Source organism: Ictalurus furcatus, chromosome 7 (genome assembly GCF_023375685.1).
Source record: "Ictalurus furcatus strain D&B chromosome 7, Billie_1.0, whole genome shotgun sequence".
NCBI classification, from domain to species: Eukaryota; Metazoa; Chordata; class Actinopteri; order Siluriformes; family Ictaluridae; genus Ictalurus; species Ictalurus furcatus.
In genome coordinates this window covers 3,466,563-3,527,510 of record NC_071261.1, presented here as the reverse complement: position 1 = coordinate 3,527,510, position 60,948 = coordinate 3,466,563, and the positions used below count along the sequence as shown (strand labels likewise).

Here is a 60,948-nt window from a genome sequence, read left to right as displayed (position 1 = left end):
CATCAGATCAGAGCAGATGCTGCTTTGACTAAATCTATTTGAGATTAATATAGCATATAGAGTGTGATACCAGCTAACAGTTCATATTATACCACCATGCTGTTGAGTGCTGGTTGCAAGACAAAGCACATGTTTATATTAATGTTGTCACACTTTATCATGTCTTTATGAAGTGACTTAATAACCATGTCATTTAACAGACAATTTCATAATGGTTGATATGGTGATGTTTTCTGTAAGGAGACGATTATTTAACATTGATGGAGTATTTATTTATCGTTTATGGAACATTTATGGAGTCTTGAGTGTCAGTGCTTTGTAATATTCAGTACGTTTTCCATCATGGGAAAGCCTTTATTCCACTAGAAAGAAATGTAGCGTAATATAGATTGTCCTTTGAAGTTTCAATGTAACATGACAACAGTGATTGCCTGTATATTTTTGTAACCACAATTGTGAAAAAACAGATGCTGCTGAAGGGGAACAACTGCTATTAGTTGCCATAATGTTAGTGACAACAAGAAATAACTTGTGGTTTGTCCCTTGTGGCCGTCACACAATACTAAACATGACTATAAATGGTAAAAAAGCATGGCATGTTCATTACTAAGATAAACATTGTAACTGTTGCCATGTTGCTGTGGTATAAGAGGAATAAAACACACTGTTATTGGAAAATAATCAACTTTGGAATGGTAAAAGTAAATCCACTTCACATTGAGCCACATCACACCACCCTGTTGTTGGCTTATTTTCTTACAACAGCAAGCCACGCAAGCGTTATTGTATACTTCATCTGTCATTTCTTCTGTTTCTCTCCCTACTTTTAGTGCTGATGGGACTCATCCACTGCACAACAGCAGGTGATTCTTATAATTTATTTATTTATTTTCCCCTTCAATATACAGTGGCTATAAAAAGTCTACACACCCCTGTTAAAATGGCAGGTTTATGTGATGTAAAAACATGAAACCATGATAAATCATAATGTCAGAACCTTTTTCCTCCTTCACTGTGAAATTACAACGTTTCAGAATTAAGTAAAAACCAATCAGAAACATATTATGGGGAAAAAGTAACCATAAAAAACTTACAATAAGATAGTTGCATAAGTGTGCACACCCCTAAACTAAAACATTGTTGAAGCACCTTTTGATTTTATTACACCACTCAGTCTTTTTGGCTAAGAGTCTATCAGCGTGACACGTCTCCACTTACTTGACGTATATTTCCTCACTCTTTCTTGCAAAAACATTCTATATCCATCAAATTGTAAAGGCATCTCTGGTGCACAGCCTGCTTCAGGTCACCCCACAGATTTTTAGTTGGATTCAGGTCTGGGTTCTGACTACATCATTCAAAAACTTTGATCTTCTCATTAAGTCATTACTTTGTTGATCTGGATGTATGCTTTGGGTCATTGTCCTGCTGAAAGAGGAAATTTCATTTAATCTTCAGTTTATTACCAGATACCTGAAAGTTTTGCACTTAAATCGACTGGTATTTGCAGCTATTCATTATTTCCTCTGCCTTGATAAAAGCCCCAGTTCTGACTGAAGAAAAGCAGTCCTAAAGCATGATGCTGCCATCATCACGCTTCACTCTGTGTATGGTGATCTTTTGGTGATGTGCTTTGTTTTTTGCACCAGACATACCTTTTGGAATTGTCAGGTCTGGTCTGAATGTTCTCATCAGACACACATTTTGCCACATAGTTGGACGTGATCTAGTCCAGCTTTGATGATTTTTTTTTGTGTGTGTGAAAAAGGGCATCCGTCTAGCCTCCCTACCCCATAGCTCAGACATGTGAAGAATATGAGAGATTGTTGTCACATGCAGAGAGTAATCAGAACTGTTAAGAGGGATCTCCTGTTCATGGTAATGACAGCTGTATGATAATTACATTTGAACATGAGATTGAATGTGATTGGTTCATTCTGAACATAGCCACATCCCCAATTATAAAAGGGTGTGTACGCTTATGCCAGGCTATTGTAACTTTTTTATTTTTCATCGTTTTCCCTTAAATGTTTCTGATTGCTTTTTATTTATTTATTTTTTATATGTTGCAATTTCACATTGAGGATGGAAAAAGTACTGACTTGATTTAATTTTTATTTACATCACAAAAACCTATTTTAACAGGGGTGTGTAGACTTTTTATATCCACTGTATATGTAAATCTTGGTCTGTTCCATTAACGGATGATGAAGACAAGTGGCTCAAATTAGTAAAATCATATGAATAAATACATGTATTGTAAATTAGATAACTTTATTAATCTCTCTGCCTTAAGAACATTAAACTTTACTCAGTGTTTAGATCATCTTTACACATATAGCTTCAGTGAGAACTTAGACTATAAGAGCTTTTAATATAAATGCATACACACACAGGCAGGATCTGTAACACATGGATTGTCTCTTGTGCTTCTTCGTCTCTAGCATTTTTACACATGTACATGGTTTCTTTGAAGAGATGTTGTAATAGGACTGGGTCTTCTTTACACTTTATGGCAGTGAACAAAGATTTCTGGTTCATGTCATGCATACAGTGATGTGCGCGTGTGTGTGTGCGCGCGTGCGTACGTGTGCGCGTGCGAGTGCATGTGCATGCATGTAACTGAGGTTTGTTTGGAAGTGCGCCCCCTGTGGTCAAAAGTGGAAAAGATGTGTGTAGTTTTTATTGGAGCGGGGATTATTTGCGTATTTGCATATTCATATTCATATGCCATATGTTTTACAGATTTTATTGTTTATGTTACGGTCTTGTTATAAATATTCATATTTGCAATGTTAATCATTTGGAAAGGCACAAAACACATATGAGCATAAAATATTTTATTATTATTATTTTAAATATTTTCAATATTTTAAAGTAATAAATACATGACTAAATAGGAATAGGGGATTAAAGTACACATTATTGTTGCTCCTTATTTATTTATTATTAATCTGATTTTGGCTACTAGTTTGTAATTTGTATGATTTACAAAGTTTGATATAATGCTGATGCATCATGATAGAAAGACCTCTTCCTTATTAGAAAGGACCATCCATCCATCCATCCATCCATCCATCCATCCATCTTCAACCGCTTACTCCTTTCAGGGTCACGGGGAACCTGGAGCCTATCCCAGGGAGCATGGGGCACAAGGCGGGGTACACCCTGGACAGGGTGCCAGTCCATCGCAGGGCACACAATCACACACACATTCACACACCCATTCATACACTACGGACACTTTAGACACACCAATCAGCCTACCATGCATGTCTTTGGACTGGGGGAGGAAACCGGAGTACCCGGAGGAAACACCCTCAGCACAGGGAGAACAAGCAAACTCCGCACACACAGAGCTGTGGGCCCCGCGAACCCCGACCCTGGAGGTGTGAGGCGAACGTGCTAACCACGAAGCCACCGTGCACCCCATTAGAAAGGACCATGTGGCTTAAAGAAAAAAAACAAAAAACAAAAAAAAAACATAGGAATTAAGACATATAGCATATTTTAGCTATAAATCTATGTATATACTTGTTAAAAAGTCATGAATATGAAAATCACAAACACACCAAGAAACTTGACTGTATTATTTTTAAAGACTAATTAGACTTTGCCTATTTAGAAGACGTTATGTTGGTTAAATCCATTCCATTCTTGCTACCCACCAATTTATAGCAATACGCCTCTAGAGTTATAGATTTTCTCAGCTTAACATAAGAATATACATGCTCTGTATGTCTACGTAATTAAGAAGGAAGAAGTACGGAATAAAACATGCCCAAGCAAAAAAAGTCACAACCAGAATAGCTATAAGAACAGAGATACAGGCAATGCATACACTGAACGTTACATCACAGTGAGTGAGTATTAAAAGTCCTGTGACCATGTGACCACACAAACATACACACACACACACACACACACACACACACACACACTCACACTAAAGCTCTCACTGCTTGGCTTATGTGCAACTCAGCACACTGGTGGTCTTTCTCTGATATGCTGTGAATAAAGCTACTAGCATGTGCTATTAGCATGTATAAGCCTGGGAAACCCAGTCCCCACTCTGACCACTCCTCCACCAACACCATTTTGTCGAACTGCGTGGGCTGTCTGTATCTGGGTAAAAGGTCATTAGCCACACTGTACAGCTATCTTCATGCTTAAAAGCAAAAAAGTGCACATGCATAACCAGAGATTCTATGAGTAGAGACAAGCCACTGCTTGAAATATGAATGGAACAGCACATAACATTAAACATGGTGGCTGTATTATGCAAGCACCACCGGCAATTGCTTTAAGACTACACAGAAAGCCCAGCTTCCCCTAAAATTTCATTAAAATTCAGCACAGAAATGTTTACCAAAATGTTTACATTATTCAATAATCTTCTTGGAATTCAATATTTTAGTGAATCAAATGATCAAACATCTCACTGCAATATTGGGTTGTTTGTTCATTTAACTGTTTGTTTTTTCTGGTGGACAGTGCAGCATGTGTAAAAATCTCCTTTGAAGCCTGTGACACAGAGATAACAGACACTCAGTGAAACTTGTGCGTCTCTTGATGTTTATTACAGATTTGTATACGAAAAATTTACATTTAACATATTTCTCTTCACTGTATATTAACAAGAAATAGAGATCTTTAGTAAAATGAATGGTTATAGAATGGGCTACACCTGGCTTTGACAGATCTGTAATTTAAATATAATGTGTATTGCTGATCAGGGTTATCACATCGTCACAATCTATGAACTCCATTTCCCAGAACTCAGCACAGCCTACAAACATGACCGCTGTGAACTACAACATCCAGAACTTCTCACACTCTCCTGATTACTGATTACACACCTGGACTCAATCACCTGCACCACCACACTTACATTATATAAGGACTATCAGCACTCACATTCATTGTGAAGTATATAAACAGTTGTGTCCTAATACACCTGATGGGCCCAAGTGGTTTTCTAGTGTTTGCTAGTTTGGTTTTTGACCCAGTTTGTGTGGTATTGTTTTCTTGTCTCTGCCTTGCCTCTTACAGTCTGTTTGCACAATGCATGATCTTTGATTCTGCTACTGCCTATCGATTTGGATTTGTTTGCCTGTGTGATAAACTGCTTTATCTGCATTCGTGCTCGCCTCCATTACATGACAAGGGTAATTTAGGCTATACAGTGGCAAGAAAAAGTATGTGAATCCTTTGGAATTTCATGGTTTTCTGCATAAATTTGTCATATTGGAATGTTGAATGAGTTAGATAGTCGATTACTTTAGAGTCCTTACGATAGAGAACCACAGTCACAGTCCATAGTTTCATGTTTCGTTTCATAGTCTTAGTCTTAGTCTTAGTTCATAGTTCATAGTTCATGTCATGTTCAGTTTCGTTTGTTAAGTTCACGCTGGTTTCTCCGCTACCAGTCCCTCGCTGTTGTTTATGTTCCATGTTTGGTATATCAATCCTGTATCCCGAGACCACAACTTCGATTCCTGCCTTGCCTCGTTTATGCCTGTTTGCCGATCGCCTGAACTTTGCATGTTACTGGATTTCGTTTTTGGATCACGTTTTGGATTTGTCTGCCTGTCCCTCTTTAAAAAAAAACTGTTGTTCAACCTGTGCTTGCATCCTACCTTATCTCCGTTGCGTCACGAAACGTGACAGAACATTCCGCCGATCATGGATGCAGCACGAGAACGCAGAACCCGGAGGTCCACGCCAATCATCCCCGTCTTGGATTCTATGCAGTTCTCGCAATGGACTTTCATGGACCTTCCCGATCGGTATGATGGCTTCTTTGGTTATCCGGACTATTTTTTGACAGACTGCCAGAGTTACTTCTCAAGCCTGTTTGACCCGAAGCCAAGGGAGAGACAATGGATTAAGTTCATGATGTCCCGATTTTTTGGCCCAGCTTGCAAGTGGGCACAGCGAGTAGCAGCCATGAGACCCCGGGTACAGGAGGACAGTAGGCAGTTTTCGGACTTGTTTCTGAGGGAGTTTGGAGAACCAGGGCAGAGCTACAACTTGGATGAGCTGTTGAAGGGAGTTAATGTGGCGAATAGTGCTGATCTTCCATTCCACATGCATTATGAGCGGATGAGCCAACAAGTTGATGTTAACACGGACAACCAAGTCCCTGAGGTCCAAGTCCAAGTCAAGTCTCAAGCTTCTGAAGTCCAAGTCGAGTCTCAAGCTTCTGAAGTCCAAGTCAAGTCTCAAGCTTCTGAAGTCCAAGTCAAGTCTCAAGCTTCTGAAATCCAACTCCAATCTCAAGTCCCTGAGGTCCAAGTCAAGTCTCCAGTCTCGGAAGTCCAAGTCAAGTCTCAAGTTCCTGATGTCACGCCCAAGTCTACCGACCCGGTCGCCCAAGTTCAGCCCATGCCCGAGTCTGCCGGCCCGGTCGCCCCAGTTCAGCCCACGCCTGAGTCTGCCGACCCGGTCGCCCCAGTTCAGCCCACGCCCGAGTCTGCCGACCTGGTCGCCCCAGTTCAGCCCACGCCCGAGTCTGCCGACCCGGTTGCCCCAGTTCTGCCAAAGCACGAGTCTGCCGACCTGCACAGCCAAGTTCTGCTCACGCCCGAGTCCACTGACACGCACAGCCAATTTCTGCTCACACCCGAGTCCGCCGACACGCACAGCCAAGTTCTGCTCACGCACGAGTCTGCCGACACGGCCACCCAAGCTCTGCCCATGCCCAAGGTTCACCTGGTGACCTCAGAGCCTCAGCCTCCCTGGTCAGCTGTGGATGTCGCTCAGCCTCCCTGGTCAACTGTGGATGTCGCTCAGCCTCCCTGGTCAACTGTGGATGTCGCTCAGCCTCCCTGTTCAGCTGAGGTCGTCGCTCAACCTCCCTGTTCAGCTGAGGTCGTCGCTCAGCCTCCCTGTTCAGCTGTGGACGTCGCTCAGTCCTCCTGTTCAGCTGAGGTCGTCGCTCAGTCTTCCTGTTCAGCTGTGGACGTCGCTCAGTCCTCCTGTTCAGCTGAGGTCGTCGCTCACTCTTCCTGTTCAGCTGTGGACGTCGCTCAGCCTTCCTGCTCCATGGCGAACCTTGTTCCCCCCTCCTGCTTCGAGGAGACCCACACTCCTCTCCCGGGCCGCACGGAGACCCACGCTCCTCTCCCGGGCCGCACGGAGACCCACGCTCCTCTCCCGGGCCTCACGGAGACCCACGCTCCTCTCCCGGGCCTCACGGAGACCCACGCTCCTCTCCCGGGCCTCACGGAGACCCACGCTCTGCCTTCATGCTCCGCCGAGGACTTCGCTCAGCCTGTCTGCCCGGCGGTGGTTGTTGCTCTGCCTACCTGTTCAGCCGGGGACGTCGCTCCGCCTTCATGCTCCGACGAGAACGTCACCTTGTTTCCCTGCCCAGCTGTGGTCATCGCTCTGCCTTCATGCTCCGCCGAGGACATCGCTCAGCCTGCCTGCCCCGCCGAGGACGTCGCTCTGCCTTCATGCTCCACCGAGGACTTTGCTCAGCCTGCCTGCCCGGCTGTGGTCATTGCTCTGCTTCCCTGCTCTGCCATGTACGTCGCTCTGCCTTGTTGTTTCGCCAAGAACGCCGTGCGGTCTCCAGGCTCTGCTTGGGACATTCTGCCAAGGGGGCCAGGGCCGCCAATGGAGATGGATGTTTCATGGCACTCCGGGAGAAGTCCCCTGGGGGGGGGAGGGGGGGGTTATGCGACGAGTTCCCCTTTAAGCAGCGCGCTGTGGAGCATGTAAGCGTGCGTGCACAGGCAGGTGCGGGAGCACCTGCTTTTCCCTTGTGGACAATCGTGACATTCCGACACGTGCATTTGTTTATGTTTCTGTCATGTCTCCTCCCCATTCTGTCATTGGTTGTAGTCTCATGTGTGTCTGAATCATCCTCAGCCGTCAGCCATTACGAGGCTGATTATCTCCGCATATATACCGCGCGCCTCCCAGCACACAACGCGGAATGTTGAATGAGTTAGATAGTCGATTAGTTTAGAGTCCTTACGATAGATAACCACAGTCACAGTCCATAGTTTCATGTTTCGTTTCATAGTCTTAGTCTTAGTCTTAGTTCATAGTTCATGTCATGTGTAGTTTCGTTTGTTAAGTTCACGCTGGTTTCTCCGCTACCAGTCCCTCGCTGTTGTTTATGTTCCATGTTTGGTATATCGACCCTGAATCCCGAGACCACGACTCCGATTCCTGCCTTGCCTCGTTTATGCCTGTTTGCCGATCGCCTGAACCTTACATGTTACTAGATTACGTTTTTGGATCATGTTTTGGATTTGTCTGCCTGTCTCTCTTTAAATAAAACTGTTGTTCAACCTGCGCTTGCATCCTACTTTATCTCCGTTGCGTCACGAAACGTGACAAGGAGGAATTTTAGCCCATTCTTCCTGGCAGAACTGCTTTAGCTCGGTCATATTCTTTGGACGTCTCATGTGTATGGCTTTCTTCAAGTCATTCCATAGCATCTCTATTGGGTTGAGGTCTGGGCACTGACTTGGCCACTCCAAAAGGCGGATTTTGTTTTTCTGAAGCCATTCTGTTGTGGACTTGCTCCGGTGTTTTTGGTCGTTGTCAAGTTGCATCACCCAACTTCTACACAGTTTCAGCTGACGTACAGACATTCTCACATTATCCTGAAGAATTGTCTTATATACTTGGGAATTCATCTTCCCCTCAATGATTGCAAGCTGGCCAGGCCCTGATGCAGCAAAGCAGGCCCAAATCATGTTTCCTCCAATATACTGTACGGTTGGCATGATGTATTCATGATGATATGCCGGGCCCTTTCTACGCCAGATGTAGTGCTGTGTGGTTTTTCCAAATAGTTCAATCTTAGTTTCATCAGTCCACAAAACATTTTGCCAATACCGCTGTGGAGTGTCAATGTGCTCTTGTGCAAACTTCAGGCGTGCAGCAATGTTCTTTTTAGTAAGCAGTGGCTTCCTTCGTGGTGTCCTGCCGTAGATACCCTGCTTGTTCAATGTTTTGCGTGTTGTAGACTCATGAACAGAGATGTTAGCCAGTTCCAATGATGCCTTCAAATCTTTGGCTGTCAGTCGGGGTTGTTTCTTTACCTCATTGAGGAGTCTTCGTTGTGCTCTTGGTGTCATTTTGACTAGGCGCCCACTTCTTGGTAGAGTAACAACAGTCCCAAAGTGTCTCCATTCGTAGAATGTTTGCCTAACTGTAGACTGGTGAATTTCTAAAGTCTTTGAAATCACTTTGTGACCCTTACCAGCTTTATGTAAATTAACAATTCTTGATCGTAGATCCTCTGAAAGCTCTTTTTGGTGAGGCATGGCTCACATAAGCGTATGCTTCTTGTGCAGAGCAAACTCCAAAAGTTTGAGGGGTTTTTATCAGTCAAAGTAGCTGTAGTCCACACCTAAAAACTCATTTTCTTAACGAGACTCCAGGTGTGCAAAACAAAAGCTTTTTTGAGGTCATTAACTCAAGGGTCCATCCATCCATCCATCCATCTTCAACCGCTTACTCCCTTTCAGCCTATCCCAGGGAGCATCGGGCACAAGGCGGGTACACCCTGGACAGGGTGCCAGTACTAACTCAAGGGTTCACATACTTTTTCCACAAGCACTATGAGGTTTTTTTGGTTGTTCTCAATAAAGACATGAGGAATCAGATTTTTTTGTGTGTTATTATTTTAGACACATTATATTTGTCAATACCCTTGACGTAGATGAAGATCAGATCACATTTTATGACAAATTTATTCAGAAAACTATGAAATTCCAAAAGGTTCACATACTTTTTCTTGCCACTGTATAAGATCATTATATTTAATTCATTTGCAAGAAATATCAAAGTGACATTTTAACACCTTAAATTAGATTCTTGTACAGCTAGTAAAAAAAATAAAATAATATATATATATATAATTTGTTTATTTATTTATTTATTTATTTATTTATTATAACTGTGGTTGAACCTGGTGTGTGTCTGGGTGTGAAAGAGGACTCAGGAAGGAGACAAGTGAAGCTTCCAGCTCCCTTTATTCTCTCGGCCACACTTTGAGCACAATTCACAAAACCAGAACGACCAAAAATCCATTTTTATATTTCACGGCTTCTCCACTTCATTCAAGTTCAACTTAAACCAAATAATGTGCAGATGGGTGGTTGGGAACAAACTCTGCTAGCTATAATGTTCCTCTATTACTGATGTTATTTTAACAGTGGAACTATCATAAAGGTAATTTATGGCAACATTATTAACATGGCAAGGTCATTTGAAGGTAGATTGTGCCTTAAAAGGATAAGACGATCATGATTTTATTTTGTATACATCCTCATCACACGGAAAGCAATTACTGTGTATGCCTCTGCTCACATCCGACATGTTTCTAAATTGTTTTATATGCGTGTATGACTTGAATCAAACGCAGCAGCCAGTCATTGATTTTAAGCAGTGTTATAGCACAGAGATGATCATGTGCTGTACAGTGATATTTGCAAACTATGGTGAGAATTCTAGATGATATACTGCGGGCCTCTTCAACATAATTTATTTTTAAGTTCATGTGGGCCAAAGAAATCGAGGCAGCAGGCTTTATCTAGCTTGCAGACCTTGATACACCCTTAATTTCAAGATGTGGGGATCTATAAACTATTAACAGAAATGTATTTGTTCCAGTTTCGGCCTGACACTAAATATTTAAAGGAGACAATCGACACACCAAGAGCACAATGTAGATTATCTGGGATGCATAATATTTCACAGTACATAACACTTTAAAAGGCAGCACTCTCAGCACCTCTAATGGCTCACACTACCCCGTAAAAATCAACTCTATGGTCAAGTGACAATGCAGTTGTACACTGGTCTGGAGGTCCATGCTATTTGAGTTATTGCAGGGTTTCTCAACCAGGGATCTGCTGACCCCTTGTGGTCCTTGGCATACATAACAGGGGTCTGTTTGGTTGGTATGTTTGTTAAATATTTCAGAGTACATGCAGATTCAATACATATTTAGGCCCATTACATTTAAGAAAAGCCGCGGACTTACTGTTTTTTTAATTGAACCTTTGCTTGCTCATTCTTTAGTACCCTCGATCAATTTTCAGCATGTCATTATTAGTGCAAGGTTTATAATGAAAATCAAATGAAGCATAATGTTAGCAATTAAATGTGTGAATGTTTTACGATTCACCCCAAGCTGCAAAAACTTTTTGTTTTGAGTTAAGGGGTCCTAGACAAATCAGGGTGTGAAAAGTTTTGCAGGTTCTTGCAAGTTTGGAAGTGGTGTCCTTGTGTATTTCTGTCTGAGCACCTCTGAGAGGCCCCTTAGAGGTTATAATGGAACTGTTGTATGTACTTTCTTTTTGGATTTCTCCATATTAATGCTCATGGTTTTGGAATGGGGTGTCCTAAAGGCTCCTATAGATGTGATGGTCAATGCTGGTAAATGGGCATGTTCTATGAGCATACAATCATAAACACTTTTGTCACTAGAGAAAGTGTACTGCATAGTTGCTGGCACACACCATCATAGTGTTTTGGATAATTGGTAGGACTATAGAACTGCGTCACATTCATATCGGCATATAATGTTTATTGCTTTTATTCCTTTTATTCAAGGAATAAAGCTTTTTATGTATTACACTCTTTGTTTACCACAAATAACCTTTTTTGTAATCTTTGGAGGTGACAAGAATCATGGGGTAGTAATGTGCAATGCAGTATTCCCATGGTTCCACAGACCCTCTCCAAAACCTTGGGCATCTCTGTGCTTTCCGGTTTTCAAATATGCTTCCGAATATACTCAAATTTCTGATTGGCTAGGAGAAGATAAGGATTCTAGGTATTGTAATATTCATAATTGCAGCATAGGAGATTATTATCTTAATCCACCAAACTTTACTTTTGGACTATACATTCTGGTAGGTAGCATTTTCCTGGCAGCCACCAAACCCAAATTCATCCATCAGACTTGAATATAATGAAGCATGATTCATCACTCGAGAGAATATGTCCAGTGGCAGTGCTTTACACCACTCCAGCTGACACCTGGCACTGAGCACAGTGACTTTAAGCTTGTGTGCCACTGCTCAGCCATGAAAGCCCATTTTATGAAGCTCCTGCTGCACAGTTCTTGTGCTGATGCTGCTTCCAGAGTCAACATGGAACTCTGTAGTGAGGGATGAAACAGAAGATAGGCAATTTTTACACTCTACACACTTCTGTGAATTTGTGTGGTCTACCGCTTCATAGCTGAAATGTTGTTGCTCCTATATGCTACTATTTTACAACAATACCACTTTCAGTTGACATTTCCACTGAGAAATTTCAGCTGACTTGTGGAAAAGGTGGCATCCTACGACAGTGCCATGTTTAAAGTCACTGAACTCTTCAGTATGAACGACTACTCCCATTGTTTGTCTATGGAGTTTGCATGTCTGTTAGCATCTGTGTGCATCTGTTAGCAATGTGTGTGGCTAGAATTCCGAAACGCATTAATTAGTAGGGATATCCAAATACTTTTGGCCATGTAGTGTACATGCAGTTAATCGTGCAGGATTAATATTTATAAAACATTATGTGGAAAAACATGAATTTCATCATGAAGACACATGTTGCAAACAAACTGTGTAGGAAAAGGCATATAACTGTAGCTTATGCAATATATGTTGAATGTAAATGCTTACTTAAACCCAAAGTTCACAGAAATTCTGTGTGATAGTTTCTAATAAAGGAGAGACAGAGTACTTTTGTATAGCACACACAGGAAACCATGACTCAGAGTTCAGTGATCCAGACACAGTTACAGCAGGAGGTGTGTTATGCTTTCTACTTTTGAACTACGTCTTTAAAGTTGAAGAAATTTTGATGTTTAGACATACTACATATATGTTGAGATAATCTGCATAAGCATTTTTGTTATCTTTATTAGTGAGACAAACATCTGCAGTGAATGGCGCACAGTCATCAAAATACTCACAGAATAATGATGCTGTTACACCGACTATAGCAGGTTAGTGTATTTTAATCACATGGTGTCTATTCCATTAACAGTTAAAAGTGTAGACATGTATGTTGTCTTTGTGACAGTGGACTCATCAATGGTGAAACACAGGGATGTCACTAGAGATTTATGAATGTGGGGTTAAGCGTCTTTTAGTGGGGTCTGGGTATCCACCCCCAAATCTTTTTAAGCCACCAAACATCTTTCTAGTGATGTATATTATAGAGTAACAATGGGTTTAAAATCTATAGAAATAAGGTTATCTTTGGTCAATGGTGTACCTGTCTCATAATTTGTGTTAGAGACTGATCTAATATGACTTACTTAAATTATATCAAAATAAAGAAATTAAAATCCACTTTGTCACCATCTATCCAACACCAACAAAATGCAAGAATGGCTGTACTATGTAGCCAAAATACTTTTTGGATTTTATTTATTTATTTATTTATTTAGAGAGTGAGTGAGACGGAAATCAACACTACACTACTGCACAATGAAATTTCATATCAGTTTGTGTAGGGTTGAAATGCGTGTTAAATTGATGAGGTACCAACATATATTTTTATTTTCATTGCAAGATTATCCTAGCAAAGGCTGGTAAAATTTGCAAATAAATATCAATTTACCCTGTGTTTACTTTCTTTACTGACACAGACAAAAATGAAAAGACTGTGAGAGAAAAAGAAAAAGAAGATGATGAAGATGAGAGGGGAAGAGCAGTTACTACCCACTGTGCACAGAATATGATTAGCATTATTATTTACTGTGCTGTTTAACAAAAAATCTGACCTGAACTCATTCAAACAATGTAGGCCTAATAACCACAGAGATATATGTTCTTTGGAAATTACAGTGAAGCCTACAGGTTCAATTTACTTTCATAAGTATAGTGTCATAATACAGTATAGCACTATAGATATCACTTTGTATAAAACACATTTTCCTACGTTAATGTACTGCTTGAGACACATTTTTATAATTCAGATCTAAAATGATACAAACTCAAACAGAAAGATTAAATACAGTGTTTTAATTTTACTAAATTATTTTTATTACACTCCGACAGGAGACACAAATGAGGAGTCATAAAGAATGGGACAGGCAGTGAATTCAGAGGGAGAGAGAGAAGAAAGAGTAGCAGAGGATGGTGAGAGAAATGAACAGAAAGTTTGTAATGTTGAAGGCAGAGAGACAAGAAGAGATGAGAAACAGGGAGCAGGTTATGAGGAGCAGAGAGATACAGAAAAAGAGGCTGAGAGAAAGAGCACAGGAGACACAAAAGGAAGCGACTCAGACAGACCACACATGCAGAGCAATCTTGGAGTAGACCAGGCTGAGATGAGAGGTGATAGAGCTGATGTCAGTCAAAGAGACACATTTCTACACTGACATGCCCACTGACATGTTTTTAAAACTATTATTATCCAATGTCTGAAAATGCACATCTGTCGATCAGGGAATTCAGTATTTTTCACCCCCAACCCTTCTAGCAAACTTAGTTTTTGGACCTCTGTATTTTTTAAACCCTGTATACGGCCATGCTAACGACGTCCCTGGTGAAACATTTCATTACCCCACATACACAAAACCATACACAATTTGGGAGTCTATGAGCTGACTTTTAACCCTGAGAGATGCTGGAATGTACCAAATTATAATGTGTGAATTTTGTGTGAATATACTTTTAGAAAGAAGTAATTCAATATTGTGTTTTAATAAACAATAATGTTATTACATTGTCATACTATTAATGTTAATTAATGTGGCATTGCTGAGGAAAAAACCTGATCAGGAAGTGTTGTTAAAACAATGTATTTGCACTTTTATTGACAAACCGTCACTTACAACACAAAAACACACTGTGTGGGTAGAACTGCTAGAGCAGTGAACAATATATGAATATAAATATGAATATTTGCTAGTGATATGAGTCAGGGAGCAGGGCTTTGAGTAGTTAAGGTGTCTTAATGGGGAGTCTAACCTTGACCCCAGGGACGTCAGCTGTGGCTGTTGCAAATTTAGTTTTTTAAATTAAACTTTTTAAAGGTTTTTGTAAATTATTCTGGAAACACCTCTTTGAACACCAGCTCTAATGCTGTCAGTCAGCTCAACTCATAAGCACTGGCTACATGACCTAAACAGTCCAGGATTTTGCAGGTTTGTTTGTGATTGTTGCAGCCAAAAATGCTCGTTTTTTACTACAGCTTTTTTTTTTTTCCCAAAATTTATGATGCAATTTGGAGGTTTTTTATGCTTTTATTTACTTGAATTGGTGAAATTGCAATTGCATGAAATTATTTTGTCTTTCACAGTGATGTTTGTTGGTAACAAACAAGTTTGGTAAAATAACTTATTGTAAGAAAGGAGTAAACCTTTTCTCTTGGTAACCTGATGCGATAGAGCTCTTTTTTAATAACTTTCTGAGACTGTAGATGTAATGCAGGACTCAGGGAGACAGAATAAGGATCCATATGCACAAGGTTTATTAACACAAAACTTAGAGTCAGAACAGGCAGAATCATTACCAGAAAAAAAAAAAAACACTATAAATGCAGACAAATCCAAAATGATATTAGTTTAGTTTCAAGGCTAGGCAGTAGTGATGTCACGATTGATACTGAAGTTCAGAAGCATGTGTCAAAAACATACAACCCTTTGTTCTGCCAAAAACATGTGATCAATGACATCCGGAGTTTGTTTCGTCACCAAACCAAAATAGTGCGTTGGAAAGTGATTCAGAAGAAGCGCAAACCCTGTGTTTACACAAAAATAGTGTTTAGAGTTATTTATAGTGATTAGTGATACAGAGATACAGTTATGCAAACTGCAAAGAAACAAGGGCATTCTGAAGTTCAGGGAAAAAAATGAACTCATATCAACAAATATGGGTGCATCTTTGTAAAAAGTTGTATTAATAATGTAAGAGCTTATAAACAAAAAAGACCCCCCTCATATACCCCATAAGGGATTTGTGTTTTGTTTATTAGGCCTAAATAATACACAGTATTACTTAATTTTCCAGTTGACTTCATTTTGTGAAAAACAAAAATAATAAAAAATTAATAAGTAAATAAATAATTTCAAAGCATTGAAAATCCCAGATCCCAGCGACTCCTCTGAAGTGGTCATCTCTTTGGATGCAGAAAAGGCGTTTGATAGGATCGAATGGGAATATCTTTTTATAGTGCTAAAGAGGTTCAGCTTTGGGGATGGACTGATATCATGGATCTGTTTATTATATGTGGAACCGCAAGCTTCCATATATTCCAACGATGCTAAATCGGACTATTTTACTCTGTCACGGGGTACGCGCCAGGGATGTGCTCTGTCTCCCTTACTTTTTGCCATAGCGATTGAGCCTCTCTCGATAACGCTTAGAACTCTTCCTGTATTTCAGGGTGTAATTCGCAAAGGAATTGAACATAAACTAGCCCTGTATGCTGACAATTACCACTTTATGTTACAGATCCGATTGCATCTATTCCAGAGATAATACGCGTATTAAATGACTTTGGGAAATTTTCAGGGTATGAAGTGAACCTACAAAAGAGTGAATGCTTACCCATAAACCAGTCTGGCCAAAAGATAAAACAGACTGAAATACGTTTTCATTTGGAGGATTCAAAATTCAAATATCTCGGAGTTAATGTCACCCGTTCTTATTCTGCATTAATGGCAGCGAATTTTACACCCTTAATTTCATACATGAAGTCAGCCTTTCAAAGATGGGCAGCTCTACCATTATCCCCTCTTGGTAGAATAAACACGGTAAAAATGAAAATTCTTCCAACATTCCTCTACCTTTTTCAATCCATTCATTTGTTTTTACCCAAATCTTTCTTCAAGAATATTGACCAATTAATCTCCACTTTCATATGGGCAGGAAAAACTCCCAGGGTTTCCAAATTTTCACTTCAAAAGACTCGACTAAGTGGTGGCCTCTCCTTGCCCAATTGTATTTTTATTGGGCGGCTAATATTCAGAACGTGGTGCTCTGGGTGCAGGCCCCCTCTCTTCCCTGGTGCCACTTAGAAGCAAAGTCTTGTATTTCAACCTCCCTCCCTGCTATGGTGTTCTCCTCCCTTCCTATAGCCCTTTCACAACACATGGATGATCCAATAGTATGTACCTCTCTAAAAATTGTTTATTAGTTTCGCCGTCATTTTAAATTTTAAATCTTTCTCGGCCTCAACCATGACACCAATATGTAATAACCACCTCTTTCCCCCCTCCTTTATAGATTCCACATTCTCTTTGTGGGAAAAGAAGGGTCTGAAATGCTTTGAGGATCTTTTCATTAATAATGTGTTTGCAAACTTTTCTGAGTTGTCCTCGTCATTCAGCCTGCCTCCGTCTCACCTATTCCTTTTCTTTCAAATTAGGCATTGTGTCTCCTCCCTATTCACTGGTTTTCCCTCCTTACCTACAAAGTCTGCATGGGAAGAGGTGTTCAAACTGAATCCTCATAAGGGTGGCATTATCTCACGGATATATGCAACGATCTGGTCACAGGATGATTTTTACAATATTAAAACCATTAGTGCTTGGGAAGAGGAATTGGGCCTGGAGCTTGAGGATGATTACTGGAGCAGAGCGTTAGTGTAATATATACATACCACCACGTCCTGTGCTAGACTCAGTTTCATACAATTTAAAATGGTCCACAGAGCTTACCTGTCTAGGAGTAAACTGTCTAAAATATATCCCAATGTTCCTGACATGTGAAAACTTTCGCCCTGTAACCTGAGTCATATATTTGCACTCTGTCCCAAACTGCAGAACTTTTGGAATTCTTTCTTCTAAACTATGTCCGACGTTCTTAAAATCAAATTGGATGTCTGTCCTATAATTGCCATCTTTGGTGTTTCATCTCAGCATCAGCCTCTGAACCATAAACAAGCTAGTGTTGTGGCCTTTGCATCATTACTTGCTTGGCACAGAATATTGTTGTCTTGGACCTCTCCATAATCCCCCTCTATATCAGTCTGGCTTAAAGACTTAATGTTCTTTTTAAAACTTGAAAAAATCAAGTATAACATCAGAGGCAGGGGTGACTAATTTTTGGGAAAATGGCAACAATTTATTAACTACTTCAATGATGTACACACCCTGGAGGTGGATTGAGGAGAGATAGATGGTAAACACTAATGATCTTACCTTTCTTTTTGTGTGTGTGTGTGTGTGTGTGTGTGTGTGTGTGTTTTCTTTGAATGTTTGTTTGTCATTGTCTTTTGTTTCCCCCTTTCTTTTGGTTTTGGCTGTGGTTGTTTTGTTGGGGTTGTTGGGTGTAGTGTTATAATGTGTAAAATGCAAATTTCCAATAAAACTTCGATGATCAAAAAAAAAAAAAGAAAATCCCAGATTTGTTTTGCCGGAACTCCAAACCCTGCACTTCATGATTTCGGCCACCAGATGCCACTAGCGCACACTATGTTGAAAACTTCAAGCAAAGCACCTTTTTGATATATTTGGGAGGAAAGCTTCATTTTGCTATCATTACAAGGCAGGGTCAAAAATCAGATGTACATCAAAACAAATGGGCGTGGCAAAGGCAAAAAAAGGGTAAAAAACAAAAAACAAAAGTAAGGCACGGTCACGCACACAAATGATGTAGCTAAGAAAGAAGAACAGCATTTTACGATTTAAATATATGCTAAATGACAGGAAGAGTTTGCCTTGCTTTTAATGGATTAAAAAAAATACATTATTCCACTTTCTTTTGTTATTTTGAATGATGTCCATGACTTTTCCATGAGCTGTAAGCCATAGTCATCAAGAATATAAAAAAATATATAATAACAGATGTATAGGCCTAGTTATTGTTTAACAGAGGCACAGGTTTAAGGGTCAAAGGTACATGCAAAGTAAAAAAAAAAAAAAAATTCTGCAACCTTCACCACGTTTTATTCAAGCTGGAGAGAGACAGTGTGCATGACTTAGCAGGACTGGGGTGAGCTGAGACAAAAGACAAAGAGGCTTGATACTAGCCTTGATTAGGTGAAATTAAAGTATGTACACCTCCTTTAACAAGCTGCTCAGAAGCTGTGAAAGGGGCTTGTGCATTTATCAGCAATGTCTGTCCCTTCCTGAGATGTTACATCACCTTAATACCCCTTGATCTGCCATCCTGTACTTACCTCTTTTCCCACCTCACATCCAAGCACAGTTTCAAGAAAACATTTGTGATCCTTTAAAACTTACCTCGAATACTGCTGTGAAATATTAATGAAAGATTTAAACAAAGAGTAATTTGTGTTATTAGTTTAGACAGAATGACTGTATTACTATGATTTCAATAAAGATTTGAATAAAATATCTGATCACATTATATGAGTATCAAACTCATATAGAGTGGGATGGATATCAAACCATTTTGAAGTGGATGAAGGCTGTTGATTTAGTGAGGATGTAGTACATACACTTTTTCAAACATTTATTTCTTGTATTATTCCCAAAACAATGGCCACATATATTACTAAGATGAGAAAATGAGTAAAGGTATTATATACATCCGTTTTACTGATATATGATGTGTGCATTTCAGAGCACCCTTGTTCCTGAATGTTAGGCAAATATGAAATGGTGAGCAACCTTACTGTGGTCACAAACTCTTCTTCTTGCTGGCCAACTGCACTAATACTCCTGTGATTGAAAATACAATATAATAATGAATTCAAAGCGATCAAAACATTTTGTAAATGTATGCCCCCATGACTATTTATGTTAATAGACAGTTGTAGGCTTTCCTGCTCTAGTGGCCAGTGTGCTATTCTTTTCAGGCAACAATATGTTTCTTTTAATTTATGATATAGAAGTAAACTTTAGTGTCCAGTATGTTCTGCCAGACAAACGTTTTGAAAAGGTCAGAGGCCACATTTATAAAGAGTGCTTATAATTTAAGATTATAAGATTTATTAATTAAGTTCTAGACAAGCAAAGTGCGCAGAGTCGAGGTGTAAGAGCCAGAGTAAGTTTTTTTAAATAAAGAATGGATAATGTGGGGTTGGAGTTTCAGGGGTTAGTTACGTGTTCACGGAAGAGGTGGGTCTTTAGCAGTTTTTTGAAGATGGTGACAGATTCTGTGGTCTGGATTGAGATTGGAAGTTCATTCCACCACTGAGGAACAGTTAGTGTGAAGGCTGTGAATACTTATGTACATGTGCTTTTTTGTTTTTTATTTTTAATACATTTACAAAGATTTCAAAACAAAATTCTTTCACGTTGTCATTATGGGGTATTGTTTGTAGAATTTTGAGGAAAATAATGAATTTAATCCATTTTGGAATAAGGCTGTAACATAAAAAATGTGGAAAAAGTGAAGCGCTGTGAATACATTCCGGATGCACTGTATAAAAAACAAACAAAAAACCACAAGTTCAACAAAGCATGTATTTCTTGGAAAATGGGAGGTTAGGGTAATGGTGGCTCAATGGTTAAAGGCCGGGTAACTGACAGACATACAGTGATGAGTAAAGATGTGTATGTCAGAATTATTGTTTTCTAGCACCATGTTTTCTTCTTTTTATTAAGTATAACTGTTAAAATTGTAATCAAATTATACCCATTCAGTTATTTCTAGTATTATTGTGTATCTTTACCTTTAGTTTCTTGTACCCTTGCTGTCACTCAGTGTTCCTAAAGATGAATATTCAGGAAAACAGGATAACAGACACACTGTAACTCAGACATGAATCAATAGTGAAAAAGATCTAAATGATCAGAACAGTAACTTGATTAATTTTAGGTTTGAGTCAGTTTTCCTAACTGTGATCTACATTTACTTCATTAGTAGTGATTGTTAAAATGACTCAGTCCACCTCTGACAGAACTTAATTATTTACATGTGGCAGATATACTGTATTCCATTTTAAAATCTTACTACTCATTTAAATAATGCTGTTGGGAATTAATTCATACATACTTTTTTTTATTTTATTTTTTTACAGGGAGTCCTAAAGCTGTGGTGACCATAAAGCCTGATAAACATGTGTTCAGAGGAGAGACTGTGACTCTCAGATGTGAAATACAGGGAGGAGGAGACACTGAGTGGACATACAGCTGGTATAAGAAAGATAACACACTCTACCCATCCCGCACAACACAGGAGTTCAGCTTCAGCTCAGTTAGAAATGATGACAGTGGTGAATACACCTGCAGAGGGAGGAGAAGCAGTGACTCTCAGAGATCAGTGATCAGTGATGCTGTTACACTCACTGTATCAGGTGAGTGTGTGAGTTTGTTTTATCTTGTCATTAATTATATATAACGAGATTACCACTCTGTATGATTTTATTTATGTATTTTTTACATTTGTTGTCCATCAGATGCGGCAGAGGCAGTAGTGAGTGTGTCTCCACTGCGCTGGCTGACTGAAGGAGACTCAGTGACTCTAAGCTGTGAGGTTAAACACTCCTCTACAGGCTGGACATTCAGCTGGTACACAGAGGTTCCCTCCAGAGACAGTCAGGGTTCCCTCAGGTACAGTACAGCGCTCCTCTCAGACAGCAGCAGAGGATCTGGAGGCTCCTACACTCTCAGTCCTGTTACTGTGAAGCACACAGGAGTTTATATGTGCAGAGCAGAGAGAGGAGAACCAGTCTTTCACACACGGGACAGTAACCTACAGCCACTGTGCATCACTGGTGAGGAAATAAATCAACATCAATGGTGTGTGTGTGTGTGTGTGTGTGTGTGTGTGTGTGGGTGTGTGTGTGTGTAGGGGGGATGGAAGGACAGCAGATAAATAAATTGGGAATCTGAAACTTTTACTGAAACAAACTGAAGCAAAAATCTGAAACTTTTACAGTTGTGTAATCATTATTATCTGAGACTGTTTCAGGAGCATTTTATAAACTCCAGTAATGACCAGTGAAATGCTAAAATCTAATTACTTGATGATTTATAAACATGTGTCAACATAATGTATATTGTTCATAAATAGTGAGAATTAACTCTTTAAACTGACAGTTTATTATTCAGTTAGTCATCCTACATCGTGTTCAGTAACTACTAGGAAAGGTGTGTAGTTACTAAATCTGAACTCACTGCTGTTTTCTCAGACTTTAAAGGATTAACACTGTATGACACTCGTGTATTTTTTTGCTTTTGACATTTTTTATTTGAAAATTTCTTTGAAGATAAGACAAGTACATACTATCTAAGTATTTTTTTCAGCATATTGCTTTATTTTACATGCTCAGTGATGACATTTTAATTGTTCATGATGTTTACCTATCTATCTATCATTAATTTTCCATGTGTAATCTGTTCTGTTCACAACCATAATATATAATGTGTGTGTTTCAGGTGAATCTCCTCCAGTGTCTCTGATCATCAATCCCAGCAGAACTCAACACTTTACTGCTGACTCTCTCTCACTGAGCTGTGAGGACCAGAGTGACTCTACTGGATGGACAGTGAGAGGATACACACACAGTGAGACAGTGTCTGATTGTTCATCAGTTTCAGGATCTACATGTAACATCAGCTCCCTCTCTACATCACACACTGGAGTTTACTGGTGTCAGTCTGAATCTGGAGGTCGCAGTAATCCTGTCAACATCACAGTGCACAGTGAGTCTTCAATGTTCTCATCAGTAATATTTTAATATACATACCTGGACCTAACATTTACAAAAAATCAAGTATTGTAACGAAATGAAGTGATATTCTCTCTGCATCACTCTGCCTTGGTTAACATAACTGCATAGTTGTACATTTACATAACTTAATACATGATGAAAACTTTAATGTATAAACTACGCTCATAGTTAGTTCTTAAGTTACGTCCATGCTCTTTAAGATTTATGATGTTACTTGTGTTTCAGGCAGGATAGCACTATTAGCTACAAAACCTAGACATGTTCTATATATCTAACTGGTTTAATGTGAATGTTATAAATAAAATAAATAAATAAAAATCAAAATAAATAAATAAATCAGCATTGAACCACTAGCAAAATAGAATACTAGAAAAATATAGGTAAGGGAAGTTGGAGCCTGGGGGTCATATTAATGCTACATTGCATATTAAACAAAAAGTTACATGGATTTGCCAACCATATAACAGGTGATTCCCTACAATGCAGTTTTTTGTAGATTTCTAGGCCCTATTGATCTGTTTGTCATGTAAGCTCTTTCTTGTAGCTGCCATAATTATGACCATAATTTATGATCCATACCAAGTCCCAGGGAAAATATATACAGATCTGGAGTCAGAACAGACATTTCCACATCTACCATTCAGACAGTTACATATATATCTAACACCTGGTCCATCTCTGTACACGGGCACGAGTCTGAGGGCTTTAGTTACAGAAACCTAGCAGTATGAAGTATACTGCAGTATCACTTCATCTATCTTTATAAATAGAAACAGAACTTTCTGGTGACATTATTTGTGAGCTAAAGCTAGCCAGTGAACTGTGTATCCTAGGTAGATATGTAGCTATGGGCAGCAGATATTTATTATTCATAAAACCAAAGAGTAAACCAACAAACAATAACACTGAACATAAAACCTCTGCACAGCTGTCTCAGACAACTGCTCAGATATTTTATTTGGCTTAGCACATATTGCTACAGCCAACAACTTACCTGATATAAAGTGTTCATTACAGACAATGGAGTGTTTTGGTAAAATAAAATATTATTTTTTCATGCTATTGTCACATCTTCTACAATCTTTTGGTCATAAATATAGCAGTGTGGTCATACAGTAATGCCACACGAAGCAGCTAGATAGAGGTCCGAATGTTAGAATTATATTTGTATTTTAGACACTGTGTGTTTTCACGGTCTTCTTTCTCTTTCCTACAGATGGTGATGTGATCCTGGAGAGTCCTGTCCATCCTGTAACTGAGGGACGTCCTCTGACTTTACGCTGTTTACATCACAACTCAAAGATCTCAGACTCTGGTGTTGATTTCTATAAAGATTATTCAGTTCTCCAGTCCCAGACTACAGGAGAGATGACCATCAGTACTGTCTCAGAGTCAGATGAAGGTTTCTACCACTGTAAACACCCAGAGAGAGGAGAGTCACCGAAAAGCTGGGTTTCAGTCAGAGGTGAGAAATAATTCATATATTAATTTAAATAAAAATTTTGCTGTGTTGGAGTCAGTTTTCCATTCTTAAAGCATTTTCACAATATTTATTATGACCTCTTGCTTCTTTACATTTTCTAAGCAACTCTATATTTATTACTGTTTAGAATTTATAGTGTAGAAATCTCATTAAACCTCCTTGAAATAACACCACTTTTACAGCATTTTTGAGTAAAATAAGAACAAGTTATGTTGTATTTGAAGTACTGTAGACCAGAGAAACCTTTGTTATTATCAAAGGCCGGCAGGCTAGACTCTGTGTTAATGTTTAGACAAGATACTTGCATTTCAAGCATTAACAATTTATTTATTAAAGCCCACTTTAGACACTTTACAGTCAACAAACCGTCTATAGGCTGTGACTAACCTGCCAGGTGACTGTCATCAACTAGCCTCTCGGCTCAAGCTCAACAATACAGCACTGTTCAAAATCCAGCCTGATTTTTATTTACATTTTGTCTTAGATGTTTATTTTATGTCTTTTACATTATCAGTAGGAAAGAGCAAATATAACTGTCCTAATGTTCAATTAAATGTTCCAGAGAAACACCTGTATGTTATTAAATAAAGTAACATATTAAGACATCTGTTCAGACTTAATAGAGGAATATTAGACTTATATTTTTGCATGAAGCGTAAATGTATGACCAGTAACTTAATGCTTTATATATGATTAATTATAGTTTATTATTTTGTAAAATATATTATAATTATTTTATTATCCATGGTATTTTCCCCTCCAGTTCTATCAGATGGAAAAGCTCCACTGTCGGTACTGAAGCTCCTCAGCAGTGCAGTAGCGGCCTCTCCGTATGTGCTGGTGACCATCATTCTGGCAGTGAAATGTTACAGAGCTCGAAGTAAGAGCTCACAGTGTTCTTCATTAGCCATAAAATTAAACCCTAACATTTAATAAGAGGCTAATTTGAAGTGTTCATGAGTGTGTATTTTACAGCTGACCCTGATGAGGACAACAGACCGTACAGAGTGATAGAAGCTGAAGCATCTGTCTGAGTCTCAGGTGTTTACATTATTTTATCATCTAGCTTTTAAATAACAGCAGCTCCCCGTGCAACAGAGAACACATTCGTGTATGTGCTCTGTCAGTAAGTACAGTTTTAGTGATGAGTGGCTGTGATGCTGTTTCTGTGATTTTGGATGAAAACTTTAATTCTCATTGTGCATTATGTATTTTGTTTGTTTGTTTGTTTGTTTTTTTATGGAGTAATTTATTTTCCTGATGTATTTGTAATACTCATATGCATTTATTTTTTACTATTTAAGCTTTAATTTGTATTATTGATGTTGTTGTTGTTGTTGATTTAGCTACGACTTTTACTTTGTTTAAATTGAATATTAATTTTAAAATATTATTTTGAATGAATTTCCCATTTACTTAATTTAGCATTTACTCAGGGATAAAAGTACATTATGGTTTGATACAGTGTAATATGTGTAATTAAATGGAGTAATTCTTATTTTGTAATATTTTATGAAGTAAATACCTGTGCAGATAAGTTTTGGAGTGAAGTCTGCTTTTGTTCTGATACGTTTTAATATTTTAATAAAAACAATAAGTCTGTGAAAAAAAAAAAAAACAAGATTTCAGTCTTTACTAAATATCCAGTGGGAATTATCTATGAAAATATCAGGAAACACTTACACATACTAACTCCCAGTTAGGCATTAAGGAAAAACCCTTTTTTACTTTTACTTTTTATTAAGGTTTTACCACTGTGACAATAGCTCAGAAAATCTCAAGATGTGTAGCTCATTTAATGCCTAGTCATCTTTCATGAGGCCTAATGACTTAAAATCATTACCAACAATATTAATCAAAATATTACATCTCATGAGACTTCAGATAAAGTTTCAGAAGTCCTAAAGGCCTTACAGAAACATTTTATACTATTCTCACATTCAGCTGTATTTACACACAGTCAGTCACGTCACATTAATATACAGATTTTGTAACATTTAAAAAAAATTAGTAAAACATGCTCAATCATCATGCCATCATTGACAGGATGTCAAATCAGCTTAGTTCAGCACTTTTGGTACAGAACTACGTTTCCCATGAGCCTTAGTGAACATTTCACACTCTGTTCATCACTGGGCTTTAAAATGGCTGTTGTGTTTTTGCTTTTCTCAGCAGTGTGAGTTAAACAGTAAGAAAGAGAGAGGAGGTGATAAACTGTTTTTGCACTGCTGATCCATCATTTCACATTCTCAGGCTAAAAGATGTACATGCATATATTGATGCTACTTAACACTTCTATGGGAGGTCCAGATGACTTGTGTCACGTCTCGTGACGTAATGGAGATAGGGACGGATGCAAGTGCAGTAGGAACAATTATATTTATGAGAGACACAGGCAGGTAAATCCAAAACGTGATCCAAAAACGCGATCCAAAACATGCAAGAGGTCAGGCAATAGGCAAACAGGCCTACACGGGGCAAGGCAGGAATCATGGTCGCGGTCACGGAAAACAGGTTGAGAATCAAAACAAGAAACATAAACAATGACTAGGAACTAGGAGCGGAGAAACCAGCGTGAACTAAACAAACGAATGAAAACATATGAATATGACTATAACTATGACTAATCTAACATTCTACGCTGTGTGCTGGGAGGCGCGCGGTATATATACACAAACATAATCAGCCTCGTAATGGCTGACGGCTGAGGGCAATTCAGACACACGTGAAACAATAGCCAATGACAGAACAGGGAGGAGTCACAACAAACATAACAAATGCACGTGTCCAAATGCCACGATTGTCAACAACGAAAAAGCAGGTGCTCGCGCACCTTGCTCGGCAGCGCGCTCACATGCTCCGCAGCACACTGCTTAAAGGGGAACTCGTGACAACTTGTACTGAATAATGAAATAAAAACAGAGAATATAATATTATTGTGAATGAAGCAGCTTCACACAGATATAAACCAGTCAAGTTCATTTCACCAAATACTATAATAAATAAAAGGGTTAGATTTTGTGGCTGTAACCTTTGAGAAATAAGAAAATGTTGTCCTTCACATTCACAGTGAAGCCAAAATTAAAACAGTCACACCTGCATGTTCCCACTACTGCTAGTTTCTGTGGCATGTGCCAGGGTTTTCAGCACAAGCACTACCAACACTCAATGAGATGACCTAATAACGAAAGCTTTCCTGAGTCATTTTAGTCTCTACAGCATCTTATCTTATGTCACATTACTTTGCACCACAGAAATGGATCTAATCACAGACAGCGCAGAATAGAAATAACTTGAAATGTGTCCATATCATCCACAGGAAGTAAGTCGAATTAATCAGAAACTGAAGCCCAGTAATATAAAAGCTTCAAGTACAGTGCTGTGTTCACCTAAACTGGATATTTTATCTGCTAGTCTATTGAAAATTGTTAACAGTAATCAAGACGCAAAAAGGAGGAAAATTCTGAGACTCAGTAGAGGTTCAGTGCCACTGCGACCTTCAGCAGCACCAGGAATCTGTGGAACTGTCACAAATTCCCCCTCAGTGCACAGCGTGTGTCCTGCAGTGAGTGCTGCTGTGCTTTTGTTTATGATTTCCATTTGTTTCAGTTTTTGGTTCAGTCTCCAGACTTTTCTCACTGTTGGTCTTTTCCCTAATGTGTGCACCTGTTCTAAGTTTATCCCATGATTTGTTAGTCTTTTTATACCTGATGATTCTCACCTTCTGTGAAATCTTGTAGGGTTTACTAGTGCAGTATTGAGTCTTAGTTTCCTGTTCCTGTGTAAATCTGTTTTTTGTCTGTCTTGTGCATGCTTTTTTATTTGGATTATGTATCTGCTTACTTTGACGTTGCCTTCCTGTACTTTGACCTCTGTTTGGAATTATGTTGAAGATTATTGGTTGTCCCTTAACAAAGAACACAGAGTTTACTCACTTGTGTCCTGTCTCATCAGAAACAGACAGATAACATACACAGACAGCAACATTCAGACCATCAGACTGTGAATGAAACAATATATTTGCTCCCTTAGAGAAAGTTTAAAATTCATGTGTCTCATTTCAGGCCTTTTATTAACAGCTCTAACGGTAAAACTGACTATCTGTCATGATGGAGTCCATGGATGGATGCGAATGCAAATGGAGAACAGGAACAAAGACTCAGAGAAACAGACATAAGGACAGAAAAAAAAAAAAAAAAAAAAAAAACAGAATACCAACCAGAAACTAGGCAAATTATATAAACAAGGCTAGAAATACTTGAACTATCAAAAAGACTATGCATAGTACAAACATCTTCAAATGAAAGTAAAGAAATAAACATAATACTCCAACAACAAAGGACTGAAACCCGGGAACTAATAGGATAACTAATCAAGAAAAACAACAAACAGGTGAGCATGGTAAAACAGGAAATGAGGGAGACAACAGAAGAAGAAGTTCTACACAGACAGTCAGGGTGCTCTCTAGTGGCCCTGGATGGAACTTCCCCTGCAGACCATGATGTGATCTGCTTAACCCTTAAAAGACTTGTTACTGAAAAAAAACAAAGCAAGTGGAATATATTCACTCTCCATTGCATTCAAAACAGTCTCTTAGGCCAGCTGCTTGTGCATATGCACAAAACTGATGCCATTTTAAATATTTGTTAGATAGAATACAGTGATGAATTTAAGATGCACAACACATCTTCTCGTTTTTATGGCTCCCTATGATTAATAATGAAAATTTTCATTTCCTTTCCCAGAAAAAGTGGCTAATAGACTCTTGAGAATGTCAAAAAAAGATCTCATACAGGTGATTCCAACTTTCTCTGAAAGGAGCACATGTACACTGCTGCTTAGGTGATACTTAGAACTTTAATCCATTAGTCCCTTGTGCATAAAGAACTGTGTACACCTGAAACTAGAATATATTTAGGTAAATATGACAGTTCTAGTGTGGAATTGGAATTGCAGCCCAACCTAGACTCATGAATCATTTATATGTGTACATGAAGATTTTGAGTGCATTTAAAATGTGCTTATTGACCAACATCACTTAAGCATTTTTGGATGACATTTAATTTTACATTATTTTAAGATAATAAGATAAGATTTTATTTAAAATTTAAGATTTTAAGATATTTTATGAGGTGATAGAGACGTCTAAAGCAAGATATATCCCTATAGTGATTGACACAGTAAGTCTCAAGTTCCAGCTGTTGAACAGATGGGATTTTCTTATTTCTTTTTCATTATTATTTTATTTATTTAATACAAGCAGGTAATACAACACAACCACACACACCCCTACACACATCAGACTGGTCAGTTATTATAAGCAGATATACTTCTGTTTATGGAGGAGATTAAATTTACCAGGTCTCATTAATACTTTCTCTTTTTTTTCTTTCTCTCCCTGTACTTTAGGAGGTTGAATGAGTTTCTATGAAGACTACCCATTCAATAATAATAAAAAAATCTTATCACCCCTCTTCCTGGATGTATTATATAATAAAATGTTTTGTTGAATGCAGTTGGTTACCTTGTTTATTTTGCACTATTGACCAAACTTCATTCTTGGGTTAGACTGAACAGTTGCTTGCATTCATTGATATTCACTTGTTGTGAATGCTTATGTGAATGTGTTCTTATGAACATTTTTGTTTTGTTTTTTCTCTGTTTTTCCTCATTTTGTCTGTGTTAATGCAAACAGCATAAATTTTGCAAAAGGTGTGTATTTTTATTAGAATTTTAATATTTCACCCTCATTTGCTTTTATAAATTTATTTTAAACTAGGTACACAAAATAGTTACACTCAGGACCTTAAGGATAAAAACGTCCCCATTGAAACCCATTCAAACTGCAATATTTAATCCTGTGACATTTAAGCATAAAATAATGCATTCTGTGTTAATAGCCTTTTGTTTTGGTTTCAAACATTGAATTTTTTTTGTTTCATTTTCTGAAATGTCTAGTATTTTCTCAGCTTTAGGCTTTGGGGAAAATACATACTTTTCCTTTTTTCTGATTCTGCTGTATTATAGAGTACTGCAGACCAATTGAATGATGCAGCTATAATTGTGTGTGTGTGTGTGTGTGTGTGTGTGTGTGTGTGGATGTCAGAGTTGTGGTTGTATGTGTATACTGAAAATTTTATGTGTGAACAGTTTGAAAGAAAGAAATGATATTGTACTGGAAATCACAAATCCCACCCCGTGTATTCGAGTCAAAGAAGGTTACTGAGCTTTGAATATTTTTGAATTATGTAAAGAAACCAGAGTCTAAAGGGTTACAATTCTGAAAATGAATGAATGTTTGGTAATTATGGTCAGAACTCAAGCTGGTAAAAATGAAAGTCAGTGAAAGTGGAATATATATACAGTGAGGGAAAAAAGTATTTGATCCCCTGCTGATTTTGTATGTTTACCCACTGACAAAGAAATGATCAGTCTATAACTTTAATGGTAGATTTATTTGAACAGTGAGAGACAGAATAACAACAAAAAAATCCAGAAAAACGCACATCAAAAATGTTATAAATTGATTTGCATTTTAATGAGGGAAATAAGTATTTGACCCCTCTGCAAAACATGACTTAGTACTTGGTTTAAAAACCCTTGTTGGCAATCACAGAGGTCAGACGTTTCTTGTAGTTGGCCACCAGGTTTGCACACATCTCAGGAGGGATTTTGTCCCACTCCTCTTTGCAGATCTTCTCCAAATCATTAAGGTTTCGAGGCTGACGTTTGGCAACTCGAACCTTCAGCTCTCTCCACAGATTTTCTATGGGATTAAGGTCTGGAGACTGCCTAGGTCACTCCAGGACCTTAATGTGCTTCTTCTTGAGCCACTCCTTTGTTGCCTTGGCCATGTGTTTTGGGTCATTGTCATGCTGGAATATCCATCCACGACCCATTTTCAATGCCCTGTCTGAGGGAAGGAGGTTTTCACCCAAGATTTGACGGTACATGGCCCCGTCCATCGTCCCTTTGATGCGGTGAAGTTGTCCTGTCCCCTTAGCAGAAAAAAAACCCCAAAGCATAATGTTTCCACCTCCATGTTTGACGGTGGGGATGGTGTTCCAGGGGTCATAGGCAGCATTCCTCCTCCTCCAAACACGGCGAGTTGAGTTGATGCCAAAGAGCTCCATTTTGGTCTCATCTGACCTCAACGCTTTCACCCAGTTGTCCTCAGAATCATTCAGATGTTCATTGGCAAACTTCAGACGGGGATGTATATGTGTTTTCTTGAGCAGCGGACCTTGCGCGCGCTGCAGGATTTCAGTCCTTCACGGCGTAGTGTGTTACCAATTGTTTTCTTGGTGACTATGGTCCCAGCTGCCTTGAGATCATTGACAAGATCCTCCCGTGTAGTTCTGGGCTGATTCCTCACTGTTCTCATGATCAATGCAACTCCACGAGGTGAGATCTTGCATGGAGCCCCAGGCCGAGGGAGATTGACAGTTCTTTTGTGCTTCTTCCATTTGCGAATAATCGCACCAACTGTTGTCCCCTTCTCACCAAGCTGCTTGGCAATGGTCTTGTAGCCCATTCCAGACTTGTGTAGGTCTACAATCTTGTCCCTGACATCCTTGGAGAGCTCTTTGGTCTTGGCCATGGTGGAGAGTTTGGAATATGACTGATTGATTGCTTCTGTGGACAGGTGTCTTTTATACAGGTAACAAACTGATATTAGGAGCACTCCCTTTAAGAGTGTGCTCCTAATCTCAGCTCGTTACCTGTATAAAAGACACCTGGGAGCCAGAAATCTTTCTGATTGAGAGGGGGTCAAATACTTTTTTCCCTCATTAAAATGCAAATTAATTTATAAAATTTTTGACATGCATTTTTCTGGATTTTTTTGTTGTTATTCTGTCTCTCACTGTTCAAATACAACTACCATTAAAATTATAGACTGATCATTTCTTTGTCAGTGGGCAAACGTACAAAATCAGCAGGGGATCAAATACTTTTTTCCCTCACTGTATATATATATATATATATATATATATATATATATATATATATATATATATATATAATATTTCAATGACAGTTTCATAATTAATGTTGTTGTTAATCATTGACATGGGTTAACATAAGATAATGTTAGCTTGTGAGTAATTATGAACATAGAAGCATGAAAAAAAATATTAATGCATATGTACTGTAAATGTATTCTACGTTATGGGAGCAAATCCTCCTTCCCTGCAAAATTAAACACAGAAAAACTGATTAATGCTGTCGCTCCATCACTTCCCAGAAAATAAAGTGCTACTGTAAAAATACTCAACGTAGAAATCACTGCACATTTATGCTTTAATATTTACTGAAAATTGATACAAATATAGGCCCTGCTGCTGTCTGTCCCACTTAAACCCATTCAATTCAATTTTGTTTATGGGATTTTGGTTAAAAGCCTGAAATAAGGCCTGTGGTGAACAAAATATTTTCACGTTTTATTCTGTGACATAAATACACCAGTAGTACCCCACTCAGGATTTTTTAAAAAGATTTAGCGTGTATTTAAAAAGGCGGTTGCTAACAATTTGCTAAATGTGACTAAAGACATTGTCAGGGACATTAAACGTCATCACGCCGAACAGGAAAAAACTTTGCATATAAACTGGTTCAGGTGTGCAGCGCACAATTCCCAAAAAATGTGGATGAAGATTCATCCACAGAATAAATCTGTATTATGGAAAATGTTTTTAAATCAAGTTTAGAAAAGTCCACTCAAGCTTGGTGGTGGTGACGTTGAAGCGACCGTAGTGTAGTTAGATTACAGCATATTGTTAGGTTTTTATTTCTGGCGATTGTATTTAGGCTTCAAGCTTCATAAAACGTTGTGTTGATTTGTGAAAAGTATCTTGATGTACAAAACGTGTTAGTATTGTAAAGGTTTGTTGATCACAGAGCTTATTTACTGCGATAATCCAAAAGCCTATGGGAAAATCCTATTGGGTTTTTTGTCGAGGGAACAAGAGTGATGCTAACTTCCGGGTTCGAGTACGACATGACATCATCCCAGCGCCAATCTATTGAGTGCTACATGAACCACGTGACTGCGTGGCGGCGAGATCAAAGAGTGTCGCCACTCTTTTTCAACACAGAGAGAGAGAGAGAGAGAGAAAGAAAAAGAAAAAGCTCGGATTTTTTCTTCGCGACTGGTAAATAAAGTGTCGTTGTCCATCTGCAGTTATGAGTAATTCCTATTTTTTGCCGGTTGATGTGTTGTTTTTTAGTGGAATCACATTGTTGCTGTATTTTGTTTTGTATATTTTCAGTGGTTTTGTTTGTTGCACTCGTGTGCTTTTCTCCCTGTAATAATCTGGATCAGATGAACCCGTACATTTCCGGTATGAAGGCAGATTTATGTGTGTTTCGATGTGAGTGAAGTTCTGTTTAAATTGTTATTGTGTTTGTTTTAGGCGGACTGGGCCTCTATTATGTAGCGGAGCTCCTCGTCGTCATGGTTACGGGAGAATTCCTGCTTCCAGTTTCGTTTTGAGTTGTTCTGCAGTTTCCAGTTCTCTCTCCATCTTGTATTTCTCACAGACTGGGAGGTTTGGGTTGTTGGTGTTATTGTGTTGGTTTGTTAATAGTGTTTTTTATTATTATTATTTTATTATTATTAGTTCGACTGTCTTGTTTTATGAGCATTTCTGTTTATTTGTTTTTTTCCTTCTGTTTAGTAACCATCATATGAACTGACGTGACCTCGATGCAGTCTGTATTGGTTCTGGTTCTGTTGGCATTGTGTCCCATCTCTGAACCCCTGCATGACTTACATTTATTTTCTGTCTGTTGGAGGAGCTGAAGGTTGGGGGTGGATCAATTGGTGCTGTTTTTTTCCTTTCACTTGTGCTGTGTTGTGCTCTCAATATTGTGTGTGTGTGTGTGTGTGTGTGTGTGTGTGTGTGTGGTGTAACTCCTTGCTTGGTGGGCTGATCGTGTCCATCCTTAACCTACTCCCTGTGGGTAAACCTACTCCTCCATTAGGAAGTTTAATGAATATTTCTGATGTTCAGATGGCTTGGACCATATATCATAATTACACTTAATGTGTGACTATCAGTGACTCATCTTCATGGTTTGTTTCACTGATCCATTTTTAAAAATGTATTTATCTTGTGGGTTGAAATAAATAAAGCTTTATATTTTTGTATATCTAGGTCTCCTGCCTTTCAGTACCTGTGTTGCTCTTTTTGTGATCCTATTTAGATTTAGTAAATATTCCCAGGGTGGTGGTGTTGTTGCTTTCTATCTAGCACTTGATCTATTCTCTTTGCCACCGATGCCACACAATGAAAAACCCCCATCTCTTTTCATCTGTAACTGTCACTTATCTCATGACCATATTTGACATGGGTTTGTACAGTTTCACAAAATTAGGAAACGTCCAGGACAACCTTCTCAAATTGCAAAGAGTTTATTGACTGCTGAAGAATCAACATGGGGAAACTCGTATTCCTTCCCGAAGTCCTTGTAAATGTAACAAGAAAAAATGCTCTTGTCTCTCTATCTTCAGATAAAGCCCATGAACCACCCATGTTCATATCACTTGTTTCTCCTCTTATTCTTAAAAAGATATGGTAAGAATTAATGATTGTGTGTCGTTCTACTGGTGGTGCATCAACTGGCCTAAATCCTCAGTTAGAAAGAGCAGCAGCTGAACTCCAGATGGCATTGAATTGCTTTATTTCTTATTCCAGTGTCAAATTAATTATTTAGTGTTGCACATTTAATAGAGATATTTGTGGTTTCCACAACAATGAAAATGACTTCCGGGGCACCTCCAGACTGCAGACCCAGCACTTCTCTGCTTCTCTGTTTGTGTTTGTCCAAGTTGTTTTCATTACGTCTAAGTTGCAAATGTGCTTGATCACTTGATGGGATAGTGAAAATGAGAATGGAGTTCACTGGAAAATATGTATTCACGTGCATTTTGATTTTCTCCTTAATTTTGGAAAACCTTTCGCACCTGGAGAGAAAGGTGTGGGCACACCTGTGAGGATTTACTATCGGGAATTTTTACTGTCACTAAGAGAGCACCGGCACTCGGAAACACCTGCACTGCTAGATGGACATTTTCTATCCGTGTTAGAAGTAGTAGCTCAGCGGTTAAGATGTTGGACTTCTGCTCAGAAGGTCATGAGTTCAAATCCCAGCACTGCCAAGCTGCCACTGTTGGGCCCTTGAGCGAGGCCCTCAACTGCTCAGTTGTATAAATTAGATAATTGTAAGTTGCTCTAGATAAGGGCATCTGCCAAATGGATGCATGTTTAGCTTGTATTAATGTTAATAAAGCCCCAGGCCCTGATGGCTTGAGAGGGAGGATTTTAAAAGCTTGTGGAAATCAATACAAATGGTCCCTTACACAGTTATTTCAGATATTATTTAATGAGCACACAGTACCACATATGTGGAAAATATCTACGATAATACCTATCTCTAAAACATCAGGGGAAACACTACCTGAAAATTTTAGACCAGTTGCATTCACTTCTGTCTTGGAAAAATGTATGGAAAGAATTTGTAAGTAAACATGTTATTTCTTCAGTGTGTAAGATTTTAGATCCATTGAAGTTTGCATATAGACCATACCGGGGGACAGAAGATGCCACAATTACTTTAATTGATTTTATTGTAAAGCATGTGCAGGATTCTAAATTTTATGCCTCGGCATTTTTTATTGACTTCACCTCAGCCTTTAATACAATACAGGTTCATTTGCTTCTATCATGTCTGTATAATGTGAATATAAATTCTGCTTTGGTACATTGGATCAAAGATTTCCTCACAGATAGACCACAGGGAGTTATTATGAATGGCATATTTTCAAATGAATTGGTTTTAAATACAGGGGCACCACAGGGTTGTGTGTTGTCACCACTCTTATTCTCCATATATACCAATGAGCTACAAATTAAGAGTAATACAGCTGGTCTGTTTAAGTATGCTGATGATATGGTTATGGTGCAACTTTGTTCTAAAAATCAAGTAATGAGCGAGCAAACATCTTAAAAATGTGGTTGTTCTTGAAGACTGGTGTAAATTGAGTGCCTTGCACATAAATGTATGGAAAACAAAAGAGATGATTTTCAATTTTAATTCTGGTGAACAACATGTGTTAGGGAAACTAAAGTTAAAGGATCAGGTTGTTGAGATTGTGGAACGTTTTAATTATTTGGGAACTTATTTGGATACAAGGTTTAGTTTTTGTGAGAATCTAGACAATATTTTAAGGAAAGCAAGTCAAAGGTTATTTCTTATGTGTAAACTTAAGAGTTTTGATGTTATTTTTAAAAAGAGTATTTTAATGTTTAATATTATAGGCTGGTATGGTAACTTAGGAGTGAGGAATAAAAATAAGTTTCAGAGGATAGTGAGAATAGCAGGAAAAATAATAGGACGCCAGCAAACACAGCTTGATAAACTGTATTTGCTGCCAATACACAGAAGAGCAAAAAGGATTGTATTTGAGTCCACTCACCCACTTAACTCAGAATTTGTAATGCTTTCATCTGGGAGAAGGTATAAGGTCACAAAATATCTTAGAAATGTGTATAAACATTCCTTTATACCAGTGGCAATTAGAATATTAAATGAAGAGTAAGCACTTACTCTTACAAAAGAGTAAGCCACACAGACACACCAGTTTCTGAAGCACATGAAAGCAGAGCCATGACTTTAGGCAAAAGTTTTTAAGATTCTAGTGACTTGTACATGTACTTTTGATCATGAACAGTGTGGGAATTCTCTAACTGTAGGAGGAAACGTCTGTTGCTGCGACTTGTGGTGTTTAAAAAAAAAAAGGCTCAATAAAAATTATATTTAATATTAAACCCATTTTGTCTGTATAATAGCACATTGAACAACTAGAATGGCAGTAGACAGCTGTTTAGACAGGTCTCAAGATGATGTGTGTCAAATTTGGTGACTATTGGACACAATTTGAAGTAGTAGCAAATATGGCACTTAGATGGAAGCATTTTTGTCATGTTATTGTAACGTTTGACCAGTAAGTGGTGCTGTCATGAAATTTGATGCATAGCATCAGGGCATGGACCTGGAGATTTCTACCAAGATTTGTGTCAGTGTGCATGGTTGTTGCTGAGATACAGCCTCACTTTCTGCTTGGCAGCTTCATTGTCAGATTTGCTGACACATTACTGGCAAACCATTTGGACTATCCACATTTGGACTATCTATAATGGCTGTTGTGTTTTTGCTTTCCTCAGCAGTGTGAGTTAAATAGAAAGAGAGGTGATAAACTGTTTTCGCACTGTTGATAACATTTCACATTCTCAGGCTAAAAGGCTGAAAGATGCACATGCATGTATTGCATGATGCTACTTAAAACTTCTATGGAAGGTCCAGATGACTTGTAATGAATAATGAAATAAGAAAAAGAGAATATATTGTTATTGTGAATGAAGCCGATCCACACAGATATAAACCAGTCAAGTCTTTGTCACCATATACTGTAATAAATGAAAAAAGCTTATATCATTAGATAATATATACATTTACCCTGACTTCATGAGTATACAGTTTATTAAATATAAAACATGATGATAACTGTTCATATGTGAAGCTCAGTACCTCAGTAAAGCAACATTCCTTGCCATTATATAATGTTTTTTACTTGCAGTACCTTGTACAGCCAGTAGGTGCACACAACACAGCCGAGCTCCCTGTAAACAAAAACAGTTTATGTCCACAGCTCACATTCCTGCTACATTTTGTAGTTTTATCTGAAAACTGTAAACAACTGCAAATTAGCTCATGTCAGTCATTTCACATCTGATTTACATTTAAAAATAACCATTCATATCTAGCAATGAATGTTCTGATTAATTGACATTATTACACAAAGAGTTTACTCTTCTTTGTTATTCAGCAAATAAGTGAATTTCACTTTAAATTATGTAGCTGTTAAGACATGGAACATTATTGTGGTTTGGTTTTTAATCTAGTTCAGCTGTGTGGCTTTAGCCAGTGAGAAACGAGGAAATGCTGTCATTCACATTCTCAGTGAAGCCAAAATTAAAACATCCACACCTACATGTTCTCACTACTGCTGGTTTCTGTGGCATGTGCCATGGTTTTCAGCACAAACACTACCAACACTCAATGAGATGACCTAATAACGAAAGAAGAACATACAGTAGTGAGCTTTAGTTCTGTCTTCCTGTGTAAATCGTTTCTTTTGTCTTGTGCCTGCTTTTTAATCTGGATTATGGATCTGCTTACTGTGATGTTGCCTTCCTGTACTTTGACTTCTGCTTTGAATTATGACAAATATTATTGGTTGTCTCTTAACAAGGAACACACTGAGTTTACTCACTTGTGTCCTGTCTCATCAGAAACAGACAGATAACACACACAGATAGCAACATTCAGACCATCAGACTGTGAATGAAACAATATATTTGCTTCCTTAGAGAAAGTGTAATTCATGTCAGTTTAATTTAAGTCAATTCATGTCTCATTTCAGGCCTTTTATTAACAGCTCTAATAGTAAAACTGACTCCTTAAATACTGATCAGTTGCTGTTATTAGTGTCCACATCAGCAGTTTCATGTACAGAAACCTAGCAGTATAAAGTAAATGCAGTATCACTTTATGTAACTTTATAAATAGAAATATAAGTTTGTGGTGACATTATTTGTGAGCTAAAGCTAGCCAGTGAACTGTGTATCCTAGGTAGATATCACCTGCAGATATGTACAAGAAGATGTTGTGGATAAAAATGACGTGAAATAAACATGAGGGAGACGTAGTATGAGTAATATGTAATTTTATTGAAAATTCACAAGACTGGTGGGTGTGTAATCTTGAGGAGAGCGGTAGGGGGAAGAAAATGGGGTGCGTCCTGGGGACATGGGATAGTCAGCAAGGGTGAAATAAGGAGAACACTGAGAGTACGGCGGACTGACAGGTGAGAAGAGGGAAGAGTGGTCATAGCCCAGATCAGAGGTGGTGACATCATCCTCAGACTGAAAGCTGGAGGGAGGGTCAGGCGGAGGGTCTGTCTGTGTAGAGGCGTCAATACACACATTCTGTATCTGAGAGGGGGGGACCCCGCATTTCCATTTCCAGAGGGGGTGCTGCGAAGAACGTTAAGTAGCACCATGATGTCAGCAGTGAGATGCGCGAGCTGATAGTGAGTGTTCCGATCCAAATCCAACCCCTCCAGTAAAGGGGAGAAGGAAAAATGACGACGGGCACCTAGACACACAGAAGCGGTATTAGGCGGATATTGACGAATTGGATTCACACTTTAAAATCTTTAAGAGTAACACACTATGGTTTATTAGTCACAGAGCAATATAAGAGCTGAGGCGTGCAGGCTGAGAAATACAGTCAAGGGCAGGCATGCAGACATAACGTCCACACACACACACACTCTCTCGCTCTGTCTCTCTCTCTCACACACACACACACACACACACACACACACACACACATAACATTATAACTTTATAAGAATAATAAAAAGGAGTATTAAGATATTATAAGGGTAATATAAAGAGTAGTAGGATATGCAGGACATTAGAAGGATAATATAATGATATTATGAAGTAGGGAGTACAGTAAACCATTTGCAAGCAGTATAACCATATATAAAATAGAGATATAGAGCAAATATGAAAGTAAATTATAAACCAGAAATACAGAAAAATGTAAAAGAAACTTACTCATAATTCAGATGGTGAAGATTCTTGTCTTGCGAGGAAGGGTCAGGCGTGGTGTAGACGGGGGCCTTAATTTTAAGGGTAGCTGAGTCAAGTTGCCCCCCCCCCCGCGAGATAACAGTGTGACCAAGGTCTCTCTAAATTATTTTCTCTCTCTCCCACTTTCAATCCTAATGGTAGTCAGAAAGTCCTCTTTCAAAACATAATGGTAAATTTGATAAGCCTCTTTTTAAACATCATGGTAATGTAGATGAGCTCTTTTTTTTAACCCTATTGGTATTGATATCATAGTCTTTCTAAGATATATTGGTTATCTACTGTGTAAATACAGTATAAATACTGGAGCTTGAGCTCCGGGTGTCAGATCACTTCTGAGAATTCTCATCGGTGTGGATCTCGTGTGGTGGAACGGAACCAATAAATCTGGAACCTTGCTTCTTCTCACTCACGGCTGGTGTCTTATTTTTCTATCTCCAACTGGGTTTGCAGATGTGAGTATTTGCTTCTATGTTGAATTTTTAAGTCTCTTCAGGTAATAGGCTAAATTTGAGCCAGCAATATTTATTATTCATAAAACCCATGAACAAAACAACAAACAACAATATTAAACATACAATCCTCTGCTCATTAGATAATTAATTTAGCTTGCACATAGCTATAGCCAACAACTTACCTGATATAAAGTGCTCCTTACAGAGAATGGAGTGTTTTAGAAATCAAATGCCATTATTTTTTGCCTGCTATTGTCACATCTTCCACAATCATTTGGTCATAAATATAGCAGTGTGGTCATACAGTAATGCTACATGAAATAGATAGAGGTCTGAATGTTAGAATTATATTTGTATTTTAGACACTGTATGTTTTCAGTGTCTTCTTTCTCTTTTCTACAGATGGTGATGTGATCCTGGAGAGTCCTGTCCATCCTGTGACTGAGGGACGTCCTCTGACTTTACGCTGTTTACATCACAACTCAAAGATCTCAGACTTTGGTGTTGATTTCTATAAAAATGATTCAGTTGTCCAGTCCCAGACTACAGGAGAGATGACCATCAGTACTGTCTCAAAGTCAGATGAAGGTTTCTACCACTGTAAACACCCAGAGAGAGGAGAGTCACCGAAAAGCTGGGTTTCAGTCAGAGGTTAGAAATAATTCGTATATTAATTTGAATAAAACTTTTGCTGTGTTGGAGTCAGTTTTCCATTCTTAAAGCATTTTCACAATATTTATTATGACTTATTGCTTCTTTACACTTTCTAAGCAACTCTATATTTATTACTGTTTAGAATTTATAGTGTAGAAATGTCGTTAAACCTCCTTGATATAACACCACTTTTACAGCATTTTTGAGTAAAATAAGAACAAGTTGTTGTATTTGAAGTACTGTAGACCAGAGAAACCTTTGTTATTATCAAAGGCCAGCAGGCTAGACTCTGTGTTAATGTTTAGACAAGATACTTGCATTTCAAGCATTAACAATTTATTTATTAAAGCCCACTTTAAACACTTTACAGTCAACAAACCGTCTATAGGTGTGACTATTTTATGTCTTCTACATTATCAGTAGGAAAGAACAAATACAACCGTCCTAATGTTCAATTAAATGTTCCAGAGAAATGCCTGTATGTTGTTAAATAAAGTAACATTAAGACATCTGTTCAGACTTAATAGAGGAATATTAGACTCATATTTTGGCATGAAGCGTAAATGTATGATGCAAATGGAATGCAAATGTACCAGATACAAATGGATCAAATGTGGGACAAGTTCTAAGTTTGTGTGGGACAATGTGGGACATATTTCCAACACTCAAAGGCCTACAATTTTGATGTCCATCTAAGTGAATAAGAAACATGTACACTCAGCCCATTTACATTTATATCTTTTGTGTCAAACAATGCAACAAAGAAAAACATTACTGCACAAAACATTAAGTGGAGGAAAAAAAATAGGATTCCTATAGCTTGACCTCAGGTGTGCCCACCCAGTTTGAATGAAAGCTGACAGCCCTTTGATGACAGGCTTTAATACTTTCTTCACAGCCACTGGATTAATATCATATTTGGCCAATGCCCCCTGGGGACGATTGCTTAGTCAGCAATCCAACTAATGTTTTCCATCTATTTCGGTTTCTAACTTACTGAAATATTATCATAGAAACATGAGACAACTGCAAAGGTGCTGTATTAATTATTTTTCTCTTTTCAGTAGTTTTATTTTATAAACACACACACTCACACACAGGTCTGTGCTGGTTGGCTTGCTCTGTCTTTCGAGGCGCCCGTCTCTCCTGTTTTTATTCTTGCCTTGGTTCACTGCAACACCAGACATTCATTAATATAACTCCCCACAGGTGTGCAATCCTCACCACTCACCTTCTCCGGCTCTGCCCTCCATTCACAAACCGGCGCTCGGGCATGCCTCCGCTTCCACACTTAGTTTCTTCCAATTTGAGTTAATTCTTTATTTCAAATCAAAATACGGGACATCATCTCAAGTTGCAGGATGTGGGACAAAGGACTAAAATGCTGTGCATTACAACACAAAGAGAGACGTCTGGTCGCCTTAGTACGTCTCTGTGTGTGCCAAAACTATTTTGGATTCATCTGATCTTAGAACCCGAGCCCATTTGAAGTTCCAGTAGTGTCTGGCAAACTGAAGACAACTGAGTTTGTTTTTGGATGAGAGTAGAGGCTTTTTTTCTTGAAACCCTTGTGGTGATGTAGGTGACTTCGGATTGTAGTTTCAGAGACTTTCTGACCCCAAGACGCAACTAACTTCTGCAATTCTCCAGCTGTGATCCTTAGAGATTTTTTGATTACTCAAACAATCCTTTTCACAGTGCATTGAAACAATACAGACACACATCCAATTCCAGGTTGATTCATTACATTTCCAGTTAATGTGAACTTCTTAATTATTGCCTTGATGATGGAAATGGGTATTTTCAATGCTTGTTTTATTTTCTTATAGAAATATCTCATTTTGTGAAGCTCAACAACCTTTTGCCACACATCACAGCTATAGACCTTGGTCTTATACTTTTTGTTATGAGTGACTCAGGGTATTTAGCCTATGTGTTACCTCATAATTATATGGTTGAACAATTTCCTGTTCCCAGTCACCCAGATGTACTTATAAAATGCTAAATATCATTGGAAATATACTTGAAATATATTTATCTCATATGAATTCATGGGGTGCAATAATTGGACACCTATGTGTAACTTTTGTTTTTGTTAAAACTATGTTGTGTTCACAATTGTTTGATATCCATGAGAGCAAAGTATTTTTGTGATTTTTTAAAACAAAAAATCAACAGATTAAACAATAAAGACAAATAAAGTCTTCTTTGATCATATTTACAGAGGGTGCCAATATTAGTGGACAGCATTGTACATGTCTATCTATCGTTTCAATCAACTATCTTACCTGTTGAGTATGTAAAAATCCATCTCCAGGTCACATTTCAAACCTTTTAAATCTCTGAGTTGTCACCATATTTGAAAAGCCAAGCCTGGCCGAAGACAACTACACTTCCCAAACCGAAACGGACGGACATGTTCACCATCCACGGAGTTCTAACGACAGACACCTGTTTCCAATCACACAAACACTCACACTACTCCTTTTAAGAAACTCTCATTCATTCATTCATCAAGTTGTGAAGTATACGCTCAGTTGCCTAGTGTCTCTGACTATACAAAGCCTTTATTAACGTGTCTGTTTATTTTGGTTTTTGACTTTGCTAATATTTACAACCTCATGTCTTTGCCCTGCCCTGTTTGTACTGTTTGCCTAATCGCCTGACCTTTGCCTATTCATGATTATTGAATTCTGCTTTATACTTTGGACTTGTTGTTTTATTAAACTGACACACCTGCACTTGCTTCTGTCTGCGCCTCCATATCGTGACATCAGGTTCTCTTGTAATCGGGGTGTTTGTGATAATGTAAAGTCCTAACCAGTACTAACTTTATTTGCATATACAATTTTCATGTTTAAACGGCAACCAGCTGAGATCAGTTACACTAATTTACACATCAGTTGTATTAAAACTTCATATGCTCACCTCAACTATAAGTCACTGTGGATAAAGTAAGACATGCAACCCAAATAAAATGCAGTGTTTACCACACACAGTGTTTACCAAATGAATACCACTGCAACCTTCATTCAATTCAGCAAACCTCACAAACACATACAGTATGCTGTGCACCACTCCCTTTTAAGGCCTAATGGCTCAGTGACATCCATGATAACACCTGTTTTTTCCCCTCATCTCAGAAAATTTTTTAACCTATGCATCATACACATTTAAATATTTTTTTACTTCCTACAATGTTTTATCATGCATGGTCTTATGACAGGTTCCCTATGTGAGGCTGAATGTAAAGCAAAGAATGCAGCAGCGACTCAACAATCTGTCAATAACATTAGTGACACTGTCATGTGATGCTGTGGATGGAGATTCATGAAGCCTTATGATGTTAACATATTAGAGTACAGAAAGTCCTATAAAGAATATTTTCATTCAGCAAACACCATTCATCATGTTCACTGTTATAGTCATGTGTCTGTGGCTTTCAATAGGTGAGTTAACATTAGTTTTATTTCAGAAATATTAAGTGTTGAATTTGTGATATATTAGTCTGTGTGGTTTTAAGGAAAAGCATAATGTAGGTCTGATTTATGTACTTCTGGCTTGATTATGTAAATGTTAAAAACATTATGTCCTCTTCTCTATGACAGGTGACTCCATGGCAGATTCACTCACAAACTTGTCGATGAAGGTTATAATGTTACTCTGTCCTGCAGATACAAAACAAGTGAACAGAAAGAACCCTGTAATGGTACAAGCAATATCCAAAATCAACAACTGAGTTCCTTCTTTATATCTTTCAATGTGGAGCTCCAAGTCCCAACATCCCCCCAAGAATGTCTGCTGAAATTAATGGAAATAAAGTTTATCTTCTCATCTCATCTGCTGCTGTATCAGCTTCTGCACTATATTACTATGCTCTGGTGACAGGAAATCCAACTGCACTGTACAAAAACTTTGGCACACTTTAGATATATTCAAAGCAGTTCTGCTGATGATTTTGAGAAATTTTTGAAGTGCATTTTCTCTTTCTCTCTCATGACTTAAAAAGACTTTATACAGTATTGTTGGAACATTGTTGTTGGTACACAGACAGTAACTTGAGCTCAAACTTGAACAGGGGTACATGGCACTGTGAAGCAGCAATGCTACCTTCTGCCTCCAACTCACAGTTCATCAGGCCTGAAAGTGGAAATTAAAAAACATTTTGACATTTGTCATTTGTTCTTGGTGGATATTTGCATTTGCATAGGAAGTTATGATATACAATCACTTTTAAGAGTAGCTTCACTTTTGGTTTTCTGTGCACTGTCCTTAGTCAGGAGATGTGAATTGTTAAATCTGCCTGAATACTACATTTCATTGGATACTAAGATTATGATCATGCTGCTGATGCACAACTCTGCGGCAAAGCACAGCTCTAATCTTCAAATTTGCAGATTAATCTACAGTGTCAGCAAAATGATGAGTCAACACATAGAGAGACGGTGTAGCAGTTTGAGGACTAGTGAAAAGGCAACAGTGGACAAAACAAAATGACATTACTGTTGACCTCAGGTGATCAGTCTGTGCTGTTCTGCTGGTGTGATCACGGAGACAGTCATGGGTTGCATGAGCCGGGAAAATCCCAGCAGTGTCTCAATTTGTGCACATAGTGAAAATCACTGAGCATAGTGAAAATCACTAGAAACATCATCAGGGTGTAGTTTTACCACTCTTACCTTTAGTGAGGATCCTGTTTATGGATATCCCCTCCCATCCTGCTAACAGACTGTTCACTCACCTGCCATCTGAAGGTATCAGAACATCTGGACCACCACCAGACTCTGTAACAGCTTCGTCCCCCAGGCGGTCAGGTCACTGCATCCCTGAACAGGACAAAGCAGTTACTGAAGATAAATAAGGGATGGGCTCAGAAAACCTTCTATTAGTGAACTGTGTAATATCATAATATTCAGGAGAGTCAACATAAACACAATTAACAACAACACATTTAAACTGTATTATCAGGATTTTAATTCATTTCTCTCATTAATGGATTGTTACACCACATATATAATATCAAATTAAATGAGGTTTGCATTTACAGAATTATAAGTGTAGGGACTGATGAAAGAATTGACATGACTACACCTAATTATATGAGGGTGGGGCTAGATGTGTAAGATACAGTTTAGACAGTTTCACAGAGACAGCACTGCCATTCATATCTACTGAAAGAGAGACACTCAGAACAATCAGAATAATCTTCCTCTCTGTTTTCATAGCAGTTACCAATGTTGGTAAGTCATTTATATTATTTTAGGTGATTTTATTTTCATATTTAAAAAAAGTTCATTTTCAATGTTGAATGTAGATGTATTAGGTCATGATACAGACATAGACAAAAATTATTTTTATGAGAGATCTGAACTTACATTGAGGTAAACATGTTACTTATCCACTCTGTAACACCTGTTATAAATATCAATAAGTATATATTATACATGACATACAAAATTCAATTTTAATGTTTTAAGAAAGTAACATTAAACTGTTATTCAAGCAGAGGCTGGTGATGAGCACATTAATCCAGTCCAAACTATCATCACTTCACTTGAAGGCAGCAACACCAGATTGATCTGCAAATATGATGAATCAGCTTACAATCTCCACTGGTATCGACAAAAACCTCAATCAGGACCAGAGTTTCTTCTGCTGATTCAAAAATCCACAGAGTTTATTACTAGGGATAAAGAACCTCACCCAGGGCTATCCATCAAACTTCATAAAAATGAAAGCATAGTAGTTTTGGACCTCTCTTCTGCTTCAATATCAGACTCTTCACTGTATTACTGTGCCATGGAGCCCACAGTAACAGGAAACCCAACTACACAGTACAAAAACTCCTTCTTAGGAGAAAAGTAAATAGTTGAAAATTTTTGTCAGGAGGGGGAGCTATTTGGCTTTTGTCATTCAAATAAATTTTCCTTTCTCGATTTCCAGTCTTTGATGTTGGAGCAACTTTGAACTTCTATGCTGATTGTGCTTGCATAATCTTATTTTAAAAAATGTAGATCACCTTTCCGGATATTAAGAAAGTTTATTTCTTTAATTAACTTCTTATGACCAGAGTTGTACATACTGGTCAGTTGTACAGTAATACATACGGTAATACCCAAAACGTCCCAACAAATTTATGCTGTTTGTGTGTGTGTGTGTGTGTGTGTGTGTATATATATATATATATATATATATATATATATATATATATATATATATATATATATATATATATATATATATATATATATGAATTAATTATTTAAAAAGAGAGACTTTGAGGTAATATACTACAGAATATACTGTATGTGCAAGCTTATTAAAATATATATTAATGAGATGAGTTTAATAGTGAAATGCTTTCATTTAAAAATGGTAAATGTATTCACTCATGGCCATTGTTAACTGCTGTGTATATACATTTGATGTGTTCACTGTGCGAGCTTATAGGCTTTACTGTAATATTCCAGAAAAAAAAAACACATATTAAGATAAATAATGTAATTGCAAATGAGTGAGAAAGGAACAATAAAATATAAGTAAGAACAGTACAAAGTACAATACAATAAAAGGCCAATACATTCTCATCCATTAAGCACAGTATAGAGGTGAAACTCAAGAAAGTACATACAGTGCCCTCCACTAATATTGGCGCCCTTGGTAAAAATAAAGAAATAAGGCTCTGAAAATTTGTTTTATTGTTTAACCTTAAGATCTTTTGTTGAGAAAATTCACAAAATTACTCTGCTCTCTATGATATCAAACAATTGCAAACACAACACAGGTTTCTCCAAAAAACATCTTTGTTAAATATAGGTGTGCAAGAATTATTGGCACCCTTTTAGTTACCTCCATTTAGCAAGATAACAGCTCTGAATCTTCTCCTATAATGCCTGATGAGGTTGGAGAATACATTCAGTTCACCATGCAGGTTTTCTATGGGTTTCAAGTCAGAGGACTGGGATTGCCATGGCAGGACCTTGATTTTGTGGTCAGTAAACCATTTCTATGTTGATCTTGATATATGTTTTGGATCATTGTCCTGCTGGAAGATCACTTTGGGTGAGAGTAGAGGCTTTTTTCTTGAAACCCTTCCAAACAACTTGTGGTGATGTATAGCAGGTGACTTTGGTTTATAGTTTTGGAGACTTTCTGACCCCAAGATGCGACTAACTTCTGCAGTTTTCCAGCTGTGATCCTTGGAGATTTTTTGGCTACCCAAACCATCCTCTTCACAGTGTGGTGTGACAATATAGACACACATCCTCTTCCAGAACACCAAAACACCCTCTGTGAATCCAAGGAGCCAGTATGGGGTTCCACTGCACCAAAAACAGAGAGCAGCTCTCAAGCAAATAAATAGCTGCATGAGGTGATTACTAGGGCAGTTAAAAAACTAAATATAGACTGGCCCGGAGAAGAGAAAGTGGCTCATAGCAGGCTGGATGAGTGCTTCCTTCCCAATGAAAATAAATCTCTCTCACACAGCAGAAAACCCCCCTTTTTTCCAGAAGTGCACGCTTCTGGGGGAAACCATACACTACCCATATTTAAAACCCCGCAATGTCTGATTACTCGGCTGCCCTGAGGAGTGAGCAGCACGGCTATTTAGCTACGCCGAAGATGGAGGAGGCACTTGCGAGCCACCTCTATCCATCAGCGGCAGGTAATTTAGCGGGGCCGGCTTTGCCCTTCAAGCCATGTAAGGCCACCTCGATGTTGGTGGGCAAATTAATGTCTAAACCGCTGGCAACAAAAGTGAGTACACCCGTAAGTGAAAATGTCCGAATTGCTCCCAGTTAGCCATTTTCCCTCCCCGGTGTCATGTGACTTGTTAGTGTTACAAGGTCTCAGGTGTGAATGAGGATCAGGTGTGTTAAATTTGGTGTCATCGCTCTCACACTCCCTTATACTGGTCACTGGAAGTTCAAAATGTCACCTCATAGCCAAGAACTCTCTGAGGATCTGAAAAAAGAATTGTTGCTCTACATAAAGATGAAGATGGCCTAGGCTATAAGAAGATTGCCAAGACCCTGACACTGAGCTGCAGCATGGTGACCAAGATCACACAGTGGTTTAACAGGACAGGTTCCACTCAGAACAGGCCTCGCCAAAGTCGACCAAGTAGTTGAGTGCACGTGCTCAGCGTCATATCCAGAGGTTGTGTTTGGGAAATAGACGTATGAGTGCTGCCAGCACTGCTGCAGAGGTTGAAGGGGTGGGGGGTCAGCCTGTCAGTGCTCAGACCATATGCCGCACACCGCATCAAATTGGTCTGTATGGCTGTCGTCCCAGAAGGAAGCCTCTTCTCAAGATGATGCACAAGAAAGCCTGCAAACAGTTTGCTGAAGACAAGCAGACTAAGGACATGGATTACTGGGACCATGTCCTGTGGTCTGATGAGACGAAGATAAACTTATTTGGTTTAGAAGGTGTCAAGCGTGTGTGGTGGCAACCAGGTGAGGAGTACAAAGACAAGTGTGTCTTGCCTACAGTCAAGCATGGTGGTGGGAGTGTGATGGTCTGGGGCTGAGTGCTTCTGGCACTGGGGAGCTACAGTTCATTGAGGGAACCATGAATACCAACATGTACTGTGACATACTGAAGCAGAGCATGATCCCCTCCCTTATTCCATCATGATAATGACCCCAAACACACCTCTAAGACGACCACTGCCTTGCTAAAGAAGCTGAGGGTGAAGGTGATAGACTGGCCAAGCATATCTCCAGACCTAAACCCTATTGAGCATCTGTGGGGCATCCTCAAACGGAAGTTGGAGGAGCACAAGGTCTCTAACATCCACCAGCTCCGTGATGTCATCATGGAGGAGTGGAAGAGGACTCCAGTGGCAACCTGTGAAGCTCTGGTGAACTCCATGCCCAAGTTTAAATAGCAGAACTTTAACAACTATAAATGCCTGCGCTGAAATACCGTACAATACAGACAGGTAGTTGAATCCTGCAATCAAATTGAATCTAATCTAATAACAAATCTAATAAAACATGTCATAGAAAAGTGCCATAACCAGTGTAAAAATGATTTTTCACTGTTTAACATTGGCATCTTGGCATCATTCTTATTGGAATGAGAGAAAATGAGACAACCCTTTAGGAGTTAAAACTATAGTTAAAGTTGTAGGCTTCACAGGAGCATGTAAACTCTGCATGCTCCTTGATCTTGTGAACAAACCACCAAAGCACATACTGAAGCACAGTCACATCGCCCCATCGTTCTATGTCTCGCTCCTCAAACCAGTGATACCTTTGGCCACGTCAGTGCCGGAGGACCACCCACCAGAACCACTAGAGATTGAAGGCCGCCCAGCCTACCGCGTCCGCGACACCTTGAACTCCAGACATAGGAAAGGAAAGCTCCAATATCTGGTAGACTGGGAGAGGTATGGCCCAGAAGAACAATACTGGATCCCAGCCCAGGACATTCTGGCCACAAATCTGCGCAGAGACTTCCATGCGGCTCATCCAGAGAGGCCGGGAGTGAGCCGTTTGGGAGGGGGGCTCTGTTAGGCCACAGTGAACACATGGCCACAATACTCAGCTTGCAGCGCCACCTACAAACATGGCAGACAAGGACTACACTTCCCGGCCATGCCCGCACTCAAGTTTGCCGGAATATTGAGTACGAACACCTGTGCGGCATCATAAGTTCTAAAAAGGCCTCGATAACCTTCGTGCCTCGTGAAGTAAACACTCAGCAGCCTCGTTTCTGTCGTGTACCAAGCCTTAGTTATCATATCTGCTAACCTGATCTCGAAATTTGCCTGTTTATCGACTCTGACTCTGTCTAAGCCTCGGATTACCTGTTTGCCCGATCGACCAACCAAGTTTCCGTTTGTACTTCGTCTTTCGTCTGTCCCACGCCTTCTGGATAGTTTGTCCGCACTTGTCTCCGCCCAGGTATTGTAACAAATATTGGCACCCTTGGTAAATATGAGCAAAGAAGGTTGTGAAAAATTGCCTTTATTTTTTTACCTTTTGTTCAAAAAAATTCACAAAAACGTTCTGCTCTCAAGGATATCAAACAATTGCAAACACAACACATGTTTATTTAAAAAAAAATCTTTGTTAAGTATAGACAATGCATGTTATGTTAAGTGCAACAATGATTGGCACTACTATGAATTCATCTGAGAAAAATATATTTGAAGTATATTCCCATTGATATTTTATTTTTTTTTAGTACACTTGGGTGACAAGGAATAGTAAATTGATCAACCATGTCTTCCTGTTAAACATGGGTACAAATATGAGGTAACACATAGTCATTCAAAATAATGGTTAAGACCAATGAATATAGCTGTGATGTGCAGCAAAAGGTTCTTGAGCTTCACACAATGAGAACTGGCTATAAGAATATAGCAAAAGCATTGAAAATGCCCATTTCCACCATACATCCACCCATTTTCTGTACCACTGGGTGGCGGGAAACCTCTAGCCTTTCCCAGGCGCATGGGGCACAAGACAGGGGACACCCTGAATGGGGTATCCATCGCAGGGCACAATAACACACACATTCACACACCCATTCATACGCTATGGACACTTTCGGACATGTCAATCATGCCTACAATGCATGTCTTTGTACTGGGGGAGGAAACCAGAGTACTCGGAGAAAAACCCCCAAAGCACAGCGAGAACATGCAAACTCTGCACACTCAAGGCTACTGTGGGAATCGAACCCTCAACCCTGGAGGTGTGAGGCAAACACGCTAACCACTAAGACACCATTATGCCCATTTCCACCACCAGGGCAATAATTAAGAAGTTCCAGTCAACTGTAAATGTTATGAATCAACCTGGAATTGGACGTGTGTCTGTATTGTCTCAACACACTCTGAAGAGGATGGTTCAAGTGGCCAAAAAATCTCAAAGTATCACAGCTGGAGAATTACAGAAGTTAGTTGTGCCTTGCGGTTAGAAAGTCTCCAAAACTACAATCCAAAATCAAATAAAACACAAAAAAATGTTTGGAAGGGTTTCAAGAAAAAAAGCCTCTACTTTACTCTCATCCAAATACAAGCTCACACATCTTCAGTTTGTCAGACCCTACCGGAATGGGATGGGATCAGGTTCTATACAAATTTGTTGAATAAAGGCCAATGTTTCCTTTATACTGCATAATCATTATAACACATAATTGTGTAATACTTTTTCTCACTAGAACTCTGATTCAAACTTTGATGACTAGATATTTTCACAGGTCAATATTTGTAAGACCACAGTTTCCCAAACCCAGTCCAGGAGAACACCCTGTACTGCATATTGTAGTGTTTTCTTGGGGTGTATTTCTTGATAATACTGGATCGTAGTGAATATTGAATTTCTAAACGAAAGACATATGTTACGTATAAGCCATATTTGCAAGTGTTTCCCAAAAGCCTTCATTATCAGAAATTTACCAAACATGACGCTAGTTCTTTACTGAGCCAAGTGTGGCCAAAGAGGCTAAGTGTAAATTTAATAGATGTTTTAGTGATTTAAACTGCAAAAATAGACATTGATAGACAGTATTATAAATGGTGGATAATGGCATAAGTGTTATAATTTAACAATAGAAATAATACAAACAGAAATTACATTCTTTGGAAGAGACAGAATATGTTATTATTATACTCTAAATGGCATATGGGCATGCTTGCAATGCAAGTTGATCTTAGAAGTACAATATGAAAGGTGTATAAATGTGATCAGGACGGTTGCCCAGAAGAGCAAGGAACCTTTCTGGGATACGAGACTGCTCTCTTCCTGGGATACGAGAACACTTTCATTCTAGGATACAAGACCGCACTCTTTCTGGGATATGAGAGTGCTCTCTGTCTGGGATGAGTTGAAAGCCAAATGCTAAAGCTACCTCACAAGGCACTAAGGGAGTGCGGCTGAGAAACAGCAAATGCCAATGACAAACATGACTGCCATTACCTGTGGAACTAGCATGGGATCTACAGTGAATTATAATGTGATTATGTCATAATTTTCACTAAATATGCGACTGGATACAGTTACTGTATCAAGTAAATATTATTGAAATATGGTAAAAGGACAGTGTGTGAATCTAGTGTTACTGTTCCGTACCCAACATTTAAATGTTGTTTGTAACAATGCTAACACTATTAGTATATGTGTATATGAGTATATGTGGAAAATGCCGAGTGTAAATGGCAGTCATTAAAAGCAACCGCAATCTCATTTAGTCCATTAGACATTCTGATGTAAACACTTAGCTCCCTAGTATCTTTGTAACTTGTGTCCAAATATGTATTTATAAGCATAGTACAAACCAGTATGAAAACTATGCTAAGCGCTACCTATCTACAACAGCACACTATCTATCTAACTATCTACATAAAGACAGACGTAGCAGTATAACAGTTTATTAATTTGTATTTAATATTATTGTGGCTTATTAATGTCATTAGAGAAAGACTGGAGAAAAGAACTTTGATCATAATAGAAAAGAAACGAACAACTTTAAAACAGAATTTAACTAAAAGCACACATAATGTTATGTTGTAGTTTTGTTAAAAATGTAAAATTCTGTTTAGTGTTGGAATGTGACAAAGTAAAATCAAAGTGTCACAGTAACAGGAAACCCTTAATTGATGTTTATTACAATTTTGTTCTTTGTTACCTCACAGTCTAGTTACAGTAGGGGTATAACATTAAGTCTGGGGCAGATGTTGTGTTCTCTCAATGTACTGTAAATTGGGGAATATCCTCTAGGGGGAGTTGTTCACCAGATGTCCAGATAGACCGAGTGTGTCCTCACTGCAGCCTGTAGCACGATAACATATTGGATTACATCCACTACATACTGGATGTATAACCCCAACCATAACCCTAACCATAATGCTAGTGTTACTTCTTTAAAGGCTTTAAACAAGTAGGCTGTAGTAGATGAGTTTTTCCTGCCATTTAATGTCCCCGACAACCTCCCATTTAACCACTTGTTAGCAATGGCCTTTTTCAAGACATGTAAAAGCTTAACAAAATCACAAGTTTGATATTACTGATGTATTTTACGTCATAGAATAAAACATGAAAATATCTTAAGTTTGTGTTAACCACAGACCTAATTTAACCAAAATCGGCATCTTTTTCGCGCATAACACTGATTACTCTCAGAAACCCCTGACTTTTCAGCCACCATTGAAACGGTCTCATGTGCAATAGGCCCAGCAGTATGATGTTGGCTGCTGCTGCCATAAGCCTCAACAGTCTCTTGTAGAGACTGGAGGGGATGCCCAGATCCAGCTTTATCTTGCTCAATGTTGTCACAGCTCTCTGACTGAGAAGACTGAAAACTTGGGACAGCCTTGGCTAGGGGAGGCCCTTCACTAGTACTGGGGGCTAACTGCCTTAACAACCTCATGTTCCCTGATACATCCCTAGGAACTGGAAGGAACTGGCTGAACGCCACCATTTGCTGTTTTGCCTCGCGAAACCTGTCGGCGATGGCATTAACTGCTCTTCCAAACAGGCCGGAAGGTTTTACAGGGGCGTCCAGCAAGGAGACCGTATCTTTGTCCTACATCCTGAGAGGTTGAGCCATAGGTGCCTCTCTGCCACAACCAAGCTACTCATTGAATGGCCGATATGATGGGCTGTTTGTTTGGTCACCCGGAGAAATAAATCTGTGGCGTAGCGCAGCTCTGCCACTGCCTCGGGCCCAATTCCCTCCCCAGTATCGAGCTCACTCAGCAGGTCTGCTTGGTAGGCCTGCAACACTGCCATTGTATGCAGTGACCCACAAGCAAGACCCTCTGCCGCATAGGCTTTGCCCAGCAACACCAAGGTGGCCTTACAAGGCTTGGAATGTAAAGTTGGCCTCCCTAAATTACCTGCCATCGATGGAGAGAGGTGGCTCGCAAGTGCCTCCTCCACCTTTGGCATCGCTAAATAGCCATGCTGTTCACTCCCCATGATGGCTGAATAATCAGATCACCGGTTCTGGGGTTATAAACACAGCTAGTGTATGGTTTTCTCCAGAAGCGTGATATCTCCTCATTCACTTCTGGAAAAAAGAGGAGTTTCCTGCGATGTGAAGGAGATTTATGTTTATTTTCACCGGAGAGGAAGCACTCATCCAGCCTGTTACGAGCCACTTCCTCTTCCCCGGGCCAGTCTATATTCAACTGTTCAACTGCCCTAGTAATCACCTCAAGCAGCTCTTAATTTTGCTGTCGGTTTTTGGTGCAATGGCACCCTCTACCGACTCCTCGGAGTCAGCGAGGGTGTTTTGGCTTTCCATAGGGGAAGAAGGAGTCACGACACAAGCTCCAAAGTCAGGCAGAGGGCTGGACCTGGAAGACAGGGCAAGAGATAGTGCAGCACTCGTCTCCGGCTCCTCTTCAAAATCCATACGAGAGCCCCAGGACCTGAGCCGCCTGGCTGCCTCGGCAGCGGTCGGCCCAGATCCGCGAGGCTCTGAAATCCAACTCCCTTCGGATGAGAAGAGAGCAAGACGCGAGCGGAGCTGCCTAATCGTGAAATGTTCACAATGCTGACAGACCCCTCGAGGGCTGCCGTCACATGCTACATGCCCAAACACTTCACACAGAAAGTGTGACTGTCTCCTCCCGTGATGAAATGGGAGCAAGGCGTAAAACAGTTTCTGAATTCTTGCTCGCTCATTCTTTCTTTCTCTTTTCTTTTCTTTTTAAAAAGGGATAGAAAAGTTTAGAGATTTTGAGAAAATATAGAGTAGAAATGATGTGTCTTTTTGTCACACAAACAGACATGCAGTCTCGCTGAAGATAATAAGGCTGGCGGCGTGGTTCACAGGTGCCATATATATATCATGCGATGTGCTTAATTGCCACGTCACCTGATCATGGCAGGCCTATAAGTAGAGGCATGATTTTACACAAGCTTCAGATACCGGTCACATGCGCAAGACCGCTCCCATACTGTTATGCTAAACGCAATGACGAATTTCCCTTTGAAAGGGAACTCAAAAGCTTCGCAATTTAGCATCATCTATGCCTTTAGATGAGACTGACTGAATGTGATGCTGATCTGATGAAATCTCTAGGAGGAGTACATTAAAGTACGACGCCTGGAAATGCAAAAAACGGAGCAAAAATTATAGAGAAAAATCAAAATGGCTAAATTCCTGTTGAGTTTAGGGTATGGATTGAAGAGACGTTTTTGTACGTATTGGCATCTTACACATGTTCACCGAGTTTCTTCGGAATTTCGAATTTTTACCAAGGCACACATTGGTGAATTTAAATGACCAAATAAACGTATCCTTTTGCCATACTTTAATAAGTGTGCCAAATATCCTGAGTTTTCGAGCATTCCAAATTTATCAAATGTGCATTTAAAACATAGGGGGAGCTATAGACCCTATGAGGCACAAATATGATAAAAATCCAACATCACATCAATTAAGGTCGTAAGCCATGCATATGCAAAGTTTCATGGATTTTCAGCCATGTTAAGTCTCTCAAAACACCGCGGGAATCCAACATTTTATCCAACATGGCCGACTTCCGACTTAATCAGATACAGCCATGCAAATTTTGTCGCACTTGATGAGAGCAATGACTGTGGTAAATCTCGTTCACATAGCAAAGAGCAACTTCATCCCTATCATTGCTTGCATTCGGGGGCACTATGGAGCTCCTCGACCACACCTATGCCCATGCCCTACATAACTATTAAATTGTCAATGGTTCTGACGCATCTGCCAAGTTTTGTGACTTTTTCGCATTTATATGTTGTTAGGAGTGTATCATGATGTAAAACATGTAATTTTCAGTTGCCAGCAGGTGGCGCTATGACTATAACTGAATATTGGCATGTAGATATCTTTAGGCTTGGACATTTGTCAAACACGTGAAGTTTGGAGCAGATTGGACGTCCTATGTTTGAGTTATAACAACTTCCTTTTTCATGGTGAAACATAGAAATTTGTGAGAGTGCCACGCCCATGTCGTGCAGCGAAAACTCAAAAGCTTCGCTATTTAGCATCATCTATGGCTTTAGATGAGACTGACTGAATGTGATGCCGATCTGAGGAAATCTCTAGAGGAGTATGTTAAAGTACGAGGCCTGGAAATGGCAAAATCAGATCAAAAATTTTAGAGATAAATCAAAATGGCTGACTTCCTGTTGAATTTAGGGCATAAGTTCAAGAGACTTTTTTGTACGTATTGGCAGATTACACATGTTTACCAAATTTCCTACATGTAGGTGAAACATAGCGCGAGGCACACATCGGTGAAATTTTGTAGGTGGTGCTATCAAGCCATTTGCCACACCTAAGTTAAATGACCAAATTGCTATCATTTTGCCATGCTTTAATAAGTATGCCAAATATCCTGAGTTTTCGAGCATTCCAAAGGTGTCAAATGTGCATTTAAAGCCAAGGGGGCACTATAGAGCCTATGAGGCACAACTATGACAAAGTCAACAGCACATCAATTAATGTCATAAGACTTTAAGTCCAACTTAAGTCTCTCAAAACACCACGGGAAAATTTGAAAATCCAACATTTCATCCAACATGGCTGACTTCCTGTTGGGCGGAGTCAGATACAACCATGTGACCTTTGTCGCACTTGATGAGAGCAATGACTATGGTAAATCTCGGGCACATCGGATCGACTTCATCCCGACCATTGCCTGAATTCAGGGGCGATATGGAGCTCCTCGGCCACGCCCATGCCCTACGTAACTATTAAATTTTCACCTGTTCTGACCCGTCTGCCAAGTTTATAATAATAAAAATAATAGGGCCCTGCACCTCCGGTGTATGCGCCCTCCGGTGGACACCGGAAGCGCGGCACCTTCGGTGATCGGGACCTAATAATAATAAACACCAGAAAAACAATAGGGCCCTGCACCGCCGGTGCATGCGCCCTCTGGTGGACACCGGAAGCATGGAGCCTTCGGTGCTCGGGCCCTAATAATAATAAACACCGGAAAAAGAAAAGGGCCCTGCACCTCTGGTGCATGCGCCCTCCGGTGGACACTGGAGGTGCAGCACCTTCGGTGCTCCGGCACTATTAATAAACATGTCAAAAACAATAGAGCCCTCCACCACTGGTGCATGCACCCTCTGGTGGACACCGGAGGCACGGCACCTTCGGTGCTTGGGCCCCAATAATAAAAATAATAATAATAATAATAAACGGAGAAGATCCAATAGGGCTTCGCACCAGCGGTTCTCGGGCCCTAATAAATGGAGCAGATCCGATAGGGCTTCGCACCGGTGGTGCTCAGGCCCTAGTAATAATTAAAGCTGCAAGCAGCGATGAACGGGCCCTCGCAGCCAGGTGCACATTGGGGCTGCTCTGCCAGGGGAATGCCATTCCATTTTTTAGCACAGAATGAACATTGAGTGTCTGAGTTAGTGTAAATCATGTCACTTCCTGTTGGCAGCAGGTGGTCCTATGACTATAACTGAATATTGGGATGTATATAGGCTCCGGGCAGGTTTTGAACAAAACATGTGAAGTTTGGAGCAGATTGGACATGGTATGTTTGAGTTATAACAAGTTCCTGTTTCATAGCAGTAATAGCATGCTTTAGCCCTTAGCCAAGTGTTGCTAGCATGTTCTAACATGTTTTTAGCATGTAGCTACCATGTTTAGAATTTGCTGGCATATTTATCGTGTAAAATATGTAACTTCCTGGTGCCAGCAGGTGGCAGTATAATGTTCAATGAATATTGGTATGCAGACACATTCAGTGCAGGATTAGTATCAAATATGTGAAGTTTGGTGCAGATAGAACATTGAGTGTTTGAGTTAGTATAAATCATGTCACTTCCTGTTGGCAGCAGGCGGCATTATGACTATAACTGAATATTGCCATGTATATAGCCTCAGGCCAGGTTTTGTACAAAACGTGAAGTTTTTTGTTGCCAACTGAAGATTGTATTTCTGAGTTAGTATATAATATGTCAGTTCATGTTGCCAGCAGGTGGCGCTTTGACTATAACTGAACATCGGTATGTAGATGTCTTCAGGCCAGGACTTTTATCAAACTTGTGAAGTTTGGAGCAGAATGGACATTGTATGTTTGAGTTATAACCTTTTTCATGGCGAAACATCAAAAGTTTTGCAATTTAGCATCATCAAGGCCTTGAAATTAGAGTAACCGAATATGATGTGATCCAATGAAATCTCTAAAGTATGAGGCCTAGAAATGGCAAAATCTGAGTGAAATTTTAGAGAAAATTCAAAATGGCTGACTTCCTGTTAACTTTAGGGCATCAGTTCAAGAGACTTTTTTGTACGTATTGGCAGATTACACATGATTTCGTACAAGTAGGTGAAACTTATTTCAAGGCACATTCATTTGCGATTCATTTGAGAACAGGATAATAATAATAATAATAATACATATTTTTCTCTTAAATTTTTGCTCTGTTTTTTTGTCATTTCCAGGCCTTGTACTTTAACAGACTTCTCATTTGTTATGATTAAGAATTCATAGTTGAATCAATGAATGCAAGTTGTCCAGTCCCTGACACAGCAAAGAAACTGCAAACCATAACATTTCCACCACCTGTCTTTGGTCTAGATATGAGAGGGGTATAAATAAGAAAGGTTCTGCCTGCACTTCTTAAGCAGATTCTAATCACTGGCACCCAGTGATTACAATCATGTGTCTTGAACACATGATTGTAATTTTATGGATTTGAAGGTTTGATAAATGTAGGGGTGTACTTACTTTTTCCATATGGCAGATCTCTTTTTCTTGATTTAAATTGTGAAAATTAATACAAAATGCCAATTTTATGTGTCATTTATACAGTCCATCAATGTTATTAAAAGGCACTGTTTCAAAGAGGGTCAAAAGTTTGCTTGTCCAAATATATATAAAAAAGCCGACAATTTAAACGGGGTGTACTTATTTTTTTTTACATGACTGTTTAATAATTTATTGTTTTTATTGATTAAAATAATAAATTATTAAACATTGCATAATTTTCCTGGTTATAGTTTGATTTTGCTTAAAATGTCCTCAGGACAGGTTTCCCATGTGAGGCTGGATGTAAAATCAGAATTCAGTAGCAACTCAACAATCTGACAGCAACACTGGTGACACTGTAATGTGATGCTGTGGGGTGGAGCTTCATGAAGCTTTATTATTTGAACATATCATAGTACAGAAAGACCTCAGACTATTTTCAGTTAGACCCTTCATCATGTTCACTATTATATTCATGTGTCTGTGGCTTTCACTAGGTGAGTTATCAATGACATTTTGCGATTTCATTAATTTTACGTGTTGAATTAGTGATTAATCAGTCTGTGTGGTGTTAAGGAAAACTAGAATGTGGGTCTGACTTATGTATTCATGTGTTGATTATGTAAAAGTTAAAACATTATGTTCTCTTCTCTATGACAGGTGACTCCGTGGCAGATTCAATAAAGCCACTTTCAACTCATAAAGTTGTAGATGAAGATGATAATGTTACTCTGTCCTGCAGATACGAAACAACCATTGTTACAAACTACCTGCACTGGCACAGGAAATATCCAAAATCTAAACCTGAGTTCCTTCTTTATATTGCTGATCAAAGTGGAGATCTAAGTCTCAACATCCCTCCAAGAATGTCTGCTAAAGTTAACAAAAATAAAGAAGTGGATCTGCTCATCTCCTCTTCTGCTGTATCAGACTCTGCACTGTATTACTGTGCTCTGGCGCCCACAGTGACAGGAAATCCAACTGCACTGTACAAAAACCCGACACACTTTTCTGGTGATTTTGAGAAATTTCCAGGACTTTGTTGAAGGGATTCGCTCTTTCTCTTTCATGATTTATAGAGTTTATACAGTATTGTTGGCACATCTTAGATTACTTGGTGACAGTTCATTAATTCACTCATTCATTCATTCATCGTCAGTAGCCACTTTATTATTATTATTTTTTTGTGATCTGGAACCTTTCCAGGACTTGCTAAATGATAAAATGTACTGAGATTATGATCACTCTGCTGATGCACATCACTGCTGCACTGCACAGCTCAAATCACATCTTCAAATTTGCTGATGAAACTACTGTGTTGAGCCTCATCAGCAAAAT

At 38.9% G+C, this 60,948-nt stretch overlaps 1 protein-coding gene across 1 annotated transcript; it reads left to right on the top strand.

Moving 5' to 3' along the window:
- The first annotated feature begins 14,065 nt into the window (after window positions 1-14,065).
- LOC128610635 (Fc receptor-like protein 5) lies at window positions 14,066-25,808 on the top strand. The gene is made up of 7 exons (XM_053630055.1): window positions 14,066-14,318; window positions 20,920-21,168; window positions 21,262-21,615; window positions 22,280-22,546; window positions 23,792-24,040; window positions 24,822-24,938; window positions 25,034-25,808. The coding sequence occupies exons 1-7, from the start codon at window positions 14,066-14,068 to the stop codon at window positions 25,090-25,092; spliced, it is 1,548 nt and encodes a 515-aa protein (XP_053486030.1). The 3' UTR covers window positions 25,093-25,808.
- Window positions 25,809-60,948: the final 35,140 nt, after the last annotated feature.

What these genes read in the sequence shown, in the direction of transcription:
- LOC128610635 (XM_053630055.1), top strand. Translation starts at nt 14,066, where the DNA reads ATGGGACAGGCAGTGAATTCAGAGGGAGAGAGAGAAGAAAGAGTAGCA. An exon ending in AGACCAGGCTGAGATGAGAG is followed by an intron (nt 14,319 to 20,919) that starts GTGATAGAGCTG and finishes ATTTTTTTACAG; the next exon opens with GGAGTCCTAAAGCTGTGGTG. An exon ending in GAAATGTTACAGAGCTCGAA is followed by an intron (nt 24,939 to 25,033) that starts GTAAGAGCTCAC and finishes TGTATTTTACAG; the next exon opens with CTGACCCTGATGAGGACAAC.